At 41.6% G+C, this 72,089-nt stretch overlaps 2 protein-coding genes across 2 annotated transcripts in view; both read left to right on the forward strand.

The window, feature by feature from the left end:
* The first annotated feature begins 8,147 nt into the window (after positions 1–8,147).
* LOC144464404 (uncharacterized) lies at positions 8,148–10,524 on the forward strand. The gene is made up of 2 exons (XM_078171197.1): positions 8,148–8,304; positions 9,497–10,524. Exons 1-2 carry the CDS (start codon positions 8,148–8,150, stop codon positions 10,522–10,524), a joined length of 1,185 nt encoding a protein of 394 aa, XP_078027323.1.
* Positions 10,525–61,699: 51,175 nt separating this feature from the next.
* Positions 61,700–72,089, forward strand: part of tbx20 (T-box transcription factor 20) — a 17,484-nt gene continuing 7,094 nt past the window's right edge. The window contains exons 1-6 of the mRNA XM_033639812.2: positions 61,700–62,138; positions 63,223–63,460; positions 64,742–64,906; positions 66,022–66,130; positions 69,424–69,582; positions 70,776–70,852. Coding sequence (XP_033495703.1) covers positions 62,009–62,138; positions 63,223–63,460; positions 64,742–64,906; positions 66,022–66,130; positions 69,424–69,582; positions 70,776–70,852 — 878 coding nt within the window. The 5' untranslated portion in view covers positions 61,700–62,008. The remainder of the gene's footprint in view (positions 62,139–63,222; positions 63,461–64,741; positions 64,907–66,021; positions 66,131–69,423; positions 69,583–70,775; positions 70,853–72,089) is intronic.

A 72,089-nucleotide genomic window follows, 5' to 3' on the forward strand; every position in this document is an offset into this window, starting at 1 on the left:
CATGCACCCCCCCACATACACATGCACACTTATGAATATCATCATGCACACACACATTTTTCCCTCAAACGTGCACCTCACGCTCCTCACAAGTACTTAGCGCATTAGAGAAACAAAACAGATCTACCTCTCAGCACACACTTTAATCCTCAGGCATCCAGCTCTGGGATGGTGTGAGAGAGTCTGATGCTGAGCTCTGCATCCCAGCAGGTCTGCGCTGACAGACGGCGGTCTCTGCAGAAGGATAGGTCACCGGGTCATGTGACCTATCTTTGGTTGAGCCCAAAGCAGACACAAGGGCCATGCCACTAATCCACCCATCCTTCTTCAATACGCTGTCGTCAGGCGAAGCATACATCTGCAAAAACAAAATGTGGCAGCGGCAGGTTTCCAGGGCTGGAAGGTCTTAATCACAATATAAGTTTTATCATTCCTGCTCATACTGAAAACCTGGAAGTTTCGTGCAGCTTTCCAGTAATGAAGAAGTATGAATATGTGAAACTTGAACCCAAATATCCTGGAAAAATACCACCAGACTGCAATGAATCGTCGTACTGGTCATGAGCTGCCTTTTTTTCTTTTCTGAAATACAACCCTGGCCTCGGTTTTGGCAAAGATTAACCTCTCTCTCTCTCTCAAGAAAGTTTAAAACAACCTCTTTAGTCCTTGGTTGTTGAAAATGTCCTGGAAATATCTTCCAAATTGAGACAAATGCTTCTTCTTCTACCTTAAGAGACAGTAAAGGTCACAAAGGTTGAGCTGCTGATCCTCACGGTGAACAACACTGTTCAGGGTTTAACCCACAAAAACTGTGTGTGTCTGTGAGATGTGAGAGGCAGTGAGAGTCATGTCTTTTGACAGATACATGGGCACAGGTCCTGCTGGTGGCTCAGTGCAAACATGATGATTTAAGTTCAGTTTAGGACTAGATGTTACAACCCCTGATGCACATACTTGAAACAATAGCCATGTTTCCATCAACCTGTTTAGATGCACGTCTAGAAGTATCGTATCGGAAAATTATGATGGAAACGGCAAAATTCGAATTAAAATCCCCTGATACGCACAAACTAAAATACGCTCGCTTTAGCCGGGTTTTGGTTGATTCGAAAAAATGTTGATTCGCAAAACGGGGAATGGAAACAGTTATGTTCGAGTTAAGTCTCACATAGCGCACCTCTCTCCATGGTGATATCCACACTCCGGGTCGGGAAGGCGGTAATGCATTTACAAGCTGGTTGCCAACCGCCAGAAAACATTGAAGAAGAAGAATGCGAGACTTGTTTTGTTTCCAGTTCTGCGGAACACTCGCACGAGTTCGTAGTTTTCACCAAAGTCCGTACATTTAATGGAAACACACAGGATTCGTATTTCTTTTAATGCGCATTTCCCAATGATTCAAATCATTTTTGGATGGAAACATAGCTTATGAGTGGGAGTAATAGTGCTGTCTGGAGGTCCAGTGTGAGCCAAAGGGTATAAGCTTCATTGGGGTCATCAGGTGGGTGCCATCCTTCACTGATGTGTCATGATAGACCTATAACACCTCCAGAGGGCTTATCCGCATCACATGGCATCCCAGGTGCGCCCCCCTCTGCTTTTTGTTCCTCATACCCTGCTGTTGTTAGTGGTATTTCGGGGCCCAAGTGGTGTCTCTCCTCCTGATCCATAGCCACCCACTTGATGCTCAGCTGTGCCAGAGAGGGCTTTTTATTGCCTGACACTGGGCTTGGCTTTCAATTCCTTGCCTCTGCCTCTGCAGCCCACTTCAACTGGGCAAACCAGCGTTGGCTGCCAGCTTGGCATGCTTAAGGCTCGTAGGCCTCCTCCACAGCATCCTCCCAGGGCACAGTGAGCTCAATGATGTAGACGAGGAGCAGTGATGAAGACCAAAGCAAGGCCATCTCAGGTGGGAAGCGTGGACACTGATTCAGATCCGCCAGTAACCTCCAGTCTTGTGCCCCTCCCAGTCTGGCTGGTGTCTGATTTTACTGTACAGGCCTTGGATTGCTTCGCACCTTCACGGACAAACCCTCTTGTACTTGCTAAAAACTGTAAAAAAAAAATTTGCTTAAAAGTGAAGTTACTGCTGCTGTGTCACTTGTGTATAAACTCAAACTCTCTAATTGGAGACTAAAGGTTTCATTCTTGCTGCTGTATGAGACCAAATATACAAGTGATAGGAAAACATGAATAGTATATTTTGTATGCCTTCATACTTGTGTATTATTCAGTCTAGTTTGCCTAATTTTCCAAGCTTTAGAAACCGACGATACTTTGACACTGTTCAACATCTCATTTTCTTAAAACCAAGATAATTCAGGATTATAGTTTGGCATTCTTAAAAAGGTGCAGACATGTTATCATATGACAGATGCAGAGCTCAACGAAGTGTTCACTGCTTTGTCCTGCAAACCACGCCCTTCATATTGGGTGAAATACCAAGTTTTTTGGAGCCTTGATGCAGCATGGCATGCATTAATGTTAATGTGGTTCAGTTAAATGAAGGGGCAAAAAAGATAAAAACAGAAGTTGACCATCACGGCTAGCTCAGATGTGGCAAGACCGTATTTCAAATCAATCAATTATCAGATGAAACAAGTTCTGTGCTAGCTAAACACCAAAATGTGAAAGTACCATTTCTGATAAATGGCCGCCTTTACGTTCACATGTAACTGAACAAGGTCGCAGAGAAAACCCTGCACTCTGTTAACCACATAAAGATGTTTGCTGCATGAAGTGGATGTGGACAGTTTGAGAAATGGAGGCGTTTACAATCTGCTGAGGAAACAAATGGAGGGCTGAACGAGTGCTAGCAAAGTACGCGATCGATCACGGAGCGGGCGGGGAGGGACGGAGACGGAGGGAACGTGTGAGCGAGGAGGGGAGAGATGGAGGGGAGTTAAGGAGTCGGGGGGCTGGTGGCTGGGTGGGTGCAGATAAAGCCGAGCTCTGGAGGATTAACTTGTCTTGAGTGTGTTTCAGAGCCGGCGTGGTTGAGGGACAGGCACTCTGCTCCAGGGCTCTGGAAGTTCTCAGCAACATCCAGACGCCCTGTCTGCAGTCACACACACACACACACACACACACACACACTCACACAGAAACACACACACACACTCATGCATAAACACACAGTGCGTCAACAGACAAATATCTCCCTCTATATTTGACCCAGTTTTTAACTTGCAAACTCCTGTTTCTTCTTTTATTCCACTGTATTTAAAGCCTGTCAGACATCATGTGTTACATTTGTTCTGTCTTTATTCATAGATTCTTACTTTGTCGAGGTGTAAGGTAGCATTTATTGATTTTCTGTGAGGCTCAACAAACGTATAACCCCATCCTGATACTGATGTTTACATCTTAAACCAAGAAAAAATCTAAATGAATAAGTCAAGCGAACTGTGTCCTTGCTCGATAGATTGGCAAATGTGCCAGTTTAGGTTGCTTAACTTTATTTTTTAAATATGATTTTTTTCAAATACAAACTAAGATCTCTTCACACAGTCAAATTATGTGGCTTCACCTTCAACATTGGGACAAAACATTTATACAGGATTTATATTCAGGCTTAGGTTAGGGTTAACTTTTGGTTTGAGTCAAGTTTAAGGCTGTGGTTAGGCACCATGTCCACCAAAGCGAGAGATAGCAGGTCAACAGTATGCTATATAGAAGTAGTTTAAATCACCTGAAAGCTGGAAACTGAACACTCATTTGAGGTGCAGCTCAGCACTGCGTGTCAAGTTTTTCTCATCATAAATCTGTAATAAACATTGCATGCAAAAAAAGTGCATACCTTGTGCCCCAAACTGTGTGGGACAAATATAAAGTGGACATGTCTGTAAAGGGAGATCTCCTGGATGTTTCTTTAATCAACCAGCGACATGAGTTAGCGGGTCTGTTTCACACCACGAGGCTCTCGTCTCTGGCTGCGTCTCTGGTGTCGGCTGAGGAGCGTGACAGGACCCCAATGTGAAAGCGCTGATAGGAGCTCGACTTTTCAGAACGTTCCCACACGGAGCGTCTCCAGAGCCACCGACACTGACAGCATGATGGGTTACAAGCGTGCCTGCTGTCAGTCATCCAGGGCCCAAACATCACGGCAACTACAGTCCGATTTCTGGTGCTGATTTGTCAGTTAATTGATGAGGTAGTTGTCAGTTTCACTGTCTGATTTTTTTTGTCATGTATTAAGTAAAAAAAACATGTTGGTGTCTAGTGATTTGAAGAGATTAAGACAGATGTTATTTGCACCCAGGTAGCCAACGATTTGCACCTGCGGTGGAATAATGTGGCAATTGCGGCAAGGTGTCCACAGCCAACTTTGGGCCTCTGTCACCAACAATCCTCTAGAAGAAATTTCTTCTTAAACCCACTTCATGAAGATTCTGACTGTCACCAATGTTTTCTTCTTGAGTTGTTAATAAAATAAAGGAAGAGAAGTGAAGCAAATCTCCACAACTAACATTAAGGATTCACAGGTGCAGCACCCTGAAAGAGCAGTGGAGGACACCAATGGGAAAAATTACTCGAGTTGTCACCAAATATGCAACCTCCAACAGATGAGGTTGGATTGACCCAAACAACTGTTAAGTTGTGTGTGCAATACTCAGTGGAGTCTGGTGGCTTTGATATAGTAACGGCTTCAATTCCCCATCACAAGCAGTCTGACAGCAAGGTGAAGCAGTAAGATATTGTAAATATATCATACATTAACACTGGTTGTCTACCTGGAGGTTAGGGGTTGTAAACAAACACTGTGATTCTGATCACTCTGTGTGCTAAAGTTAGCTTAGCTTGCTAACTGAAATTAAGAATGACAGGATGGTAACCTAGCAACAGCATGCAGTTATTGTTTGTATGAGACCAAAGTGTTTTGACTCAGTTTTTACAGCTCAATCACTTGTGAGGACAATTTTTTTTGGAGAGCCACATTGTGTGATTGTGTTTAACACCATGTCGAAGCAAGACAAGCTGAGACTGTTGATGAAACGGCATCTGGACGCGGCGGCTGAGGACATATGTGATCTGTCGGAAGCTTATGAGCGGGAACGCTCTCTTTTAAAGGAAAATGAGAGACTGCGCAAACTACTGTATGCAGTTCACAACCCTCAAGTCCAGTTACGCAGATCAGGTTTGTACATTTTCAGTGTTATTCTCAGACTTTATTCATTTATTGGTTTTAGTCACATTTAGTCACAGTTTACAGGTTGATAGTTGACATTAGACAGTGTTTAGTGCTGGATGTAATTTTAGTCAGGCACTTTTTTGTCATTTCTTTTGGTGCATTGTGTCACATAGCATCTGATTAGCTTAATTTGGCCGTGGTGTTGATTGGGTTCAGCTAACTACTGTAGTGTAAGATTTTAAAAGTTAAGTTAATTTATACATTTGAGTTAATTTACCAAAAATATATTTACAATGTTTACGCTGTTAATTAGTTATATATTTGTGCTTCAGATTCAGATATTTACACCAGCACCTTTAAAACAGTTAAAACAGTCTCTTGAATCTGCTTCTGTGGTTTTACCTCATTACAGTTACATTTGCCCCGGTCTGGGTCATTCCTGGCCTCTGATTGGTTGGGTTAGTCACATGGGTGTTACAGACGACAAGGAATTGTTGTGATTCTGATGCTGTGAGCCTCAGTTAAGTTCTGCTTAAAAGTCATCTGCCTTAATCTTGCTGTTTCCTCTTATGAAGAGTGTCCAAATACCACCTATCGAACCCTCACGTTACAGTGGCTAAAACGGAACAAATACTCAATTTACTTCAGTGAAAGTAGCAACACCACAGCGTAAAAATACTGTGTTACAAATAAAAGTAATTAAAGTAAAATTACGTTAATGTTGCAGCTAGTAAAGGTGGAGCTCATGTTAATCACTTCATATAGGCCTACTGCTTGGTAGTTTAATCTATAATAATACATGTTTTGTAATATCAATATTTATTTATTTTTGCATTAATAATCAGGTTCTGCAAAGTGAAATAATCTTACTCCACACCGTGAACAATCATTAGCTTAGTTTAGCTTGCTAACTGAAAATGTACTGGCAGGGTTGTTACCTAGCAACAGCATGCAGTTATTGTTTGTGAGAGACCAAACTGTTTTTGTACTGACTCAGTTTTTACTGTTAAAGAAACTTGTAAGGACAAGATGCTTCTGTCATTGTGTTTACCTGCATGTTATGCTTTTGTTTAAAACATGAATAATAATAATCTAAAGATATAATATATAAAATTATAACAGTCACTGGGGGCATTTATGTACTTTTTACAGTTAAGCTACATTTTATTGATTACACTTACTTTTATTGAAGTAACATTTTATTTTTAATGCAGGACTTTTACTGTAACAGAATATTTTAACACTATGATATTAGTATTTTTACTGAAGTAAAGGATCTGAATACTTCCTCCACCACTGCTTTTATTTCCTAATGGTGAAACAAGTTGTAACAAATTATGATAGTATAAAAATGATAATCTTTATTTATAAAGAGCTTTTCAAAACAGTTACAAAGTGCTTTACATATCAGTAATTAAAACAGACAAGACATGAAAACAACAACTTTTAAAAGAACTGATAAAAACACTTTAGTGTATAAAAACTGAGAAAATAAAAGACAGTTTAAATGAACTTAAAACTCAAGTAAAATCAGGAAAGGCTCTCCAGTAAAAGTATGCTTTAAGAAGGGACTTAAAAGAGATCACTGACTCGGCCGACCTGATTTCCTCAGGCAGACTGTTCCAGAGCCTCGGGGTCCTGACAGCAAACACTCTGACCCCTTTAGCTTTCAGCCTCTGGAACAGACACAAGACCTCAAAGTATGTCCAAGTGTGTACGGCACTAAGAGGTCGGTCCATATGGTTTAGTCCCTAATAATTTTCTTACACACACCATGGGAACTCTGTCTTTCACATTTTCTTATTCTTCTGGGAAAACGGTTGTAAAGTAATTTGTTTTGTCATGTTTGTTGTTGATAAAATGAACGCTACTGAAGCAAAGGAATCATCAGAGAACTCATTAATGATACCAGTGATATCAGGGTCATACATCAAGTCACAGTTTTCTGTAATATTTGTGTGTATTTCAGTGTTCGCTGCAGAGGTTCCCCCAGAGGTGAGGCCAAGTCTGGACCAGGAGGACCCAGAGTACCCACGCATTAAAGAGCAAGGAGAGCAGCTTCGAGGACTAGAGGAGGCTGATATCCTCAAATGTAAAGGTGATGAAGAGGAACCTCAGTCCTCACAGCTTCATCAAAGCCAGACTGGTGAGAGCAGAGAGGTGGAGCCTCCAACCAGCAGCTCAGCTCAACAGATAGAAACAGAAGGTGATGGAGAGGACTGTGGAGGACCAGAGGACCCACATGGTCATCTTCAACCAGAGACAGACGGCAAGGCCTCACTGTCCTCTGTGATCAGAGCACCTGCATCAGGTTTGTTCATTTTCAGTGTTGTTTACACTCATTTTAAAGCTATGGTCTACGTTTAGAAAGACGATGAGAAAGATCTGAAAAAAGCACCCCCCCCCCCCCCCCCCCCCCCCCCACACACACACACACGCACACCCCTCCCTCTGTGCTCCATGATCCCTCCCCTCCGAGCTTGTGCGCCCCTCCCGCATAGCAACATACAGTTACATACAGTTATCTATGTCACAACATCCACAATAAAAACGAAATATTACCTGTTCAACAAAAACTCTGCTCTATCAGCATCACTTTTCAGGCCCAGATCCTGCTGGAGCTTTCTCCATCGGTCAAAGGAACTGAGGAGACAGAACATGGCGGCGCGAGAGTGCAGCGGCTCTTAGCTTTCTTGTATATGTAGCTTCGTCCACGTTTTTCTGCTCATGTCGAGCAGATTTTGTGTATAGTCGGCAGGACATTATCGACATTGGCTGGAAGTGCAAGGTTGACATCACGAGAGACTTTCAAAAGGCACACAACATCCCGGATGCCATCGGCAGACCTGCGGAGTCACTGTGGATCTGCTGCCCAAGTAAGCGACGCAGACGCCGGAGGGAACGAAGGCAGAAGTGTGGGCGCCGCTCGGGGATATTGGCTAGGCTAAAGAAGTACCCTCACACTCCGTCACTGCCGAGCATCTTCTTGACAAACGCCAGATCTGTTTAGAAGAAAATGGACGAACTGGAGCTATTTATTGCCTCTAAACGCTACGTACAGACCTGTGGGATTACGATCATAACGGAAAGCTGGCTTCACCCGCTCATACCCAATGCTGCGGTGCAGCTAGCGGGCCGCACTAGCCACCGGCAGGACAGAAACATTGAGTCCGGTAAGAGGAAAGGAGGGGGGCTCTGTGTTTATCTCCATAACAACTGGTGTAACAACAGCAGGATCATTGCTCACCATTGTTGTCCAGACCTTGAGGCTCTCTCAATATCCTGCAGACCATTCTACCTTCCCCGGGAACTGAGTGTTGTCACCGTCTCAGCTGTCTACATACCACCGGATGCTAACGTTAGCATTGCTCTTAGTAGCTTAGCAACCATTGTAAACAAACTGCAGCGCGCCCATCCCGAGGGCCTTACAAACCGCTTGTACTTTCAAATGAGGAAGGGGTTGGGACGAGGCGGGACGAGGAGCAGAGGAGTGTCAAAATGGAGCGAGGGGACTGGACAGAGGGTGTGAGAGAGAGAGAGAGAGAGAGAGAGAGAGAGTGCAAATTTGAGCAAGGAGTAACTCCCATGCGGACCGGATGGCTGTGATTGGTCAGTTTCTTTGCAGGTCTGCAGCCAGAAGGAATGGATTTTTTTGGTTCCTTTTGCTCTTCACATTGTGTAGCTAGCACTATTGGGCCATAACCACCGTCTAAACGATGTTAATAATAATGATCAATCTTTCTAAACGTCGACCATAGCTTTAAGTTTCAACAGTGTAGAGTAATTTTATCGAGCATTTTCTAAGATTTAATCTGCTTTCAGTCAGTCAAGCACCTGTTTGTTTCTATGTTGTTTAAATGTAAAATTCATCAGATCTTAACCTGCTGTTTCTACAATGCTACATGCTAGCATGCTAAAAAGTTTTACATGAAGATTCCAGCAAACATAGACTTTCACCTGGGGGAGTGAAATACTCTGCATTTAAAAATCAGAAAAGTTTGCTTTCATTTGTGAAGATGATCTTGCTGAACAAAATGTGTAAGTCTTATAAAAAATATATATATAGTGTATATAGGTATAATATAATAATATATAGTATAATATAATAGTGTAACAGTCACAGGTGACATTTTTATACTTTTAATACTTTAAGAACATTTTACTGATTACACTGACACACTTTTATTGAAGTTAAAGTTTTAATGAAGGACTTTTACTATAACAGAGTATTTTTACGGTGTGATATGATTACTTTTACTGAAGTAAAGGATCTGAATACTTCCTCCATCACTGCTTTTAGTTATTTATCACCAGAGATATCAGTGTCATATATAAAGTTTTCTGTAATATCTGTTTGTATTTCAGTGTTCCCTGCAGATTTCCCCCTTGAGTTGAGCCCCAGGCTGGACCAGGAGGACCCAGAGTACCCGCACATTAAAATGCAGCTTCAAAGACTGGAGGAGGCTGATATCTCCATGGGGGAAGATGATGAAGAGGAACCTCAGTCCTCACAGCTTCATCAAAGCCAAACTGGTGAGAGCAGAGAGGTGGAGCCTCCAGCCAGCAGCTCAGCTCAACAGATAGAAACAGAAGGTGATGGAGAGGACTGTGGAGGACCAGAGGACCCACATGGTCATCTATCATCCATCATAGGAAAGAAACCACTGGCATGCAATGTTTGTAAGAAAACATTTGGCACCATGTACAAGCTGAAATCACACATGAGAGTCCATACAGGAGAGAAACCATTTGGTTGCAGTGTTTGTGAGAAAAGATTCACCCAAAGTGGCCATCTGCAGGAGCACATGAGAGTCCATACAGGAGAGAAACCATTTGGTTGCAGTGTTTGTGAGAAAAGATTTAACCAAAAGAGCAATCTGCAGAAGCACATGGGAATCCATACAGGAGAGAAAGCATTTGGTTGCAGTGTTTGTGAGAAAAGATTTAACGTAAAGAGCTATCTGCAGAGGCACATGAGAGTCCATACAGGAGAGAAACCATTTGGTTGCAGTGTTTGTGAGAAAAGATTTAACGTAAAGAGCAATCTGCAGAGGCACATGAGAGTCCATACAGGAGAGAAACCATTTGGTTGTAGTGTTTGTGAGAAAAGATTCACCCGAAACAGCTATCTGCAGGAGCACATGAGAGTCCATACAGCAGAGAAGCCATTTGGTTGCAGTGTTTGTGAGAAAAGATTCACCCGAAACAGCAATCTGCAGGAGCACATTAGAGTCCATACAGGAGAGAAAGTATTTGGTTGCAGTGTTTGTGAGAAAAGATTCACCCAAAGTGGCAATCTGCAGAGGCACATGAGAGTCCATACAGGAGAGAAACTACTTAGTTGCAATGTGTGTAGGAAAAGATTCAGGGCCCACAGTGGACAGAAAGAGTAACGTTGCAGTGTTTGTAGCAAAGGATCTGCTTTTTAATAAAGCAGCATTAGCCATCTGAGGAAATGTGATTGAAATGTCCTAAAAAAAAACACTATACTACAGTTTAAATGTGCAATACAAAATAAAGACTTTGGCAATGTGATGTCTTGGCTGTCTGTTTAACAGCTGGCTGTGTTGCTCTTCAATTGGATTGTTTTCGTGTCAGTGGTCTTGTTTAGTCAGAGTGTAGTCCTGTATCAGGTGATGTGAGCAGAGATTTTACAAACAACAGCGATAAGTCAGAAGGTAACTGATAGCATAGACGGCGACAGAGTTTTGACTGTGTTCTAAACCTTAACATGTCCAATCCCCACCTACATGGACCAGGAGTCAGAGCCTTTCTGAACCTCCACCACAAAGATCCACCGCTCTCCCGGGTGAAAGTTGGTGTTTGTTGTCAAACTTTAACAGCGACCTGCCGCGTATCATGCCAACATTAAAGGATGTTTTTTTTTCAACAGTGTCTGATGCCGTAAGTCACTGCCCAAGCACCACATTTCGATGACTTCCAAGTGAGGCCGGGTTGCCAAAATGTACAAACTAATTGCTGCACTTCATCTCCGAGTTAAATATTGTATTTTTGGTAACTCTCCAAAATAAGTGTGTTTTCTTTGAATTTTATCACACGGCTCTATTAAATGCTGTATTCTGATTGGTCAGTCGCAGCATTCAGCGGTCTGATATTACTGTGTAATGACCGTTGCTAGTAGGGTCTTTACACAGTTGCTATGTAGCCCAGCGTTGCTAGGGACACTGCCCTGCAACACTGCAGCTGTCAAACAACTTCCGAGGGAAAAAACAAACAGAAATGGCTGATTTTAACATTTCTTTTAACTTATTTGGAGAGTAGCTACACGGATTTTGAGGAACGGGATGCCGCTGAAGAATAAGAATACGGACTTTCTCTGCCAAAAACAAAAGAACACAGATTTGAATACACACTCAACAGTCATGCTTAGTGACATTTTACACATGTTTTATGCCTCGGTTCAGTCCACTAAGCCTGGGTGAGTACAAAACTTTCACCAAAAGTTGTCGAATCTGGTCGGTTTTAATGCACTTTGCGGAGGCAGACAACATTATTTATTTAACTGATAATTAGCCGTGTAATAAGCTGGATAATGTATAATGAGCCGGTGAATACTGGGAAAATAACTCCCTTCAGGGGAATAGAAAGGCTTCTATTCCCCTGAAGGGAGTTATTTTCCCAGTATTCACCGGCTCATTATACATTATCCTTTACATAATCAACTGAAAAAAGAATTGTTTTCATGACCTCGGAACGAGCAATTTTTATCTGCATGGAAGCGGGTCCTTGTCCATGGAGTTTGACAGAATGGACAAACCAAACACTGGCTCTAAATATTGCTATTAGTGTTTTCAGAGTTTTGCAAATCTTGTTGGCCACCGGAGTAAGGGGCTCCTCCGTGACAAGTGTTGCAAAAACAAAGATAATTTAATGTGAAACTCAGCGTTTTAACAGGTTTAATTAACCAAACCATTTGTTTTGGAGAGCAAGAGACGTCTGTGGATAATGTGGCTCACATAAAATATAATCCGTGAGGGCAATCAGCAGTGTAACATGGTGATGTAGATATAAACGTCTCATTTTGAGGTAACAAAAATGGAACGATTCTTAGGGTGCCCTATTTGGTTCAGTTAAATCGAACTCAAGTTCATTTGTGGTACGATATTTGTGTTGGCGCAGCAGCCTGCTCCACCAGTAGAGATGGACCTCTGGTGGTGCGTCATGTGCACTACATGCATCCTCGATATAGCCTCTCTGTCTGAGTTTAATAAAAAGATGAGTGTCTTTTATTGAAAATCATACCGTTCGATGGGATTTCTAAATACCCTGCTGTATGGTAATACCACCCAAGTCCAGTTGGTGAGTGTGGACACCAAAGTCCACTGTTGGATAGGTTGAGAAGTGCACACACACACACACACACACACACACACACACACTGCAGGTCCTCTTACTGTAAACAGGCGCTCAGGTGACAGAGAGACATGATCCAGGCAGCAGGTGACTGTGTGTTGTTTTGCATCTGTTTTTTTCTACCCATGCACGTCTTGTAAATACAATGCGTGTGTGTGTGTGTTGTTCAGTCATCATCATTACTGTCATGTTGACAGCAGGACACACACGTAGTGCTGAGAGGAGTGTGTGTCTGAGCAGCCTCGGGGTGCATCTTTGTGTCAGCAGTGGTGAGTTAATCGAGCCATTACTGTGATTAGCTCCTCTGTGTCTCTGCTGTGAAACCAGGCTGATGGTTGGTGCTTGTTTGGAACAAAATAATACCAGTATTGTTTGGAGGAGGAGGAGTGTGTGTGTCGGTGAGTCTTCTTCATGGGTGACAGATAAAATAATTCTTCTTCTTCAGTATTGGTAATTTTTGTTTTTCATATGGATATATCTTTAAACTGTCACATCCAGGTATTTCCAGCAGCTCTGACAAATATCTTGGTATTTGTCTTGATGACTGCCTTTATTTTAAACCTCAGGTTGATAATCTTCTTAAAAAGCTGAGGCTGAAATCAAGGTTTTATTTTAGGCACTAGTCCTGTTTCTCCTTTGAGGCCAGAAAAGACTGGTTGCTGCTACATTTTTACTGGTTCTGGATTATGGTGATTTGTGAATGCATCTGCACATCGATTGCACATGTTAGATACTGCACATCATAGTGTACTGAGATTTATTACAGACTGTAAAGCCCTTACTCATCACCGGTGGGCCATTTTTGACCCTTCATAGCCTCAGTCACTTGTGTTTGTTCATTTATAAAGACATACTGACATGCCTTTGTACATTTGTACTTTGATTGAACAGAGATCTGACTGTAGCTACAGCATGAGATCTTTAAGTTTTGTTGTCTGTTCCTCGTACACCGACTGAGCTGGGCAAATTACACACCTGGAATATATTTGAACCATACAGAGGAATAGTTTCCAGGAGGGCCCCGTTCATTTTCACGTTTTCAGTTGAATTTATTCACTAAAATCTAAGTGTCTTCTTGGCTGTACAGCAACAATAATCCAGAGGAGATAACCTATGAGCTAATAAAAAAATGTCATTTCACTCTATTTGTCACCGTCTGTCTCAGGACATGAAACACAACCCATGAATGATGGTTGAGTGGACGTTATTTATCAAAGCTCAGGCTGTGCGTGTGTGTGTGTGTAGAGTGTTCCTGTCACAGGAATCTATTTCAATCAGGAGACACAGAAGAATAAAGTAAAGGTAATCTTTAATATGGAATATGATCAACAGATGATTTGTGCTGATTGAAATTTAACAGTCTTTTGCACTTTGAAAAGTCATTAGAAAAATGAGCGAGGGGTCCCTAAAAAACACCCATGTTTGGGATCCAAAAAGTAACTGGAAAAGGAGCAATGGGTCGCTAAAAAACATCCTGTTTGGGCTTTGAAAAGCTGCAGAAAAAAGGATACAGGTCGCTAAAAAACACCTATATTTGGGGGCAGAAAAGTCCCTGGAAAAAGACTGAGGGGTTGCTAAATATTTCCCTCATTAGGGGTCGGAAAATTTGCTGGAAAAACAGCAATGGATTGTCAAAAAACATCGACATTTGGGTTTTGAAAAGTTGTTGAAGAAAGGGACGTGTTGCTAAAAAACATCCATGTGTGGGTTTCGAAAAATTGCTGAAAAAAAGGATGAGTCCCTAAAAAATACCAGTGTTTGGGCTCCAAAATGTCAGGGAAAAAGAGCAAGAGCAATGGTCTCAAACAGTGGTCTTAGCAGGTGTCTTAGGTGACAGGCCATCCACCATCCCCTCCACCTCCCCATGAGAAAGTCAGCTCATACACTACGTCACTTTATAAACAGTGATATGATACATATGAAACGTACAAGAGTAACATATTCATGGTTTGCAGAAACATACAATGCCAACATTTTCTTCTTTCTCCACTTTCTCCTTTTCTATCACTTGAGTATTCTCTGCAGAGTTCCTTACTCTCCTGGATCTCTCGTCTTTCACTTCCCTTCATCTTCAGCAGCGTCTCCACTCAGCAGAGTCTCCACAGTGGCTGTTAGCTTCATTGTGTCTGTGATTTGTCATCTTCTCTTGTGCTTCAGGAGACTTGGCCGGGGGACAGCTGCCTTTGTGTCGTTCTGGTGTTGAGCCCTGGTGAAAAGGCAACAGAGACGAGGCAATGAGCTAAGTGATATTTAGCTCTTTGCCTGCTTCAACACACACACACACACACACACACACACACACACACATGCCTGCAAATACATCGACACACTAAGATAGGCGTATTTAGAAAAACCAGAACACACACAAAGCCATGTCAGTGAAGTCAGCAGCCGTCAAAGCTGGCTACAAACCTCTAAACAATCAGCACACACACACACACACACACACACACACACACACACACACACACACACATCCTCTGTCAGCCTCGAGTTGACGTTGACAGGCTGCTCTTTTGTCCATCATTCACCTGCAGACAAGAGCACAAACAAGAGAGAGAGAGAGGGAGAGATAAAAGCCCTCCCCCCTGCCCGCCGTAATCCAATTACAGGCCTGCAAATTTGATTGGCGCCCCAGGAGTGTGCCTTCAGCTGTCCGTCATTAGCGACTAGAGAACAGGGGGGCTCGCTGAGGGTGCTGTTAGGGTGGAGGGAGGTGTGTGTGTGTGTGTGTGTGTGTGTGTGTGTGTGTGTGTGAGAGAGACAGAGCAGGACTTGCACTTTATCTCTGTTGGCTCAAAGACGTCTCCTCTGTCTTCATGTGCCAGTGTCCAATGTATACTTCCCATTTAGCGGCCATTAGAACAAAATGAAGCACGCTGAAAAATGCCTTTATTAAACATTTGTCAGATTATCAAATGTGCTGCAGATTCCTGTGGAAGGCCTCATGTTCAGATGAGACACACAGTCGCAGCAGGAGGACATGAAGGCTAAAAACACAGTTAAAAAAAAACAGTTAATGTTAAATATCCTGTTGATCTGCTCAGCTTAATGTTTAAGAGCAAAATAAAAGCGGAAATGTAAGAGGTCTGGATACTGATTAGATACAGTGATGGACAGTCTGTTACACATCCAAGTCAGCATCTTGGTAAATATGGTGCATTCAGTAAGCACTTTTCATACACACTGACGTCAGTGAACGACCATCAGGGGATAATTTGGGGCTCAGTGTCTCACTTAAATCCAGATTAAAATATCTTGACAAATACTGGGTGAATTGGCAGGAAATTTGGAGCAGATACTTGGAGGGTGCTTACAATGAATTGTGGAGAATCTAACTGAGCTAACAATGTGTAGCATCTATATACTGACAAAAGTTTAAACATTTATGTTTGTATGTGTGATCTACGAACTGATGTTAGCTCGAGTGAGTAACCAACAACCTGTTTTATACATCCAAAGAACTCTGAAGAAGGTGTGTAATTAAGTCTTTTATTTGTCAAAATGTGCAGCTACACATTTTGTACTGGGACTTAATTGAAGTTTCACAGTATGCACTCTTTTTCAGATTTATAAAGCCGTGCGTACGCCGGTTTCTGTTTCAGAAATCTCAGTAATTGTGGTGCCAGGTGAACATGCATGAGCCTCATTTCTGCTCCCACAGTTCACCATAAATGGATGTAAAAACAGCCTTAAACATTTGCTTGCATATCGATACTTGTGTTTGCTCCATTGTTCTTTACACCTGTCAGTGAGAAATACGGTAAAGAAATTGCAAATTCACAAACTGTGTCGGATTGCTAAGGTTCTCCAGCAGCGCCAGAGCAGCTGTCATTACACACAGCTGTGGCAGTTCAAGGAGTTTGTACCACTAATTCATCTCATTTTTGCATCACAACTATTATCATCATTTTTATGAAAGATGAGCAGTGACTCATTCATAGCGATCAGGTTGAAGCTGACTTTACAAAGTCCTTCACGGGATAAATTTGCATGATCAACCTGGTCTCATTCCGAAGTCGCCGAAATCTGGCACTTGAGCAGTGACTTGCGGTGTCAAAGCCGTCCTTAAACATCAGCATTAATATGCAGCCAGGTGGCTGTTATAGTTTAACGGTGCCTGGCGGCGTCAGGGGGAAACGCGACGGGACAAGACCAAAAATTCAGGCAGCAAAAGTACGAGTAGGGTCCAACAAACACTGACTTTCACTAGCAAGAGCGGTGTTGGCGTCCCGTGAGATTATAAAGCCAAATCCTGTTCTTTTTTTCCTGTTTCTTGTTGAGGAAAAAACATAAAGTTAAATTCGAGGTGCTGTATCTATGTAGTGCTTTTATTTTGAAAGAGACTGTATGCAAACAGAAGTGTATTTTGAAAGAAGACAATGCACGTAACAGGCAGAACTTGACACAGCATCCCAGAACGTCAACAACCAGGGTACCTTGCATGTCGTATCTGTATGTGTAAAGTCCATGACCAAACGTCGATATGTGACGAGGTTGGAGTGAGAATGAGTTGACATGACAGCTAACACGAAGATGAAATTCATCTCTCCGTAATAAAGTTTTGGAGAGCACCTTTAAAATAAATGTTTTAAATGATTAAACAGTGGACTTGTTTGGACGCCTGATGTTATTTTCCCTAATGGATTCCATCGTAAAGCTGCCGTCATGACTGACAGGAATAAAAGTCACAACTCTGGTCGTGCAGACGAAAGATTTGGATTTAAACACAGCTTCAGAAGGAGTCCAGTGTTAGTTTGAATGGCGCTGTGTGAGCAGTATATGTGTTGTGTTTCTCTGTGGATGCCAGTGAGACGCCAGCCATATCAGCGCGGAGCCTTGTATCTGCCGAAGGAAGATCAGTGAGGAAGTCACAGACATGGCCCCAGGTCTTATCTTTTATTGGCTGGCTCCTCGGAGGCTTATCTTTTATTGGCTGGCTCCTCCGTCAAGCTTATCTTTATTGGCTGGCTCCTCCTGAGGACAGCCTGTAAGCCGTGCAGGGCTGAGCTGGAGCTGGAGGTGGAGGTAGAGGTGGAGGGGGAGGCCCTGCCAGGATGACTGGGACTGACACAGATAGCTCTATCACCAGTGTGGGAAAAACACACAACCCTGTTTCCACCTTCAGAGCAGAGACACAGACAAGAGTCTCCTCCTCTCCTTGTTCCCTTTCCTTCCTCCCTTCTACTTTCCTCATCATTGTTTTGACCGCATGACCCATTTTGCACCTCGTGTTACCTGTATGTGATGATGCTTGGAGTCGTGGGGAGTGAAAACTCCTGTGTATCCTTCTTGTTCACTCTGGACCAACCACAGACACTGACACTCTGATGGGCTGCTTTCAATCATCACATGTGACATCATTCTGTTCTGTTCTGTTTGTGTGTGTGTGTGTGTGTGTGTGTGTGAAATGACAGCAGAAGACGCTGCTGTTCTCAACACTTTCTTTCCTGGAGTCTGTCCTATCAGCGAGATAAACAGCAGATCTCCTTCAGCAGGTCTGTTACAGGAAGTGCTGCTCACAGGCGTTACACAGTTTTATCATCAGGAGGAAAGCCGATAACTGAACTCCGCAGACCGACTGAGTGCTAACGATAATTAGCATTTTAAGAGCTTTAAAATACAACAGAAAATGTCTGAAAAAAGGCACCTGCTCTTCTTAAATATCACGAAGTAGCTGCATACATTTTTTAAATTTTTTTAAAAATAAATAAAAAATAAAAACAAATAAAATATGGATATATTCATCTTTTATATATTTGCTATTTTTAATTTTTTAATTTGATTAATTTTTATTTTTCATTTATATTATACTTATTTTTTCATCTGTGTATAGTTGTGTTTTTTGTGCATTTGCACTTTTTTTTAAAATTATTATTTTTTTAAATTATTTTTTGCACTTTGAACGGATGTCCTAAATAAATTGACATTTTCTTTGTATTGACCTCAGCCTGTTTGTGTCTGTCCAGCCCAGTTGCATTGGTGTGTGGGTTTCTCCTCTGCCGTCCTTTCTCGTTTGTCCTTTGTACGGACGCACCCAAGATAAACCTTTTTGTTGCCCTAGGTAGGCGCAGCCCAAAGACTTTGCCATAACCTAACCATGTGCTTTTGTTGATGTCCTGCCGTTGGTTGTGGTATCCTGGAACACACAAGGACACCCTAGCACAAAACATGTAGACATAAAAGGCCACTGACAAAGCGGTGATATGTGACGACTTGGGATGAGAACGACGTGGACGATTGGAGAATTTTGACAATGAATCATTAGTACAAAAGATTTACAACTGCATCATAAAATATCAGATTTTTTGATAAAAAGTCAAAAAGCCTGTGAACATAAAAATATAAGACAAGAACTAAAACTTCCAAGGAGCATTTCAGTAACCAACATCCAGTCACAGAGCTAACAATTCTGTTTAGCGTGCTGCTAACAGAAGCTAAAGATGCTACTCAGAAAACTGACAACACAATGAAGTGTTTTGCTCACAACTACAACAACCAAGTTTTTTGAATTAACAGCTCTAAAGGTGACCCAGTGTGTCTTCATACAACGGTTTGTATGATATCCTACGAATGAGGTCACATACTTGACATAAAGTTATGTACTTAATGTTAAGTTACAAAGGTTCGGGTCAGGCAAGTGAAGTTACCACGGTTAGGTTTAGAAAAAGAAACATGGTGAAACCATACCTTAAAACGATTCAAAGTTCTCACGGTTCTGAGCACCAACCTCCTGGGGAAAGTCCTGTGTTTTGTGACCGATCCACCACCAAAACCTACCTCCTTACAGGGACCTCTTCCTTCTTTACTCCGTCAGTGCATTAGTCATGTGATTGCAGCCTTTGCTCTGTTATACACAAGTTACTGGCTCATGATTATGTGAGATATGTACGAATTTTGGTGCGTTACTTTTTGTTGGAAAACGTATGAACAATGCACGAGAACAGCCTGGGTGATAAAGGCTTGTAGGTGGGGTAGTATGTAGAGTCGTCCTCCATGCCAGACTGATGGAGAAAAAAAACATGACTTCTCGGAAGTTAAATTAATCAAAATGTATGGCCTTCTACTGTATCCTGTCTGTGTTTGAGTCTTTGTGTCCTGTCAGCTCTCAGTCAGGGGGCTGACATCCCCCACACATGTACCCTCTTATCAGCCCCCTGACTCTTGTCCCACCATGGCTCCAAAACCAAGCACCCCCCTCCCCCCCCGACCTCCTCCCAAACACTGATGTCCTCCATGTCTCTGAAATCCTGATAAGTGTGTACATGTGTGTGTTTGCTGTGTGTATTTGTGACACTGTGTCCTGCCGCGGCTCTCTGTCTGTCTCCATGCCTTGAATGACATCACTGGACCAAAAGGGGAAGTGTGTCTGGAGGTGGTGGGTTGTCTCAGGGTTGCTGTGACAACAGCATCATCCATCCCATGGGAGGGAGAACTGGAGGCTTATCACTCGGAAAAGCTTTTAAACAAGGAAAAAAAAGAGTTGAGGCTCTAGGAAGCAGAGCCTGATGGGTAAATAAGTTAACCAGGATCCATCTCCGCCCATTTAAGACCAGTTCCCGTATTCCCTGATTACTAACCCAATACTGTGTGAGGGAGTGTTTGTGTGCCTTTGTGAGGTCCAGGTTCGGTGGGTTTGCCAGTGTTTAAGTGTGATTAACTGTTTTTAAAGGCCCTGCACACACATATACAGGTGCAGCTAGGTTGGACCGCTGCTCAAGTTGAAGTCGACTGGAGCTTTGATGACATATATAAGGTCACTAGACTCCATGTACTGATACTAAGAAAAGTCCTACCAAAGTCGAAAGAGATCAAAAACGTGACTTCCGAAGGGAGATAAAAAAAACTGAGGTGCAGGAGCTGGTTGCACAAAACCCTTTTAAAGATATTCCTTTAAATCTGAGTTATGGTTAATTAGTTGCACAAGACATCCTTAAGTTTTCTCCTTAAGCTTTTCTTAAGTTTTTCTCCTTATTTTGATCTTTTACTTAAGGAAAGTTTGTTAAACCTTTAAACCAGGGAGGACCTTAGCAACCGAAGTAAGGAAAAGTTTATGGTGATAAATGAGGAAAATTTAGGCATCCTGAGAAGAGTGTTACCCAACCAAGAGAACCCAATAGACACCCCTAAAGATGAGCAATTGAATTTGCACTATGAATTTGACTGGAGGTCAGTTTATGATTTGTCTCGGCACCTGGTGTTGGATCACTGGACTTTCCGAAGCTGCGCTCTTCCAGACCCATTACAATTAATGATTGCTCTGTGGTTTCATGCAACAGGTCCAGTCAGAGTTGTTTAATGTACACAAGTTAACAATGTGCTAGGGTCGTTCATTAAGCCTGCTTCGCTTTAGCTATAATGGGGATATACCGTTACTGTTACAGTCTATTTTTATATCTATCGCTTCAATATTTTAATGTGTTAAAATCAACAATAAATATATAGGAAAGTCACATTAGAAGAGGATGTCGTCTTTATTATGAACGACTTCTGTACAGAGATTTCTTTAACCGTTAGCCATATAGCAGTTAGTCTAACCTAATGCTAACATGATTTCAGGTAAGTTAACTTTAAGTCGAATGTTATTCTTACCAGTTTTGTTAGGTTCCTTTCTATAATTAACGATCTTCTTTTTGGCCAGAACAGACAGTCATACTTTTTTGTACCTCTTGGATAGACCTCTTCACCAGACTTCTTGAATTAATTTTTGTTGCAGTTTGTTTCTTTTATTGAATTCCTCCAAAAGTATGATTTTTTTTCTTTCTCCAGCCAATTTGGTTTTCGTGTCTTCTTATCTTCTGCCATTGTTTTTACTATCAAGCCAACTTTGTGAGACGATACTAAGGTGTGACAACAGGTAGTATAGGCTATCACAAGGACACTAAAATAATCAATATTCCTACTATTTCTACTTGACTGGTCATCAGTCATCTGACTGCATAGTCATTGCGGCTTCTGACAACTGTCAACGAGCTGTCATCTGTCTGTGAAGACTGTGGGTCAAAAGAGCCAGAAAAGCCTGCTGGCTTGCTGCAAAATGTGACCTGATGCTGTAGGACATCCTGGTATTTATGACATTTGATATACTGTGCTTGGACATACTAACTCTTTTCTGACTAAACAGTATGGTAATATGGTATTATGGGTACTGGAATGTACAGCATGTACAGTACAACAGTAATAGGACAAAGTCAGACTGGATTTCCGCTGGAAAAATGAACTTGCGTGGTGTGATGAAAGCAGCATCCCTCCTTCTCTGCTGTTTATGTTAATGTACCATGAAATAATAAGAATGTTAACAATCCACATTTCTTGAATAAGAGGTCAGTCCCACCAAGTCTCTTAAACCAGCTGGACATCGGAGAGCCTCGCGATTTCACATGCCAGTGTCAATCAGATTGAACTCTGCACAAAGCAAAGGTGCAAGTCAGTTTGCAACTATGTCTCACCCGGTTGCAAATAAACGGGGTGAAATTTGGTTTAATCGTGCCGTACGCTGTCGCATCCAAACAGGTGCGTCAAGCAAAAAGGGAACTGGTCGTGTATGTTGGCAACAACCACCTGGAGTTCCAACAAGCCCCCAAGTACCTTGGCGTAGGCTTGGACCGGACATTGTCCTACAAGAAACACCTGGATGAAGTGAAGGCCAAGGTTACAGTTAGGGTCTCGCTCATCCGCCGCCTGGTGGTTTCGACTTGGGGAGCTTCCCCCCAGACCCTATGCATATCCACACAAGCCCTGGTCCTACCCGTAGCCGAATACTGTGTCCCTGCCTGGAGTAGAAGCCCACACTTGAATAAGGTAGACACTGCCATCAACAGCGCCCTCCGGATAGTGACTGGTGTGTCTGAAACCCACCCCTGTGTCTCACCTGCCAGGTCTCGCTGGAATTGCTCCGACGGGATGCGGCTACCATTGCTCTGTCAAGAAAAACCCAGAAATACGACTGGCACATCCTGCACAAAGCCTCAACAACACCGGCGCCACCATGCAGGCTCAAGTCTCGCCATCCCTACAACAAGGCAGCACAAGAGCTGCTACAGTCTATTCCTGAGGACTTGTCCAGAGACGCCTGGCTGGCAGCATCCTGGAAACAGACTTGGGAGACAGCTGGGCCCTCCCGCATCCACCGATACATCCAGGACCCAGGTGGCGGTGTAAAAGAAGAAGACCTACCACGCCATCTATGGACCTTGCTGAACCGTCTACGCACTGGGGTCGGCCGCTTCAAGTCATCTCTGAAGAAGTGGGGCCTATTGGACAGTGCGGCATGCAAGTGTGGCGAGTCTGAATAGACTGCCCAGCACATAATCACTGGATGCCCGCTATACAGCCCTCCCTCAGAATCCGGCCTCTTCGACTTAGGACCGGAGATGAGTGCATGGTTGCACGCCATGGAGTTGGCCATCTGATGATACATGAAAGAAGAAGAAGAAGAAGAAGAATGTGCAACAAAAGTAACAGAAGAGTGAAGGTGGTGTTAATCAATGGCAGTCTGTTTACTTCGACATAGCTCTTAGAAAAGGTCTAATCAGACGGATGAAGTGAAAACACCTGTGTGCGTGCACCATGGTTGTGTCAGCTCAAAGAAAAATAATTTTATATTAATCTATGTACAACTTTCTAATCACATTTTGCAACATGTTATCACTCCCAAGGTGTCAAATGTGGCAGCCTTGTGCATTGGTAACAGAAGTCGTGGGGCCACTGACCAGGCTGATGAATGTGACGCCCTGCTGGGAATATGACCAGGTTGCACTTTGAGGTTTTCCAACTTTACACAACATTTTGGCAGCTTTCACTTCTTTCTTATGTATCTAAACTAAAGTAACTTACTGCATTACAAAGTTATTTTTTACTGACTTGTTTGACTGACTCTGCCCAACTAGTACTTTTAAAGATATTTAAAGTTAAAGATGTGCAAGTTTTTAAACTCTGTGTCTGCATTATCCTTTCCTTTCTCTGCGTCGCCTCATGTCTCTTATCCAGCCTGCGAATAAAATCAGGACTGACAGTGTGCCATGACAATCTGCAGCTCTGTCGTCTCATTGGCTGATAAACAGGAAGTCACTTATTCATTTTTTATTAGAAAAAAACAGCATTCAAGTGCAGAGCTGTGACTTTGGGGTTAAGATTCAGTAGATAAATGAGGGGTAAAAACGAATATGGTAAATATACCCTGAGTGTGTGACCTCACACACACACACACACACACACACACACACACGCACGCACGCACGCACACACACACACACACACACACACACACACACACACACACACACACACACACACCATCCAGACGTCCCTCCTTATCTCTCAGCTCCTTGGCTACATCTTGACACACTAACCATGTACAAATATGGAGAGAGCAAAGCACTGTCAACACCATCCCAGTCATCCCAGTATGGACCAGACCAGACTGCACACACACACACACACACACACACACACACACACACACACACACACACTAGACATACACACCAGGACAGACAGGTGCAGACACACAAACAGAGACGCATAACCAGTGGTGAAAAGTAACCAAGTACATTTACTCAAAAAAAAATGTACTTTTTACTCCACTTCATTTATTTGACAGCTTTTCTTATATCATATTATTAATAAAAATATGAATCAAAAAATTAATTCTTGTGTATTTGTATTGATTAAGCTACACAGCAGTTTGTAAAGAACTAATCAAGCAACAGTGTTGGTTTAATTACTCTCAAAATGTTATTCATTACATTTTACTGCTTGCCTTCATTTGAAAGTAATACATTACTTTGCAAATTACACTGTGTTATAAGTTACTTATTACACTACTTATTAGTGTATTACTTAAACCAAAATTACCTCAGAAGACCTAATGTTGATTTCAAACAGATGAGGGTCATGTTGTTTCACAGCAGTTTATTACAGTTCATTTCAAATCCAGTGCTGCAGGTCTGACCCATTCATGTGTTCACATACAGTGGTTACTGCTTTGGATTAAAATCCCCTGCTCCTATTAATAATAGCATGATGATATAGAACAATTAAATAGCCTAGATCGTTTAAAATAAATGAACAGCCTTGGACACAGGGAGGGTCAGGCAGAGGATCAAAGTCTGATCATTATGAAATATGGATACATATTTGTGGACCTATCATACGAAACACAATAAACAAATATTAAGGTTAGCACAACAAATAAAATGGCATGTGAGTATATCACTATGACAGAAGCAAATTAATACAGCAGACCTGGAAGACCCACCTGCTGGTTCCTGCCATGCCAGTCAGCTACAGCAGCACCAGAGAGAGAGTTGTGCATTAGAGCAGGACTGTGTGCCGACATTGCTCTGCAGTTGAAGGGGATGTGAATGGAAACACATCCAACATATACTAACATCACCCAGATGTGCCGGTCACCAGGACACCAGAGGCCAACTCCTTATCCGTGCTACTTTCTACCAGCCTTAGGATGCAAAAGCATAAAGGGATACGTTGTAGATGTTGCAGGCGTGTTAATGAAAACACACTGAACATGAAAACACACACTCCCAGGTGTAGCGATTAGCTGCACCCTTCTAGGGATATTTTTTCTGTTGGCGCACTGGTGGAAGTGGAGCGGTGTGCATCAGTGTGGATGAATGGAAAATAAAAAACATTAACAACTTATTTCTGGTTGTAACAACTTATGTTACTTTGTTACTGCTAACATGTAATATATTATTGTAACATCTCCTGCATTATTCTGAAATATGTCATTCTGCATTATACTTTTGGTACTTATTAAGGGCACTGAGAATGTGGCCAAAACGGTTACTGCACTCAAATTCAAAATACTGCCGCGAGTCATGTCCACCCCCCCTCCCCTACAGATTCGAGGTTGCTGGACAGCGGCGCACTGGAGACTGATTTGTTTGCCCACAGGCGGCTGCCGTGGCAGGGCTACGTCACCGCGTCCTTGATCTTCGGTTTTCCAGCGGACCGTTTGAGCAAGTCCAGCTTCTCTGCTGTTAACGCTGTTGCCGGGATACAGCTGAGGAGTAGCCGACTGCTAATGCTATGTACCGGGACACTGCTAATGCTGCTTGCCGTGTTGCTAACGTTTGTTTCTCAAAAAATCAGTTGGGTCGATGACCCACCTGCACATGGTCTACAATGTGTGATCGAAAATAATTAACAGTTGAAAGTATTCGAAATGTCCATCCCCGTCTAGCTATGATGCTAGTTAGCCAACTTTGGCTAAAGCTTACCTGTCAAGGAGAAGAGCAGCCACTTCGACATCCGATTTCAAATTCTTCTCCGCTTTCAACCGTCTCCACCGTTCAAAAGCATCTCCTATAGACCCTTGCTTTGCAAAGTATTCTCATACAATGGTTCATATGATATATTTCAAATTAGTGCTCCTACTGGTTAGGTAAGGCTTAGGAAAATAATCATGGTTGGACATGTCACAGTACAGACTCAACCTAAGGTGACATGATGTGACATCACAGAGGTGACATAAAATGTTGACTTTTGGTTTCACAAAGGACAAAAACCCTAATTCCCTGGGTCACAGTCCTGTGTTTGTTTGGACATTGTCACTCTTGTGACTACATGACCTGACTTCCTGCTTCACTCCCATCATATGACAGACTGTGGTATTTCTTTTCTTACTTTATTTCATTTTAATAAGAGTTCTGAATCTTTCCTCCACTGCTGATACTAACACACACACACACACACACACACACACACACACACACAGAAAATATAGACACACACGTCCAAACACAGATTCACTGTGGTTATTGAGTCATACACACAACTGTCTTTCCTACTTAAATGTTCAGACACTTTCACTCTCACAGTCATAAACACACACACACACACACACACACACACAGTGGTCCAGACCCCCCCTCCCTGGGAAAGGGTGAGAGGACAGCAGGCCGTCACTGTTAGCGTTACATACCACTCAGAGCGCGCTCAGATAAGACAAGCAGAGGAGCCGGGTCCTTCAAAAGACCACGACCAGACCCCGACTGATCTGCTGACAACACAGTTAAAAATACTGAATGTTCTCCACCACATATTAGACAATCCTAACATTTAAGTCTGTTCCATAATGCTCGACACCGCCTCTATAAAACTGCCTCTAAGTCTTCCCTACTTGGCCTGTAGCTGTGCAACATGTGCTCATACAACAGTTTGTGTGATATCCTATGAAGTAGAACCCAGCAAATGATGTTACATAATGTAAAGTTATCTACCTTACATAAAGTTACTGTGGTTGATTTTAGGAAAAGAAACATGGTGACGATGAAACTTAAAATGACTTAAAGTTCACTCAGTGTCATTTGTGACTCATCCAACACCCCAGCTTGCTTCCTTACCGGACAGCACATTGGTTACATGATTGCAGCCTCATCAAATATGTGGGTTATACACAAAGCACTGCCTCATGACTGAGGAGTATGTATGAATTTTGTTGCATAGCTTTTTGAAGGAAAACTTACAAACATGAGATTAGCATGAGAACAACCTGAGCAGTAGCACCCCTGGGAGGTTGTGGGGCAGTAATTACCAGAGACGTACGCTGATAAAGGAGAGAGAGAAGTGTTGCATTCACTTGCTCACTAATTTAAGCCGTTCTCTAATTGTGGCTCACTAATGGGCTGCAGAGGAGATACTATTAGCATCTGTGAGATACTTTATCTCTGAGCTAAATACACTGACCTGCAGACACTTATGGTACTTTAAGTATTTTAAAGTGAATCTTTTGTACTTTTACAAGTAAGATTTTGAATGCAGCACTTTTACTTCTAACAGTGTAGTTTTACACTGTAGTATTTCTTTTTTTTTCATCCACCCATCCATTCATTTTTATCTACTTGCCTAGGGCTAGATCATGGGGGCAGCAGGCTGAGCAAGGTACTCCAGACATCTCTCTCTGCAACAATGTTTTCCAGCTCCTCCTGGAGGATCCTGAGGCGTTCCCAAGCAAGATGAAATATATTACCCCTCCAGCGTGTTCTTGGTCTGCCCGGTGGCCTCCTACCACTGGGATGTGCAACACCTCTAACAGGAAGCACCCAGGAGTAGGAATGGGTATCATTAAGATTTTAACAATACTACTACTCTTACTGATACTGCTTATTGATCTGATACTTTAACTGTGCGCTTATCGGTTATTTGTTGTTGTTTTTTAAGAGAAATAAATGAAGCAAATCAAAAGCAAAATTAAAATTGCTTTATTCAGTTTAATTCAATTCGATTTCAATTTCATTTATAAATCCCTATATCACAATTCACAATTTGCCTCAGAGGGCTTCACAGCACATAACATCCCTCTGTCCTTTGGACCCTTGCAGTGGATAAGGAAAAACTCCCCCAAAAAACAGTTAAACAGGGAAAACATGGTAGAAATTCAGAAACCTGAAGAAATTCTTATTATAGATTATAAACTTCCTGACGTTGATGGGGTAACGGGAGATGAACTACAAGCCAGGTGGTTGAAAACGGTGCATTTCTCTGCCTGTATGTGATGCTCGTGTTTCTTTTCTGACATGCAAAGGAGTTGACTTTTCAGTTTGCAGCTTTTCAATACTACGGTCTTTAAAATTTCGGCCCGTTTAACCTCTTTAACTCCGTTCGGACGCCGGCGTCTACGCTCCCTCCCTCTTCTGTTAAATGGGATCTCACAGGCGCACTACGTCATCAAACCATGTGATGCTTGGTATCACTGGATTCAAGGCTATTCAAGAAGGCTGAGACATGGGGTCAAACATGGGGGGATTGCACATGCGCAGTGTAACTTGAGCTGCGATTCTGGAGGGTGACAGTGAATAAGCGCAGACCAGATGTTACTGTGCATGTGCAATCCCCCCATGTTTGACCCCGTGTCTCAGCCTTCTTCTTGAACAGCCTTGACTGGATTCAGGAAGCTCTCGGCTTCTTGAATCCGGCATCGTTTTTCTTTTATTTATTATGTATTTTGCACCAGAGCAGCCTAAACACACATAGTCCAAAATCGCAATGAGTGGTGACAAGCCATGTCATGCTGTTTTTCGAGGGGAAAAGTTAAAGGATTACTCGTGATCTTATGTGGAGCTGTTAGTGGGCACGTAGCTGGTTTATAAAAAGTGTGAGTCTCACTCCTACCACTATTTTTGGCTGAGATGTACCGCCTAGAAAGTAGGATCATAACTTTCATGTTTCATATGGCTTTAGTTGGTGATATTTTATGGTGTTTCTGTCATAAACAACATCAGCTATCATAATCACACCTGATTTCAATAAGGTACAATGTTTTAAGCTGTCTGAGTGTTGTTTGATCACTGATAGTACTGTTTTGAAGTCGAGTGATCGACTTGTCATTTGGAGCTCCGCCTGGATCTTTTCATGGAAAAAACACTGTTGAATGGTCATACTTTGAGCAGTCTTCTTCAAATTTGACACAAATGTTCACTGATAGTGTGCCTACAGCCCCATAGTGTCATTTACCTGCTCAGATGAAGCCACAGACAGTTATTCATCCTGAAAATCATTTTTTATTTTATTTTAGGCAAAATCTTCAACTTTGTACTGAGTTCAGAGGCCCATTACTCTGTCTCTGTATTACCTAGAGTGTTTCTAACACTTTCACAAGTAACTTCAGAGAGTTTGCTTGCTGGCAAGACCTCATGCATACATGTAGTCAGAGCGGTTCAGAGGCTACAGTCATTTTAATTTGGGTATGTCATTTTAGGTGTTTTCGCTTCAAAATGGGGGTGGAGTGCATACCGGGTTTCGTTGCCCATCCCTACCCATGAGGCATCCTGATCAGATGCTTGAACCACCTCAACTGATCCATTTCGACGTGAAAGAGCAGCAACTCTACTCCAAGCTCTCTCCGGATGTCCAGGCCCCTCACCCTGTCTCTAAGGTTGAGCCCAGCCACCCTCCATAGGAAACTCATTTCAGCCGATGTATCCACAATCTCATTTTTTCGGTCACTACCCAGAGCTCATGACCGTATACAGTACAGGCCAAAAGTTTGGACACACCTTCTCATTCAATGCGTTTTCTTTATTTTCATGACTATTTACATTGTAGATTCTCACTGAAGGCATCAAAACTATGAATGAACACATGTGGAGTTATGTACTTAACAAAAAAAGGTGAAATAACTGAAAACATGTTTTATATTCTAGTTTCTTCAAAATAGCCACCCTTTGCTCTGATTACTGCTTTGCACACTCTTGGCATTCTCTCCATGAGCTTCAAGAGGTAGTCACCTGAAATGGTTTTCCAACAGTCTTGAAGGAGTTCCCAGAGGTGTTTAGCACTTGTTGGCCCCTTTGCCTTCACTCTGCGGTCCAGCTCACCCCAAACCATCTGGATTGGGTTCAGGTCCGGTGACTGTGGAGGCCAGGTCATCTGCCGCAGCACTCCATCACTCTCCTTCTTGGTCAAATAGCCCTTACACAGCCTGGAGGTGTGTTTGGGGTCATTGTCCTGTTGAAAAATAAATGATCGTCCAACTAAACGCAAACCGGATGGGATGGCATGTCGCTGCAGGATGCTGTGGTAGCCATGCTGGTTCAGTGTGCCTTCAATTTTGAATAAATCCCCAACAGTATCACCAGCAAAACACCCCCACACCATCACACCTCCTCCTCCATGCTTCACAGTGGGAACCAGGCATGTGGAATCCATCCGTTCACCTTTTCTGCGTCTCACAAAGACACGGTGGTTGGAACCAAAGATCTCAAATTTGGACTCATCAGACCAAAGCACAGATTTCCACTGGTCTAATGTCCATTCCTTGTGTTTCTTGGCCCAAACAAATCTCTTCTGCTTGTTGCCTCTCCTTAGCAGTGGTTTCCTAGCAGCTATTTGACCATGAAGGCCTGATTGGCGCAGTCTCCTCTTAACAGTTGTTCTAGAGATGGGTCTGCTGCTAGAACTCTGTGTGGCATTCATCTGGTCTCTGATCTGAGCTGCTGTTAACTTGCGATTTCTGAGGCTGGTGACTCGGATGAACTTATCCTCAGAAGCAGAGGTGACTCTTGGTCTTCCGTCTTTCGTTGTAGCGCTTGATGGTTTTTGCGACTCCACTTGGGGACACATTTAAAGTTTTTGCAATTTTCCGGACTGACTGACCTTCATTTCTTAAAGTAATGATGGCGACTCGTTTTTCTTTAGTTAGCTGATTGGTTCTTGCCATAATATGAATTTTAACAGTTGTCCAATAGGGCTGTCGGCTGTGTATTAACCTGACTTCTGCACAACACAACTGATGGTCCCAACCCCATTGATAAAGCAAGAAATTCCACTAATTAACCCTGATAAGGCACACCTGTGAAGTGGAAACCATTTCAGGTGACTACCTCTTGAAGCTCATCGAGAGAATGCCAAGAGTGTGTAAAGCAGTAATCAGAGCAAAGGGTGGCTATTTTGAAGAAACTAGAATATAAAACATGTTTTCAGTTATTTCACCTTTTTTGTTAAGTACATAACTCCACATGTGTTCATTCATAGTTTTGATGCCTTCAGTGAGAATCTACAATGTAAATAGTCATGAAAATAAAGAAAACGCATTGAATGAGAAGGTGTGTCCAAACTTTTGGCCTGTACTGTAGGTTTGGGACACAGATAGACGGGTAAATCGAGAGCTTTGCCTTCGCTCCCTCTTCATCATGATGGTCACAATGCTCACATCACTGCTAATACCGCAACAAACAGCTTATCCATCTCCCGCTACATTTGACCCTCACTTGTGAACAAGACCCTGAGATACTTGAACTCCTTCACTTGGGCAGTTACTCTCAACCCAGAAGGGGCAATTCACCATTTTCCAACAGAGAACCTTAGACTTGGAGGTGCTGACTCTCGTCCAAACTGCTTCACACTCAACTACAAACTGTCCTGTTACATGCCAAAGTTCACGGTTCGACAACGCTTATAGAACCACATCATCTGCAAAGAGCAGAGAAGAAATTCTGGAGTGCTTCCTCCACTGCCTGTCTTTTATTTTCTCATACCATGACACATTGTTTGTTATCACTATAGGTATTCTCATGGTCAAAGACAGCTGTAAACAAAAGCTGATGTCAGACAGAATAATGAGGTGAGAATTCAGTCTGAATATCAGACTGTTAAATGTGTGTCTGTGGTGATCCAGCAGTGTGGAGCTCTGAGAGTTTATCAGAGTCCAGGGGGGTCAGCAGGTCACAGTGGGAGGCCTGAGGGTTCAGGGACAGGCTGTCTGTCTTCGAGCTAATCCTCCAGCACACATACACACACTTAGACCTGACCCTCAACCTCATAGACTGGACCAGGAAGCCAAGTGTGTGTTTATCATCTGCGTCTCTGTGTTTGCATAAATCTGTCTGTCTGTTCATGTGTTTGTCAATCTGCACTCTAAGACACGTATGTTACTGTGTGTGTGTGTGTGTGTGTGTGTGTGTGACAATGTCCATCATCCATCGCTGTGCTGCTGCTGCTGAGCGGTTACAGACAGGGAATCAGGGCAAGGGGGGAGGTCAGAGGTCAAAGAGAAACAGAAGTCCCTGACCACATCTATCTATCATCACTCCATCGTCTACACCTTCTCTTTCAGAGCAGTGCGGGGGGATTGTTAACAAAGTAACGACAGAGCTATCAGCACTTATTTCTGGAAAAGAACGACTTCTGTTGATTTATTCACATGTTCATTTTATACAGTACAGGCCAAAAGTTTGGACACACCTTCTCATTCAATGCGTTTTCTTTATTTTCATGACTATTTACATTGTAGATTCTCACTGAAGGCATCAAAACTATGAATGAACACATGTGGAGTTATGTACTTAACAAAAAAAGGTGAAATAACTGAAAACATGTTTTATATTCTAGTTTCTTCAAAATAGCCACCCTTTGCTCTGATTACTGCTTTGCACACTCTTGGCATTCTCTCCATGAGCTTCAAGAGGTAGTCACCTGAAATGGTTTTCCAACAGTCTTGAAGGAGTTCCTAGAGGTGTTTAGCACTTGTTGGCCCCTTTGCCTTCACTCTGCGGTCCAGCTCACCCCAAACCATCTTGATTGGGTTCAGGTCCGGTGACTGTGGAGGCCAGGTCATCTGCCGCAGCACTCCATCACTCTCCTTCTTGGTCAAATAGCCCTTACACAGCCTGGAGGTGTGTTTGGGGTCATTGTCCTGTTGAAAAATAAATGATCGTCCAACTAAACGCAAACCGGATGGGATGGCATGTCGCTGCAGGATGCTGTGGTAGCCATGCTGGTTCAGTGTGCCTTCAATTTTGAATAAATCCCCAACAGTATCACCAGCAAAACACCCCCACACCATCACACCTCCTCCTCCATGCTTCACAGTGGGAACCAGGCATGTGGAATCCATCCGTTCACCTTTTCTGCGTCTCACAAAGACACGGTGGTTGGAACCAAAGATCTCAAATTTGGACTCATCAGACCAAAGCACAGATTTCCACTGGTCTAATGTCCATTCCTTGTGTTTCTTGGCCCAAACAAATCTCTTCTGCTTGTTGCCTCTCCTTAGCAGTGGTTTCCTAGCAGCTATTTGACCATGAAGGCCTGATTGGCGCAGTCTCCTCTTAACAGTTGTTCTAGAGATGGGTCTGCTGCTAGAACTCTGTGTGGCATTCATCTGGTCTCTGATCTGAGCTGCTGTTAACTTGCGATTTCTGAGGCTGGTGACTCGGATGAACTTATCCTCAGAAGCAGAGGTGACTCTTGGTCTTCCGTCTTTCGTTGTAGCGCTTGATGGTTTTTGCGACTCCACTTGGGGACACATTTAAAGTTTTTGCAATTTTCCAGACTGACTGACCTTCATTTCTTAAAGTAATGATGGCGACTCGTTTTTCTTTAGTTAGCTGATTGGTTCTTGCCATAATATGAATTTTAACAGTTGTCCAATAGGGCTGTCGGCTGTGTATTAACCTGACTTCTGCACAACACAACTGATGGTCCCAACCCCATTGATAAAGCAAGAAATTCCACTAATTAACCCTGATAAGGCACACCTGTGAAGTGGAAACCATTTCAGGTGACTACCTCTTGAAGCTCATGGAGAGAATGCCAAGAGTGTGCAAAGCAGTAATCAGAGCAAAGGGTGGCTATTTTGAAGAAACTAGAATATAAAACATGTTTTCAGTTATTTCACCTTTTTTTGTTAAGTACATAACTCCACATGTGTTCATTCATAGTTTTGATGCCTTCAGTGAGAATCTACAATGTAAATAGTCATGAAAATAAAGAAAACGCATTGAATGAGAAGGTGTGTCCAAACTTTTGGCCTGTACTGTACAAGCTGAATACACTTCACACAGCTAATTCCAGTTGTGCCGTTTACAAATGTCACAATTCCAAGAATTTTCTTAGAATTGTGTCACTAGGAGCAACTCTTAACAGTAGGAAGTTTGTGAATACGGCACCCGATTTCCTTGGGCAAATTGTTCCAGAGCCTCAGGGCCCTGACAGCTAATGTTTTCAGCCTGTTCTCTGGAAAAGACAAAAGACGTCTGCCTGAGGATCTCAAAGTAAATACCAGCACATACAGTACTAAGAGGCCAGAGATATAGCAGGGAGAGAGGACATAAAGAGCCTTAAAAGTAATCAGCAAAATCTTAAAATCTATTCTAAAACATACAGGAAGCTAGTATAAAGAGGCCAAAACTGGAGTGATGCGATCATGTCTCTTGGCTCTAGATAAAAGCCTGGCAGCTGAGTTCTGTACAGTCTTGAGTTACGGACAAAAATACTGAGGGTGTAAATGATGCTTTGACTTGATCTTTGTGGTGAATTTTAGCCACAGATGTCAGCACGTATGGGGGTAAATGTTCCTCACTGACCTGACTGGGCACAAGCACCCACTATATATCGTCAGGTCTTCTGCTGTAATAAATAACTAACTATAGAACTAAGGAAATTCATTAACTCATGTAAAACCAGACACGCACTGTACAAATCTGGCCCGATTTTAACCCTCAATTGTTCGGTCACGGCTTATTTTAGAATCCAGCTGAATTTCTGCCAGACCAGTTGATGCTTGATGTGCAGTTTGAGGCTAGAATGCCTCATTATTTGCCAAAATAATCATCTTCACGATCTGGCTCTCGGATGATCAGTAGGTTGCGAATGATAGATGAATGATTCAGATTGCCACCTTGGAACAACACCTGTGTTTAGAAAAAAATAAAACAAACAAACCTTACATCAAATTAAAAATGGTGCCATTTGCTATATGCGATATGCCCTAAAAAAATGCAAACCCATCTTCATCATGACTGGCTTTTCTTTTCTTGGGTAAAACAGTCAGTAGCTATTCATAACAAAATGCAATGTTTATTCTACATAAACCATAAAAACTCATAATAAACTATATATATTAAAAAAAACTACTCAATTAAATGAATTGTTTATTTTTTCTTCAGTATTTTTGTCATACACATGTCTGCATTGATGATTGGTGGGTAACATGTATGTTTTTTTATTTATTTATAGTTTTTAATTTTCTGGGGAAAAAAGATAATGACAACACCATACTCACATAACAAAAACATTACAATGTTGATTTCATGTATGTTGATGTTGCCTAATGTCAAGTCTCTACTTGATCATGTGACAAGACAACCTGGTCTCACTCCGAAGTCGTCAAAATCGGGCCTGTGGGCACCAACTTGTGACGTCACACACCAACGCAAAAACCATCCTCTGACGTCAGCCTGATAAGCAGCTGGTTGCTTTCGGTCCCTGGCGGTGTCAGAGGGAAACACGACAGGAGAAGAATGAACGTTAAGGCGATGAAAGTCTAAATGATGCGGGTGGATGGGTCCAACAAACACTGACTTTCAGCCGAGAGAGCGGTGTTTGCTTCTGGTAAGATTATAAAGATAAACCCTGTTCTTTTTCCTAAACTTGATGACGTTTTTGTTGTTGAAGAAAAAAAAATGTCCATTGTGGTGTGTGAGTTTATTTTGAAAAAGACTGTATGTAAATGGTAAATTTCCTGTGAAAACGGAACTAGTTTGTGTGTGTGTGTGTGTGTGTGTGTGTGTGTGTGTGTGTGCGTGCGTGTGTGTGTGTGTGTGTGCGTGTGCGTGTGCGTGTGCGTGTGTGTGTGTGTGCGTGCGCGCCTCATAACTAGTAACTAGCGTGCACTGGGGCTCATCCGAACTTTCTTTCGCCACTGGTCTTGACTCAGACTGCTGTGATATAAAACTGATAAAAACTTTGCTGCAGAACAGACAGACCATATTCTTTGTATCCTCCGGTTCCAGATTTTTCTTTCCTCTTACTTCCTGTTCATATTAATGCTGTCTTTCTTGTTTCAGTTAACTTTACTGGAATTGTCAATGAGCAAAACCAACCAGGGGGTTCTGTCCCTGTCAATCATTGTGGCCAGTCAGTTGATCCACACAGTGTGAGCTTAAAAGTTGCAGGTTCTGATCATGGAGAAAGACTCATTCAAACACAACTTTCAAGATTAAAAACAAATGCTCAGGCAGAAGTTATTTATTCTTAAAAGAAGTCATTTCAATGCATGGCTTGTTAATTTGATGGATGGATTTATGAAAAGTCTCCTCTTGCACTCAGCAGCCTCTGTATCTGGAGCTGAAGCTGAGAGAAATCAATCGTGCATGTTTTAAAACCTGATAAAACATGATTCTTTTGTACATGATTGATTTTTATTCCTCAGCTCGGAGAGATGCTGAATGTATCGGCTGACAAAATGGACACAATTTTTATTTGTGTCGGGAGTTGGGCTGCAGGGATGTGTGACAGTGTGTATGTGTCATGTGACAGACAGCCACGGTGTGTGTGAGTGTGTGTGTGCAGATGAGCGACCATTCAGAGGTGACACTGTGTATGTTCAGTCTTCCATAGATTTTAGCAGCAGTGAGTCCACTGAGCATCGCTCAGTCCTCAGCAGTTAGTGTGTTTCTCTGGAGGGTTGGAGACAGAGTGTGTGTACATGTATGTACGGTGTGTGCACATGCATGTCCCACTGGACTCTGAGGACTTTTATCCTTTTAGGAGCTTGTGGTTCGACCTGAGCACAGTCAGATCTGCTGCATTCATTCTTTACTGCTGACTGTACTCTGCTTCCATCTCCAGCAACCTACATGCTACACCACATCACTTTAAAGGACCTGCTCAGGTACTGACATGAAATTATACCTTGCTGTATCTAATCTGTCGAAAGAAGGTGAGTGCTGCAGAGGCCGCTGTTGCCTCCACAGATGTAAGTAATGGTAGAGTGCTCATTACTCTTTCATTTCACCATGTTTGCACTTGTACATGGACCAAACACATTTTATCAGGAGAGGGCAAAAATATTCTGACATGCTAGTCTTTGTGTCGAGGCGTCGTACATGAACTGTGTCCCACACTTGTCACAAACTGGGTCAGGGAATGTGACAAGGTAAGATTTACTTAAGACAAACAAAGTTGATCAAAAGTAAACTCAGATGAACAATGAGATGTGGAGATCAATAAGGCAAGCAATGTATAGAGGTGTTGAAGGTGTTAAACCAAAAGAAGGTGATGCTGGGTGGATGTCAGCTGCAGGAAGGTTGGTGAGCACATGGGCCATCTTTAAAAGCTGGTCAGGCCCAGGTGAACCAAATCAAGCTAACGACCCTCCCATGTCAGCCAGATTTAGCTCTGGACAGTGATCAGAAGTCTTTAGAAGTGTATCCTGGACCCTTTTTAATTCAAGTTCACATTGTGATTGCATTCATGTGTGTTCTTTGTGTGCTTTTACACACATACACACACACAGTGAGATCCAGGTCCTCTCTCCTGGGTCGTTGGCAGTTCTTAGCAGCTGCCTGGTGTTTATGTGACACCTTTTCAGGGGCGCTAATGCTGGAGAGCCGTTTAACAGCCGAACAGACCGTCGAGGCCTCTGCTGCTCCCCACCAGCCAGGAAACAGTAATGGATGGTTGGATAGTGACGGAAGGGGGGGATAGAGGAGGAGGGGAGGGAGGGAGTGAAGAAGGGTGAGGGAAGATGTTGTTATGAAGGGGTGTTTCTTATCCCGATCCCATGGTGGCTCCCCTGCTGCGCTGGATGAAAGCTCCCTGACCAGCCGTCGTCGCGGTAACTAATTTGCTGAGATTTTCTGCTCGACTGGAGGCACGAGGAAGAGGCCCCCCACCTCCTCCTCCTCCTCCTCCTCCTCCTCCTCACCTCTCCCTCAACACTCAAAATCTTCCCCCCCCTGACTCCGTCCTCCTCGGCCAGGAAGACCTTCAACTTCAGAAATCTTAATCATGATCATGAAAGTGCCTTTATAGCAAATATACCAAGGATTTTTATTAAGACTAATATCTGTTTAATCACAGTAAAACTTGTACAAACATTTCATAAAAATGTCCTCTCTCATATCAAAAATAACTTAACTGGAAAAATGACCTGCCGTTGGAGAATTTTCTCTTACCTTTTTTTTTTATACATTCCTTGAGTTACCTTTTCTTTTGTAACTGTTACTATCTACACTTTTTTCCCCCTTAAAACAGAAACAGATTTTGGAGGGAAGTAGTTACAGCAGTAAAGAAAAGGCAATTCTAAATTTCATATTCAGCTCTAATAAGTCCTTAAAAACTCTCCAGCTTATTCAGAATGCAGCAGCACGTGTACTAACAGGAACTAAGAAACAAGATCATATTTCTCCTGTTTTAGCTTCTCTGCACTGGCTCCCTGTAAAATCCAGAATTGAATTTAACATCCTACTGTTAACTTATAAAGCTCTAAATGGTCAAGCTCCGTCATATCTTAGAGAGCTCATAGTGCCATATTATCCCACCAGAACACTGCGCTCTGAGAACGCAGGGTTACTCGTGGTCCCTAAAGTCTCCAAAAGCAGATCAGGAGCCAGAGCCTTCAGCTATCAGGCTCCTCTCCTGTGGAATCATCTTCCTGTTACGGTCCGGGAGGCAGACACCGTCTCCACATTTAAGACTAGACTTAAGACTTTCCTCTTTGATAAAGCTTATAGTTAGGGCTGGCTCAGGCTTGCCTTGTACCAGCCCCTAGTTAGGCTGACTTAGGCCTAGTCTGCCGGAGGACCCCCCTATAATACACCAGGCTCCCTCTCTCTCTCTCTCTCTCTCTCTCTCTCTCTCTCTCTCTCTCTCATCCTATTACTGCATCTTGCTAACTCGGCCATTCTGGATGTCACTAACTCGGCTTCTTCTCCGGAGCCTTTGTGCTCCACTGTCTCTCAGATTAACTCATACCGCAGCGGTGCCTGGACAGCGTGACGTGTGTGGTTGTGCTGCTGCCGTGGTCCTGCCAGATGCCTCCTGCTGCTGCCATCATTAGTCATTAGTCATACTTCTACTGTTATTATACACATATGACTATTGTCACACATGTATACTGCCAGATATTAATATATACTTTCAACATATTGTACCACAGTAGCCAGAACTATAATTATAATAGTATTACTTTCAATAATGTTGTTGTAAGCTACTCTCATTACCGTCTGTCCTGCATCTCTCTCTCTCTCTCTCTCTCTCTCTCTGTCTCATTGTGTCATACGGATTACTGTTAATTTATCATGTCGATCTGTTCTGTACGACATCTATTGCACGTCTGTCCGTCCTGGAAGAGGGATCCCTCCTCAGTTGCTCTTCCTGAGGTTTCTACCGTTTTTTTTCCCCATTAAAGGGTTTTTTTCGGGAGTTTTTCCTTATCCGCTGCGAGGGTCCAAAGGACAGAGGGATGTTGTATGCTGTAAAGCCCTGTGAGGCAAATTGTGATTTGTGATATTGGGCTTTATAAATAAAATTGATTGATTGATTGATCTACTGCAGTTTTTTTTTTCATTTTCCAAAAACTTGCTCAAAAGCTAAATTTTGATTAAAAGGTAAAATTTCTTTAACAAAACCAAAAGCAGGGTAAGATCTGTTTAGTAGCTGTTCTGGAGCTCTCAGTCTCATCACATGATCTTCATCAACAGATGGAGTTTGCTGAGTTATCATGGGCTGAATCATAGATGATCAAATTTCCATTTTTTTCTGTCAATTTCAGGATTTCTTATCTGTGTTGGCAAAAAAGATTTAAAAAATCTGCTTAAAAAATCATGTGTCTTAATCAAAAAATCCCAAAAAGCTTCTAATCTGACCCTGAGGTGAAATTGTTTTCTCAACTGCTGTTTCTGAGATGAGAAATAAACTTAAAACATCAAAAGCAGCGCTGTCCAAAACAGAAAAGGAGTAGCATGAAAAAGCATCAAGTTGATAAATCCCATAAAATTATATTTGACGCTCCTTATATACTCATGGCTCAAGTTTGTTTTGTCACAAATGACGAAAGCAACCCCAGGAGTTAAAGAAAATTTAATTTCCAACCCTAATTTAAGAATAAAAGTCTTTTCACACCAAACATGAAAAATCTGCAGCAATAAAATGCAGAGATTAAAACTTTGTTTTCCACCTTGCAAGTTTTTTTTTTACCACAGCTGTATCAATATCTATGAATTTTGGATGCTGATAAAAAACAAGCCTGTCAAAAAAATAATGATTTTTTTTCTTTGATGTCAATGTCATTATACTCTTTATTTTGTTGATCACACTAAATAGTGTCCTTTTTGACAATTAGGATTATAAAGACAATGAGTATAAAGATAACATCTGGGGAAGTGCAGGAGTCACCAGTTAACCTGCATGTCTCTGGACTGTGGGAGGAAACTGGAGTACTTGGAGAGAACCCACACTGACACAGGGAGAACATGCAGACTTCACACAGAAGGGCTCCCCCACCCTGGGTTCAAATCAGAAACCCTCTTGCTGTGAGGGGAATGATGAAAACCAGTGCATTTAACTCTGCATTTACACAAGTCAAAATAACATGGTGCCAAATAGGATGTGCGACCACACTGTAAATTTTCTACACAGCACTGCACTCTTTGAATAATGATCGCCGCTCTAGTGTGTTGGTTTATCACAATAAAAACAACAAATACTCTGTATTTTCATTTTGTTTTTTCATTTGGTCTTCGGTGTGTAAAGGCCTTAAGAGTCTACAGCTATGCTCGTGGCTCTGTGAGGCTGTATTTATGAGCAGCTGTGCTTGAACTAAATGCTAACACTGGCATGGTAACGTTTGCCATGTTCAGCATCTTATTTAACATTTGCTTCTTAACAATGATGTACAGATGAGGCTGATGGGAGTGTCACTACTTTGGCAGGTACAGCACTGGACAATAGCTGTTGAGACCTTTCACTCAAAACTAAAAATGTCACCCTCATGGTGGCACTAGTGGAAAAGTCAAAAGACAATCAAAGCTGTCAGGACTCATTGTCTGCGAACCATTAAAGTCTGTACAGAATTTCATGTAAATCCATTTGATAGTTTTTGAGATATTTCAGTCTGAACCAAAGTGGTGGACCAACATTTTCATCTCTTCAGTCACCAGCTTGGCTAAAACTACATACAGTGACTCATACCTCTCTCTCTCCTCTCTCCCTGCTGTGTTGGAGCCACGTCACCTTGATAATATTCCCTAATCACCGCTGTGGCACCCTTTAGGGTTCAAACGGGTCACTGGCAGGAAGCCATAATCCTCTTCTTGAACTCTGGCCCACGACGGCCATTTTAATGGGGTCAAATACTGAAAGCAGATCACATCACATCCTGACCAGCGCCACCGCAAACTCTGACGTATCGGCTGCGGGGGGTGAGAGGACGCAGGCTCCTTGTGCCTTTCACACTTTCAGCAGTTATGTACCTGCAGCTGATAAACACGAGGATTAAAACACGGCAGGATCGATGATATCGATGGAGACACGTCAAGGGAGGTGATCACATGTTATCATGGTCATGGTCAAACCCCACATCTGCATGTGTGTATGGATTATAATAAAAAGCATGGGAACTGTGTTTGTGCAGGTGTGTGTGTGCATTATGGTGTAACTAAGCGTAGGTAATTCCAGGCAATAACAACACTTGGACAACAATAGACCTTTTCTTGGGGCTGTTTGGCTCCGTTCCAGCTTCCTCTGTGTTATTTTAGCAGCGATGCTAATCCCACCTCTAGCAGCGCTCACATCCAGACGAACAGAGGCCATGAGACCGCAAGATTACGGCTTATAGAACGTTTCTTCGATCCCACACGTAGTCCATATGAGTGTGTGAGAGTCTAACAGAAGATTTGGATGTTTACAAACTGTGTGTAGTAAAAAAGTTAATAAATAAAAACACTGATTGAGTCTGATTTCACTTTCCAGACATCTTTAACATTAAGCTTGCTTTGGTCACTTCAGGATTTTTATTCATTATTTTCCTGGGTATTTTAATTCAGTTATTTTATTGATCTTTGGTTTATTTTCCTCTCTCCATGCTCCACACTCATGGTGCACCCACACAGGTGTTTTCACTTACTGATTAGAAGTCTCCTCAGGACTGTGGAAACATGCACAGGCTTGATTGACATCTCTTTTACTCACCTGTGAAGGCAACACAATTTACACCTTAATTAAGACCTGCATGGACGCATTTTAAAAAGGAATATTTAGCTGCAAAATAAATTCATTTCAATGAAAACAGCACAAAGAAAATTAATCAGTGTAAGTCTTTTGCATCAACTTTAACTCTGGGAAACTTTGACAAATCATCTTCAAGGGAACGAGAGAGCAAGAGAGTCAGTTTCATTTTTAGTCTGTATTTTATTTTACGTAGCCCCATACCCAAAGTCCAAATCAGAGCTTATTAGCTGTGTTGCTTTTTATTTAACTAACCTCCAGAAAAAAAGAATGGCTTACAAGCAGGGGTCAATGGTTCAAATACTTGTTTTGAATAAACTTCTTAGAACTTACTGTCCTGTTAGCAACCAAGCTAAGTGTCTTGACACTTTGCAAGGTAGCTGGAGAACTTTAACAACTGACTAGAGCCTCTTTCCCACTGGACAACACCCACTTACACCCACCAACATCTGGCTTTAATCGCTAATGGGCATTCATTTCTAGGACAAATGCAGCTGTCACAGGTATTTATAAGATTCAGCTTCGATTGGCAGCGATGGAAACATGACACCGAGGTGGACACACAAGTTTTTGCCCTATTCCGGCCATAACTTTTGCAACTCTTTGGCATCTTAGCCACAAATTCTGTCTCTGTCCAAGCAGTGCACAAACATCGTTCCAAATCTGTCAGCACAGAGTTTGAAAGAGAGGCTGAATAAATATTGAATAAAAAAGTAACCACTGTAACATTTTCAATGGCCTCCATGCTATTCAACTGTTTACTTACCTGTTTTCCGACAATTTTGGTGTCACAAATGCGACACACCAGAAGAAACAAACAGTAAAGCACACTAATCTATTGGCATGGAAAAATAGTCCATTGCTGTATTTTTAGCAGGTTTCCCTGCTTTTAAAAACCTGCACTGATGCATTAATTTCAGTGGAAAAGAAAATGGGCTCTAGTTTCGCAGACCGGGTGCGGCGGAGGCGCAGCGCACCTGCGCTTCGCGGACTGTAAGTTTGGCACACCGTGCGCCGGGCACAGCTACTCCTCTTTCCCACCTCCGTCCCTCCTACCTGCGCAAGTCGGAAAGAGGGAGGAGAGAAGGCGTGGAGTGGGTTTTACACACATCACACCAATCAAATGAGCCCCTCTCCTCGCCCTTAAATGCGCCGCGCGAAGGCGTAATGAGAGTTTACTCAATTCGCCATGGCAGAAGAGAGCAGCAGCGCCAGACGGCCAAACTTCTCCCAGGAGGAAACTGATGTTTTGGTCCGGGAGGTCCAAGCTCGCAGTGTCCGAATATACGGAACTGCGAGCAGACCTCCACGGGCTGATGATGCAAAGGTAGCCTGGGAGGAGGTCACCACAATTGTAAATCAATGTTGCGTTTCTCTCGTGCGCGCACGCTCTCTCTTTCTCTCTCGCAGTCTCACTCTGTTTCTTTTCTTTTGACTTTTCTAAGATGACAGATGCTGAATATATAATTCCTATCTGATGCTGTGGCTGTTTGTGGTTGGCTGAGAGGGATGTGAATTCATTAGTTTTGTTAATCAAATCAGGTTGGGTTTCCATTATGCGTGCCAAACGGTGCCAATCCCCTTTGATCTGACATCAGATGTGACGGGACAGTCAATATAGAGATACATTTATGTGCTGATTGCAGATAGTTGCATTGAATAGTGGTTTTTGGGTATTTATTGCATCGTTAATGTGCCTGACATTCTGGAAACCTGCCTGTGAGGTTTTGGTGACGTGTGCACACTGTCCGCCGGTCAGCCAAACTTCGGCTTACACCGGCTGCGCTCCCCCTGCGCTGACAGTAGACGTGGTTTCAGTTGGCGAGCTTTTAGCGCACCTTCGGCGAAGCCTTTTGGCACAAAACTGTCACTGCGCCAAGCTGGATCTGTCGACACCTCCCCCTGCTGTGCGGCCACACCCATCTCAACGCACCTCGGTCTGCCAAACTACCAAACTGAGCGCGCCTCAGGTTGCGCTGCTCAGAACTAGCTCTGCGTGGGGTTCGCCACCCTGCGCTGCACCGGGAAACTAGAGCCCAATGTGTTAGCATGTGTTCTGGGTGGCTTGCAAAGTTGCTAGCCAGACCTGAGAGTCATTACCACGTCACCAAGTTTCTTACAGAATTTTTTGGAGAATGCATGAAACAGACTGACAGCACTGTGCGCGAGGCATGTGCTTTTGAATGAATGCATGAAAGAATATTGTTGTGTAACTTTCTGATGTGCAGGGTTTTACTTATTATTATATGGAGTTTTATTAATCTCATGTATTCTCCACCCAAACAGAGACCTGGAGGAGGTTGGTGCAGACCTAAACTACATGAACATCAAAATACTGTTTTCCACAGATGCCCACTTGGACTCAGGATTAACTTGTTGACACTAAGAAAGTCTTCTGAACGACCTCAGATCATGCAGAGGGGCCCAGACTGGGCAAGTGGGGGGGGTTAGTGGGTGAGGGAGGGTGCTTGGGGTTGTTGGGGTCTTTAAGAGAATAAAGGTTAAAGTCAGTTCCACTAACAGGGGCTCTTAGCACATGCAGCGCCTTTCCTCCCCTCAATGCGCCCGGCTGTTAACACCCTGCGTCCCTCAGCTCTGTAGATCCAGCCTGCAGCCCCCAGCTATCCCCACCAACACACACACACACGCACACACAAACACAAATGCTCATATATGCATGAGATTTCTTGACACACATCTAAAAACAAATTTAATTGTAGTACATACTGCTAAATCTGGGGTGAGCGGGTGCAAATAATAACATGAACAACTATACAACCACGGATACGTTACATTTGCATGTTATTTTTTAGCAAATATATTGAAACTTAACATTTCAAGAACACTGCGCTTCACTGCTACTTGGTTATGGTTGGGAAAGGCAGCGTTCTCTAAATAAACAACATCTTTAACCGATGCTAGAAAAACAGCAACAGGTCGCAACAAAACATCCATGTTTGGTGCCTTAAAAGCTGCTGAGAATGCAGCAATGATTTGCTAAATCACAGCCACTTTTGTTGTTCGTTGGGCTCGAACAGTAGTCTGCAGCTTGGCAGGGGTCTCGCCTAGGTGTCAAGCCATCCACCATCCCCTCGTACAATGCCAACATTTTCTCCTGGAAACTGAGCTGAAATACCCTCAAAAATATGGTCATGTGTTTATCTCGGGGGGCTTTCAGACCTAGAGTTGTCTTGCTTTGGTTCATATCAGGAACGAATTTTGTTCCAAAGTTGTATAATTGCCTAGAGTTGGTTCGTGTTCTCACGGCAGCATTTACAAGCGGACCAGATCAAATGCCTTGTGTGAGAAAGCTGCTCTTGATTGGTCAGAATTTCCATGTGGGAAAAATCCAGGAAGTAAAGCAAACGTTGAAGAAGAGTACACTTGCAAGATAAATGTGACACTTTCTAATGTCACAATGGAGGGACAACTATGCAGGTTGATTTTAGCGCTGCTCATCGTGGACTATATTGCTGTCATTGTTCATTTTAGTCAAACCATACAGTTTGAAAACGAGGCGCGGCTCCAACTAGAAAACAATGTTTTGATGCATTGGATGTGCTGAATGTGTATATTAAGGCAGTACAGGAGGAGGTGCACATTAATAATCCTCCAGGACTGTAACATGCTCACCACAAACAAACTGCACCAGAGTTCGTTTGTAACCGGACTGAGACCATGTCTTCAAGAAGGTCTCAGTCCAGTTGTTTTGGTGCGCACCTGAGTGTGATTGCTGTGTTCACACCTGCCCAAACGAACTGCACTTTTCAAATATTCAGGACAACCTAGCGCTTGACTTTGAAGGTGGAAAAACTAATGACAGTTCAAAGAAACACTTTCTACAACTTTCTAAGTGGCACAGTGACCTTGACTTTGACTTTGACTTTGCAGCGTTGGTGTGAAGCTCCCTGTGAGCCGACCTCCTTCTCTCTCCTTGCCAAAGTGAAAATCTGTGGAGCTGAAGTGTGGAGTTCTGAAGTTGAGGTCAAACTAATAGAAGGACACGGAGGTGAAGTCCACAGTCTAACATGCACAGATGACTCCCCCCCTCGCTCTGGCCATATTTAGAGATGTGACTCTTGGCACTTCACTGAAACAGCCTCCCCGGGGGTCAGCGGGGTCGATCCGGTCTGCAGAATCACAACACAATTACAGCACTCCTCCTTAAAGAGATGTAAAGGGTAGAGGGGTGTATTTCTAAAATCCCTCTGTTAGCTTTTAGCACCACCCCCTGCCGCTAAAATCTTCTGGTTGTCCGTGCTATGCTGCAAAAAGGGTTTGGGTGTTGCAGTAAGCATGTTGTTAACCTCTCGCCGTCGGTGTCTGTCACGCTCTCTCAGGACGCACGGCAGAGAGCCTGTAGGTGTGCATTAATCTGCCTTTTTTAACCACCCAGCTCCTCCATTATTCAGAAGCAGTGTGGAGTCAAACATTCCCATTTAAAGATCTAACACTTGTTTGACCAGCTGAATGTCCGATAGTTGTGTAGAGACAGACAGGGCAGATGGCTGGGTAAGGGGCGAGGAGGACATACAGGCTCTGAGACAGTCGGTGTGTTTCAAGACATTTTAGCAAAAGACTATGAACAATATTCAAATAGGAAAAAGTCTTTATTCCAGAAAAGCCATATAGACTTCAAAATGAGTGGTCTGTGGGATTTAGTGGCATCTAGCAGAGAGGATTGCAGGTTGAAACCAGCTGAAACTCCTCCCATGTGCCAAGCCTGAACTCCCAAATAGAATTCCTTCAGTGTTCATTGTTCAGGAAGTTTTTACCAGGTGTAGAGTTATCAGCAGAGGTCTCCTCCTGTACAAAACAAACGGACCAGGTAAAAACACTTGGTAAAGCAGTTTTATGTTACAAATCAGTGGGTCTACTACCAATTTCACTTGTTGCAGACCAGCAGCCAGCACCTGCTAATGTGCACTCACCTATTTTCTCTGATATTCAAAGATCCAGACATTAGTGGTTTTGGTGAAGACGACCTGCTGAAGTTCAAACTGAGCATCAGAATGATGAAGGAAGGTGATTTAAGTGACTTTGAACGTGGCATGGTTGTTGGTGCCAGACGGGCTGGTCTGAGTATTTACTGGGATTTTCACACACAGCCATCTCTAGGGTTTACAGAGGATGGTCCCAAAAAGAGAAAATGTCCAGTGAGCCAAAATGCCTTGTTGATGCCAGAGGTCCGAGGAGAATGGCCAGACTGGTTCAAGATGATAGAAAGGCAACAGAAAGTCAAATAAGCACTGGTTCCAACCAAGGTCTGCAGAAGACCATCTCTGAAGCAACAACACGTCCAACCTTGAAGCAGATGGGCTACAGCAGCAGAAGACCACACCAGGTGCCACTCCTGTCAGCTAACAACAGGAAACTGAGGCTACAATTCACACGGGTTTTCTCACCAAAACTGGACAATAGAAGATTGGAAAAACGTCTGGTCTGATGAGTCTGGATTTCTGCTGCCACATTCAGATGGTAGGGTCAGAATTTGGTGTAAACAACATGAAAGCCTACCTGAGTAAGGCAACACTGGGTCAAACCCAGTACTAGCAAGGTGTACCTAATAAAGTGGCTGGTGAGTGTAGAGCTTATCTGGCCTGGGAACACCTCGAGATCCTCCAGGACAAGCTGGAAAGCATCGCAAGGGAGAGGGATGCGTGCTGCACCCACGATTTAGCCCTGGATATGAAAGTAAATGGATGTTCAGGAGGTTTTGAACGGGAGCTAAATTATCCGAAGAGGTCTCCTCCTCTTCAAAACAAACAGATATTGTTTTTTAAACTCGTAAAAACACTGAATAAACCAGTTTCACATTAAAAATCCGCGTTTTTTTCAGCACTGTTTGGCTCATCATGGAGGCGCTGTTAGCTGCAGTGAAAATGCAAATTGCCTTATTTAAAGCGTTAAAGTGTTTGGTTTGTCTGATCTGGGCTACTGTAGAAACATGGTGGTGCAACATGGCGATCTCCGTAGACAAGGACCTGTTCCTGTGTTGATATAAACGTCTCATTCTAAGGTAAAAACAACAACAACAATTCTACTTTTTTTGTTTCATTTATGCTTATATATCTCCCTCAACCCTACACACTGGACCTTTAATGCTTTATTCTACTTTAGTCCACACCACATTTAAAAGAACCAAACCCTGGATTACGTCCAATGTTGATTCTCTGTTTGTATTTAGATCAATGGCTGCTCGGAAGGTCAGAAATTGATCTAAAATTGTACTTTTGGAAAACAGTTGGCAGCTTGATGCAGTCCTTCAAAAGTAAAGTGGTTGCAGTGAAATGACGTCTCGTCTCTTTACTCTCTCCCAAAGCTCCATCTCACAGTATCACAGTGTTTGCGGCTCATCAGTCCCCTGATCCATCACATCCTCGTCCCCCTCCTCCTCCGCCTCTTCCTCCTCCTCCTCCTCCGCTCCCCCTTTCTTTTCATTTGACCTATCCTTCACCAAGGCCCAGTGTAATCCCATTGAGTTTGGGCAAAACAGAGTTTAAGGGGGAAGGAGGGGTGAGGGCAGGGGGGAGGGAGGTTGAGGAAACCTGCTCTATAATCCAAAAGTCACAGACTCGATCCTGCAGCTACTGCTGTGTGTTTGACGAGCTTTAACAGCAAATGAGGAGCTCTGGATGAAACTACAAAGAATATATAAAAGAAAGCTTCGGCTTTAGCTTCTAACTATCTTTGTCTTTTTAACCTGTTGTTGCTGCTGAGTCAGTTTGACATCCTGGATATATCCTTCAAACACTTATGATATTTCTTCAGGGAGTGCAGTTAGTTACAGTGTGGGCTCCATGCTTACTCTGACAGCTTGTCGGACCATCACAAAGGGGCGGGGCTTAGTGAAATTTTACATCTCTGGAACGTTATCATGGCAGCATTTGTTTTATTCTTTGTCACCACGATCCTGAGGTAAACAGTAGAAACTAATCAATGCAGTGCCTTGATTGTGTGTTGGTTGTTGATGTTCTGGGACGCCGTGACATTTTTAACTTCTACAACAAATGCACGTGGTTACGTTTAGCCAGTACATGCATGTGGTTAGCTTTGCATTCATGCCGGCGGTGAACACCGGCCTTCCAGGTGAAAGTAGGTAGTTGTTGGACCCATCCACTAACCCTCCCGCCCACCTGGCTTGAACTTTGTGCCCTCTTAACTTACATTGTTGTCCCATCACATTTCCCCCTGATGCCGCTGGGTGCAGTTACACAATAACAGCAAGCAGCCGTGTATCATGCTGATGTGAAAGGATGGGTTCTTTCCTTGGTGTCTGATGCCAAAAGTCACTGCCCCAGACTTCCGACTTCGGAATGAGACTGGGTTGGGCTCAAAGAATAATAAAGTTTGCCATCTTGGTTCAGACTGTGGAGCCTCTGTTGTCAATATATGTCTGTGGGTTGATGTGTTTATTCATGGTGTTGATGCTCAGAAAAATTGGCCTTGGTCTGGAAAAAAAGAATGTCGCTTTTTAATTTTGTGTAAAAGCACTCACAACAAAACAAAAAAGTAAAAAGTATATATTGGCATGCAAATTGATTGCATAAAAAAGGGTCTTTAATCTTGCTTGCCCCACTGGAACGATGCCATGTCCTGAAAGTTCAGCAAACTTGGGGAGTGAAAATGCATAAATTTGTCATAACATCAGCATAACCAAACAAAATAAGGTCCAGTGCAACGAAAACAAGGACCTGTATGAAAAGACGTAAAGAAAACGTGAGGTCAGGACATGTTCAGAACAAACTAATTTGTTGAGCGAACATGTCAGAGGGCAAAAGTGTTTATAGCTGCTCTGAACTACTACAACTGAAGGTGGAGCGAAAAGCATAAGCGTGTAAGTGAATCAGGTGCACAGTTTTGGACGGTCCCTCCATGAATATATATTGTTGGACTTGTTTGTGCACTTGAAAAGTTACTAAAGTTGTTGCAGAGCTCAAGAGAGAAGTTCAAACTGTGGCTTCTGTCTTACAGCTGGACGCTGTGTGAATCAGACGTGATGTCAGATTGTTAGTTTCAGAAGGTTACAGAAATTGTTGGATGCAGCCGTCTCGAATTCAGACATCAGAGGTGTTGGAGGAAGAGGTTTAGACTGTTCGACCACCTGTCAAACACTTTTGTTGAAACATACCGACACTATCGTACTTAAACTTAGATTTATAATTGATTTGTGTCTTAAAAACGCTGTTAGCCGACACAAAATATCAACGTTGAATGCACCCTGCTCTGCTTTGAAACGTTATAAAAAGTTAAATTTGCTCACAAATGTCAAAAACATGCACTTGTGTTTTCTCTTATGTTCTTGTTTTGTTTCTTGTATTTCTGTCCATATTTTCTTTGTGAAGTAATTTGTGATAAACCTGTTTGTTGAAGCTCTTCATGGGGGAGATGAGTAGAGGTGGACGGGGGGTCTTTGTATGTGTGTGTGTGTGTGTGTGTGTGTGTGGGGGGGGGGGGGGGGGGGGGGGGGTGGTGAGACAGAGTGTGGGGGTGAGTGGAGACGTCGGTCCTGCATTTGAACTTAACCTGACTGTGGCCCAGGACTGACGCAGCAATTAGCACCAGGGATCAGCATCAAAAGGAATGGCGCAGTGTGAAGCTGGTCTAATTAGTCATATGAACGGAGGCAACAGACCGACCACTGCATGCCTGTAGCTCTGGAGGGGTTTGTGTGTGTGTGTGTGTGTGTGTGTGTGTGTGCGCTGATTCACTGTGGTCAACAGCAGGTGAATGAGAGTCCACGTTGGTGAAGACATGCCTCAGATCAAAGGTTTGTCATGTCAGCTGAAGTTTGATCTGATGCGATCTGTTTCTGTAATAAAAGGAAAACATCACCGCTGCTTCTCTGCATGAAGATTGTTTTACTGGAATACATCAGTGTTGTAGTAACAGGAAGTCATGTCAGAAACTTTGAGTTATGTAGCAACAAATAAAAACATGCAGGCCTAATACTAAATTCTAATAAACCATTGATACTTCACACTTCAGCTACTTTCCCGTATACTTAAGGAGCTTTTTGAATACCAGGGACACCGTGTCAACTTCTGCCTGTTACATGCATTGTCTTCTTTTAAAATACACTTCCAGTTTTACAGAAAAAAAAAAAAGCACTATGTCGGTATTGTGAATTGACGTTTTTTTCCTTCAACAACAAACGCACATGGTTAAGTTTAGGAAAAAAGAACAGGGGTTGGCTTTAGAATCTTACGGGACATGAACACTGCTCTCTTTGATGAAAGCTGATGTTTGTTGCACCCATCCACCACCTCTCTTGGCCACATCACTTTCGCCGCCTTAACTTTCGTTCTTGTCCTGCCATGTTTCCCCCTGACGCTGCCAGTTGCTGTTAAAGTTTTACAGCAACCGGCCACGTATCATGCCGACACTAAAAGACGTTTTTTTTCATTGGTTTTCATTTTTTTCATTGGATACCACAAGCCACTGCCCAAGCACCAGATTTAGACAACTTCAGAGTGAGAGCGGACTCTAAAAAATGACTTATGATGATGCCGACATGCTGATGTTTTGCAGGCTTAATGTTTACTATCTTAGGGGGTGATCACACAGAAATGAGACGCTAGAGACGCGGACGCTTCAAAGACGCCTGAAATGCTGGAAGCGTTTATTCAATGCGCACTAGCTACTGGCGTCTGACGCTCAAAAAGTTGAAAATATTTTAACTTTTCAGCGTCTACACGCGTCTAAAAAGAAGCGTCTACAAAAACGCGCGTCTAAAAAGGCGCTTGAATGGCGGTCAGACACGCCATATCATAACAATGGTTTTACTGGCATTGCGTTTCTAGCGTTTCATCTCAGTGTGATCGCTCCCTAAGTTTAGCGTGTTAGCACGCTAACATTTGGTGAGTACACTGCGCACAAAGTACATTTGAGGTTGATGGGAATGTCATTAGTTTTGCAGTTATTTAGACATAAACCAAAGTATTGGAGGAAATAAAATTTGACTTTTCACTCATAAGCACAAATTTCAACCTCACGGTGGTGTTAGACAAAAGGTCAATGGACCACCAGAGTCATTGGGATTCATCTTCTGTGGACTATGAATGTCTGTACAAAATGTTGTGTCTTAGTTTAGCTGATGTTGATGACTTTGACCTGCTGGTAGTCCTGGATGAAAAATCAAAGGATCATCAAGTCTTTTAACCCTTTGGAACCTGAGCAAATTGGCTTGATTTCTTTTAAAAACGTGGGAAGATGGCAATGACCGACGAAAGAAGAAGTGACACAAACAATTGCAAGAAATTAGTAAAAAGAGAAAATTAAAAACAAGAAAATCAGTAAAGAAAATAAAAAACTAAAAAAGAAAGAAAGAAAATTAAAAAACAAACAAACAAGGAAATTACATGGAAAATCCTAATAACTCTTTAACATAATTTCAAAATGTAATAATAATAATAATAAAAAAATAGAAAATAGTTTTTCTCTAGCATTTTGTCTGTTTTTTGTTTTTAAATAATTTTCTAAATCTATACCTTTTTTTTTTTTTTGCATTTTTTTTTGACATTTCTTACCAAGTTGCTCATTGCCTTTATTCCCATGTTTTTGAAAGAAATCACACCAATTAAATTCTTCCTCTGGGAACCACAAATATTTGCACAAATTATTTTGGCAATCCATCCAATAGTTGTTGAGACATTTCAGTCTGAAACAAAGTAGTGGACTGACCAACAACAGACGTACATCTCCACTGCAGACATTAGCTGCTAGTGTGGCTAAACACTAGATTTAAAGAGTGGATATTATGACTGTAGTCATAAATCAGTCCTCTCAGATCCCCCCCTCTGTGGCCCCATCAGCCCTGCAGGTGAACGCTTGACATGTAATATGCACGAGTACCTGTGATAATGGGGGATTTACATTGGCAAAACAAACCTATGCACATATATTAAATGTGTTCCTGTAGGCAAATAGTCGCCCCTGCCGCCTGCTCTGTAATCTGGTAAAAAATCGTCAGGGAGGTGAAAGGGTCGGGTCACAACAACAGCCATTTCATTACTGTGGCTCAAATGTCCCAGGATGCAATTCAATCACTGGGCGATTATTTTTCCTCAGATTCCACTCTGTGGGGAATTGGTTCGTCGTTTGTTGCTGACCTTTTCACGCCGCGGCCATTTATCTGGAGGAATAATTGTTCAGATGGTTTCGTGGTCATATCCCTGAGTGCTGCGGCTCGTAGGCTCTCAGTGTGGTGAGCCGTCACCTATCCTGTTATCTGCTACTGCTGACAAATACTGATGTGTGGCAGGAGGAGCAGCACTCACTGCAACATACATGTCTATTGTAACAAGTCATTTAATCCACTCTGAATGAAAATAGCTTCTTTTTTCTTCAAACACAGGGTTAAAAAAAAGGATTGTTTCATGTGTTTTCTCTATAAAGAAAAGATTTTAAGACATTTTCTTGAATCGAGTGTCAGGTTTGATCTGTAAACCATGAAACCACAGGGATGAGTTTTCAGGCAGATTACGACTGCATCGGCCTGGGTGAGCTCCACACTGCAAGATCTCTCTGACTGAATCAATATTTTATCACTTTTAATAACCTGCATTAAATAATTTCACCTACTTTGCAATGTGAGTAAATCTGTTTTCAGGAATTCCCTTGATGCCTTGTGTCTTTTTCCCACATAAGTGCATAATGTGCTTCATTATTTCTATTGAACTAGGAACCAGTTCTGATATAAAATATAAAAAAAAATCTTGTATATTAAGAGAAATAACACTTCAAGAATTAATACAGGACTACAAATGGACAATTTTAACATCAAAATGAAGAGATTAAATCTCATAAAACCATGAAGACGAAAATGGGAACAGCCTCTTCCTTAAAAAGATGTAATTAAATTTAAAGATGAAATAGATTAAATAAAAATCCACATTGAATTACAGGTATATTCCCATATCCAATAATAAACTTTGAACTGTTGGTGAAACAGTAGCATTTTTGTGTGTTTCCAAACTTACAGTCTTACAGGACACAAATACCGCTCTTGAGGGTGAAAGTCTCCCCCAGTCTCAAATGGATCCCTTACAGACTCGTTGATGGAGATTGGGACACCACTTCCCCTCATGTGAACGCACAAAACCAATGGGAAGGGTCAAGACAAGGGCTAAGGGGAAGAAATGGAATTGGTCCTAGGTCTGTAAAGGCATAGGGATTGAGTCAGCGAGTCTGTAAGGGATCCATTTGGGATTGGGGGTCTGTGTTTGTTGGACCCATTCACCACCCACCCTAACTGGACTTTCGCCGCCGTTCTTGTCCCGCCACGTTTCCCCCTGATGCTGCTGGCCACTGTTAAACTATGACAGCGACCGGCAGCGTATCACGCCGACGTTAAAGGACGCCTTTTTTCGTTGGTGTGTGATGCCAGAAGTCACTGCCCAAGTGATTTCGACGACTTGAGTGAGAATGGGTTGGTAGATGCATGCTTCCTTCTGAAGAAAGAAATTAGCTCCTACCTGGAACTGCTCACAACAAGGTCTCTGGATTATCTTGAGTAACCAGATCATGATTTCTGGAAAGAGACACTGCTATTGTGCTGTTTGAGCACCACAAGGCGAGTGACATCTAGTTCCATTATACTGGAGAGAAGGCAGACATCTCTATGGCTGATATCTCCAACACTCAGCAACTCACATTCAAAAACAATCTAGACTGCACTACAGGTAAGAGGAAAAAATTTGGGGGATGAACTGTCCCTTTGTATAAATCTTTCATCATTCTTGCAAAACTGAAATTCTCAAATCAGGATGTATTATTATTATTAAATATGTGCATAATGATATGAATCATTATTCAGTGATTTACAAACATACAAACACTTTTAATGAGAAAGGCTCTAATAAAGGATAAAAGTTTTCTGTCTTACATTTTTCTGTTACAAATAGTGTTGCAATATTTCTAACAACCTTCAGCTGTTCTTCAATAATATTTGGAGTGATTACCACTAAAGATTTGTTCTTTTTTCTTTATAATTGCTTGTGTGTTTTTCCTGGCAACTTTATACTTTGTTATAAATTGAGAATATGATGAGTCAGACTTATAGCTGATACTGGGGATAAGACATGTGGGAAAAAGTCAATTTAAAGGTGCTCAACAGAGACAGATAGAAATACATTCAAACATTAACCTGAATGCACCTGAACTCCAGAGGGTATTATAGAGACATAAAGACAAAGTGCACATGAGCCAACTTCTATTCTACAATCATCCACAGTCCCACCCATGTTTTGACTCAGCTGGCTATGAACCATCAATAATTAGTCAACCTCCAAAACAGGGAAACTATTAATCCTCACATTGCCCCAGTTTGACGTGTGACTCATCCTGTATTCAGCTGTGAAAGGCACCACTCTCTCCACCATCTGTTTCCCTCAGTTCACTGCAGGCCGGCTGTTTCTTTAAGGCTCCACTGGCCCCTCAAAGTGTGAATAATATTCAGTAAGGAGTAACGCTTAAGTGGGAAAGCTTTTAGCACATTATCCACTGGCAATTGCAAACGTAATCTAATTTGCCGGCGCAGGTCTCTTATTAAATATCTGCAGCAGCAGGATTTGCATTCAGGAGTCTCCTAATGGGTTTAGCTGCTCCGCCGGAGCTCTGCTGGCTCTGCTGTGTTTATGTGGGAGAGGAGAGACAGGGAGTGACATTGAGGATGATCCTGCTCTCTGTGCACACACACACACACACACACACACACACACACACACACTGACACCTTTAGAGAAAATCTGAAGTCAGCGTTTTGGACACATGATGCATTCAGGTGCTCCTTGTAAGTTTCCACTTCTGTCTCAGTGTCAGACATACATTTGGATTTTTACTGTAAAAACCACAGTGAACAGTTAAACCAGTCATGTAGTGTTACATGCAATTATTTATATATAGGCTTTGTTTTCAGGGGACGCACAGGGGACACTAAGTGTTAGACACTCAAACCTTTCAGCAGGGGTTCCCCCAAACCTCTCATTTCATATATGTCCCCCTCAATGTTGAAACAAAAGCTACACTCTTGTATTTATGAAATCATAAATTATATTTACAGTCTAAAATGCTGACCTTTATGCTGACCTCTATCTATCTATCTACCTACCTACCCATCCATCCATGCATCCATCATCCATCATCCATCCATCCATCCATCCATCCATCATCCATCCATCCATCCATGCATCATCCATCCATCCATCCATCCATCCATGCATCATCCATCCATCCATCCATCCATCCATCATCCATCCATCCATCCATCCATCCATGCATCCATCCATCATCCATGCATCCATGCATCCATGCATCCATCCATTTATGCGTCCATCCATCCATCCATCCATCCATTCATTCATGCATCCATGCATCCATCCATCCATCCATCATCCATGCATCCATCCATCCATCCATGCATCCATCCTTCCATCCATCCATCCATCCATGCATGCATCCATCCCTCCATGCATCCATCCATCCATCCATTCATGCATGCATCCATCCATCCATCCATCCATCCATCCATGCATCCATCCATCCATTCATTCATGCATGCATGCATGCATCCATCCATCCATCCATCTAAATAAAGCTAAAAAATGGAAAATGAATCTACGCTGTACCAAAATAAGACCTTCCACTGTAAAGATGAATGTTATATTCTATTCTATTGAAACAATATATCCAGATGTCACCTCCTTTGTAATTTCCATTTTGATTAGAGACTGTAATTTAATAACATCTTCTTAACATAACATATTTCTCCTCAGTAACTGATTACAGTCACCTTTTCCATTTTATAAGCATTATTTTGAGTAGGATCATGTAGGAAATAATAATGGTCATGTGCTGCTAGTGAGTTAAGTTGGTATACATTTATTTATTTATACTATTTTTCATTTACTTGTTTGTACATAATAATTATAAAATTATTTTCTATCTGTCTCTGCTCAGCTTTGTTTTTAACAGTATGTCTATTTCTGTCTTTCTGTAACTTATTCTGTGTGTAACACTGACAGCAACATAAAACCAGTGTCAAACTCCTTATGTGTGCTCACACACATTGCCCATAGAGCTGAATTATGTGATTTATCAAAGTTTTTTATTTTATTTTTTTCATTCATTTATCTATTTTACTTTTGCAATACTGAGTTTTCTCTTTTTCTCTACCAAAGCAAATTCCTCACACGTGGAAACCTCCTCTCCTTGGCAAGAGACCTGATTCTGATTCTTCATATATATTACTTTTATTAAGAACTCATTGAACCAGGGATATGCTCCATTGAGACTTAAAATAACCCTTACAGGACTGTCCTGGCAAAAACAGGAGCTCTTTCAAACCAAGCTACAGACATAAAACATGTAACAGTTACAGAGGCAACCGGCTCAGTTGAAGCATCTCCGTCCTGATGCACCTCCTTCCAGCTCCTTCAGATGGGCTCTGAGGTGAAAGTGGTCTCTGTCTGTCTGTCTGTCATGAATCAAGCCATGCCTATCAGCCCTGTGGAGGAAATAAAAACATTTTGTCTTGATAAAGAAAAAGAGGTGACGTCTAGACCGGATTCAGTCCTTATCAAGTTAAAAGCAAAGGAAATAATAATAATAATAATAAAAAAGATTTCTTTAATCCGTCTTGAAAGCTTTCTTCTTCTGTGACATAAAACTGAGTGAGTGACTGAAGACAGTAACAAGATGATAACAGCAGGAAACCTTCAGTGCAGACTGCAGACTGCAGTTATTACTGTTACTACAGGCCGCAGAGACATAATGTGCATTTCCTGTTGTCACGTGACAGCTCTGTGTGTGTGTGTGTGTGTGTGTGTGTGTGTGTGTGTGTGTGTGTGTGTGTGTGTGTGTGTTAAAGATTAGGAGCTCACTGGTGTGTGTCACAGAACGGATTAACCTGAGACTGCTGCTCCTGCACTCAGTAAGGTTCCTGTGTGAGTGTGTGTGTGTGTGTGTGTGTGTGTGTGTGTGTGTGTGTTGTAAAGGCATTTCTCACAATCGCTGAGGGTCTCACACACCTCACACACCACATAATGAGGGCAAAAAGCAGAATCAGTGGCAGCTCTCTGGTTTAACTTTTTACTTGAGACTTTCATTTTCATACTGAGGTCGGTAGAATAGATATGGAGACCAGACAAAAATGCCATCTGTAGGATTACTATGGGACAAACAAACAAACAAACAAACAAAAGGTACGAACTGACAATCACGTGAAGAAGAAAAGAGCCCTGCTACTGTTCATCACCTGTACTCACTTTATTAATCACATCTTGGTCTGTGCACTGTGTAGTGACTGTTAAAAAGCTGCTAAGAGGCTGAGTGGGCTCTTTACTGTGACTCTGTCAGTAAAGTCCATGCTGAAGTCCAAAGTTTTTATGATGATTTATTAAACAAATGGTCAACAGGGAAATATCAGAGCCAACACTCACCCTCTTTGTCTAAAAAAACACCACACCAGTGAATGAACAGGTAAAATAATGTGAAACTACACCCACACCTGTGGCAATTACTACACTGAAGTGAAAGTGACCAAAGGAACGTGTGCAGTCTAAACAATTAAACAATGAGGGTTGAATACGCATTCTGGCTCTGATTTAACATTAATAACAAAACACAACATTTAACCAATAAATAAATACTGCAAACATATATTACATCAGACATTATGAATAAGAGAATGCAATGCTGTCACTTTAATATCTCACTTTTGCATTCAGAGCTCAGTTTACACAGGAACACTGAGACCTTCTTAGGCCTTGTTCAGACTGCCAGCCAAAATCCAATTTTTAGCCAATCTAGATTGGAACCAGATGGCTCTTATGAAGTCTGAACAGTCATAAATGACATGAAATGCGATTTTTGCAAACCAGATCGAAACCACCTTTGGGAGGTAGTTTCAAATCGCATTTGGACAGATGTGTCTGAGTCTGAACAGCTCCAAACACTCAGATCAGTTTTGACTGTCCGTGACGTCTCTCTACGTCTCTACGCTACTCTGCGTCTCTACGTCACTCTTCGGGTGGCACCACACTTGTCGCTGAACGGTAACGCCTGCAGTGAATGCAGCACGAAGTGTTGCTGTATATAGGCCTACCATAAAGTTGAAACTGTCTGGCGTGTCTGAGTTGTTCTGCACCTCGACTGAACAGTGATAAGGCCAATAAACTGAGGTGACCTGTCTCCATCATCTTCCTGTTTGCTGTTGCTGTTGCAATTATATGACATCACACAATACACGGTAGATGATGCCTCCGCTCCGACGTCGTTGCCACAGCAACCTGTCAGATTGGTCAGTAATGTGGCCCAGTCTGAACAGAGCCAAATCCGATTTGGACACTTGCTAAAAGCAGTGTGGACAGTCAGCCCTAAAAATTTGAGAAGGAATCAGATTTGAATCAGATTTGCCTGCAGTCTGAATGCAGCCTTAAAACCCAAACACTCATTTAACAGTTTGAGGAAGAGAATAATTTTTATGTGAACTTATTAATATTATAATGTGGGTACATGCTCACATATGGAAGAGCTTAATAACATGTTAATCTTCATATTTAAAGAGCTCATTGACCTGATATGTATCAGACAGTGTTGATAGCATCCTCTGATTGTGGAGATGTTGTTAACAGAGTGAATACAAGTGAAGGAGAGTGCGCCAGATTCCTTGTTTACCCCTCAGTCAAGAGTTTTTGATCCCATAGCTGATGTTTTCTTAAACCTCATGTGCTTTTGCATGAAGCAAAAATATCACAAACATGCTGGCAGTGTTGCTGTAGCTCAGGTGTTAACATCAAGTTAGCTCAAGTGCTTTTGAACAAAATACTGAATCCTAAATTGCTCCTGATGCATGCAGGTCTCACTCTGAAGTGCAAAAAATGCAATGCTTGGGCAGTGACTTGCAGCGTGAGAAACCAAGGAAAAAAGGCGTCCTCTAACGTAGTCATGATTCGCGGCCAGGTGGCCATTATAGTTCAACAGTGGTGGGACAAGGATGAAAGTTAAGGTGGTGAAAGTCCGACTAGAGTGTTGGGACGGGTGGTGGATGGGTCCAACAAACACTGACTTTCACCCTAGAGAGTGTTTGTGTTCTTTTTTCCAAAACCTAACCGCGTGCTTTTGTTGTTGAAGGAAAAAAAACATCAGTACTGACATAGTGCTTTTATTTTGAAAGAGACTGTATGTAAATGTTAAATTTCCTGTGAAAACAGAAGTGTATTTTGAAAGAAGACAATGCATGTAACAGACAGAACTTGACACAGTGTCCCAGAACGTCAACAACCAACACACCCAGGGTACCTTGGACGTCGTATGTGACGAGGTCAGAGTGAGAATGTGCTGTTTTTTACACAATGTTAAAATAATAATATTTATCACAGAAAATATTGGATTACATTATAATATACAGGTTCAAGCACAGGTGGATCTTCTATTCTATATTTTGGGACACAAGTGTGCAGGAACAGAGAGTGAGTTTCATCGCAAGTCAACAGACGAGTTGACTTTTCAATTTATTTTAAACAATTCTAAAGAATTTCTAAATTTCTTCCACATGATTTGGTGACACTTACAGAGGGGAAATTGGGTTTTTAGGATATTGAATTTTAGTATATTTATAATTATTTATTAGGTTCCAGTCACAGTTTCACATACCTCACTTACTATATATACACAGAACCACTTTTTTCATCATCTGAGCCACCTTGAACAACCTTACTATCATAATCCAGAAAAATAATAAATAAAATGAAATTAAATTAAAAATCACCACCAAAAAAAACAATCACATACAAATGACTATGATCTGCCACAGCCTGCTGGGTATTAATAATGAAGTATAACCATGTCCAGTTCAGAGGGATCCACTGTGTCCAAGATGTGTTGCCATATTCTGATAAATCCCTCAATATTGTAATAAAGAGTGTAGGTCAGTTTTTCCAGAGGGACACTTCTCCATACCTCCTTATACCAGTCATCTAGTGCAGGGACGTCCTTAGAGATCCAAAATGTGCACATAGCAAGACAGACTATCTTCAAGAGTATCCCAATCAGTTTAGTGTCATGGCAGTTCCTTGCACTGAATACAGTGAAGAGATGACAGAGCATTTTTCACCTCTCCCCAGAATTTCTGTATCTTTACACATTTCCTAAACATATGTGCATATGTGCCAACTTCTGAGCTGCATTTAATACATTTAGAAAAAATCCCAATTTAAAAAAATTGTGTGTGTGAGAGTGTGTGAGGCTGTCATCGTCACCTAACTGCTGCCATTAATTATCAAATAGCACCATCTTGGGCAAACATCTCTGCTGTTGACATTCTGGGGTTCCCAACATGTGGTCTGGGGCCCTCCAGGTGTCCTTTAGACGGCTACAAACATAAAGTACATTTCACTCTTCATTTCCCTCCATAATATTGTGCAATGAAAGCAGAGAATTATATTTTCCTCATCATGTGTTTGTCATTTCCCCCTGTCATCACCCCAGTATAGGCTGTATGAAATCATGTTATTATTACTCCTCTTCAGCCACACACTCTCTCCATGAATAATAAAAAAAAGACCCTGACAGCTCCAGGATTTTTAATTGGCTGCTCGGTATCAGGGCTGCTGTGGGACAGTGGGAGTGTGACGTGGACGCAGAGGCAGTGATTGGAGGGCAGACTGGAATTATAAGGGGAGGGTGAATCGGACTGGAGCTTCCCAAAGAGCAGCCGGCCTCAGATCTGGCACCGCAGGACGCGCACAAGTCAGTGGAGTCAGTCCGCCTCCTGCTTCCTTCAACCATGCAGCCAACAGGACTCACAGCCCGGCAGTGACAAGCGTCTCCAAAGTGGCGAGAATTGATCCGTCTGACCCTGAGCGAGCAGAGTGTGCGCAAAGAGATCGAGGACAAACTGTGCGTAATTTTTCTTTTCGCTTTATTCTTGGAGCTAAAAACAGGCGGAGCTGAGCGTTTCTGGAGGATTTTTTTATCCTTATTTTTTATCTAAAGGGGAATATTTTGTGCTCAAGACTTCTCACCGACATGGAGTACACGTCATCCCCGAAACCGCAGCTCTCGTCCCGGGCAAATGCTTTCTCCATAGCCGCCCTGATGTCCAGTGGGAAGCCCAGTAAGGACAAAGAGACGGAGGAGAACACCATCAAGCCTCTCGGTAAGGGTGGCAGAGGGCCCGGAGAATAAAACAGAAAACTTAATTTGAGTTAAAGTCAGAGGAATGGTGCGGAAGGCTGCAGCGTGTTAAAGTTGTTTAACGCAAAAATCCTGAGAGTTGACAATGGATTTAAGTAAAAAAATAGAGCCACTGCAACTGCAGAGAATAACATAGACAGGACTGAAATAATCAGTGTGATCTAAAAGTGTTACAGCAAAATACTGAGAAGGAAAAATAAAGGCAAAAGAAAAGAATTATTAATTGTCTGATGACAGTGAGGTTTTATAACATAGCCTATACAGGCAAATAAATAAGTAGGTGACAGAAAACATCAGCAACATCCCCATAATTATCGAATGAATGTAAAAGTAGCTCGTTATATTTACGCCAGACTTTGTGAGTAATTTAGATTTGAGACTTATGATAAATGAAACTATTGCTTTATTTTAAGCTTTTAATAATTATGATTAAAACAGGAAGTGGAAATATTTGGTAATTCTAAAAAATAGAGGAGGTGACTGAAGTGTTTGACACACTGATGAGGATACATTTTTCCAAAAATAAATGCTAACACTTGATTTAACTTCGCTGGATGTCGGAGCAGAGATTCATTTTAACAGTGAATATCATTCTGAATGATAATTTATTTCATTTAAGCAACTTATGTGTCATTCGAAGCTTTTTATTTTGCAGTTTTAGCAAGCATGAATCCACTGATCTGGTGCTGCTGTGGTAATTTAATTTATTTGTAGGCTATGTTAAGAAAAAGAATAAAACACTGGCAGAGCAGTCAGTTTATTTATTATTTGTTTTGTTTTTTATATTTAATTTTAGCCAAATTGTACAACATGTTTCTTTCCCCTTGGTGATGATAACAATAAAATAAAAAATAAAATATATTAGACTATAGGCTGTTTTTTAAAATCAGATTGTAAACTACACCTCACTGACTTTACCAACATGTATTTTATCGTTATAATTCGTGATGACACAGAGCTGCTGCTGTCATTAAACATACTAATTAAAATAACTAAATAAAGTCCTCCTCACACTCCTGTTTATTCTCTCTGTTTCCATAATTAAGAGCAATTTGTGGAGAAGTCCTCCTGTAACCAGCAGTCTCTGGCTGACCTGTCTTCCCTGGACGGGCACGGGGACTTCAGCGGGAGCGCGCCGGCGGTGTGCACGGAGCCGCTCATCCCCACCAATCCCGGCATCCCTAGCGAGGAGATGGCGAAGATCTCGTGCAGCCTGGAGACCAAAGAGCTGTGGGACAAATTTCACGAGCTCGGCACCGAGATGATCATCACCAAGTCCGGAAGGTAAAAGCTCCACTGTCTTTAATTTAATCATAATTAGGCTATTATGTTATTATTATTTTAATCATATAAAGTTCCACACACGATGACTTTAAAACAGCAACGACAATATTCTAAATAACAATAAATGAAAATAACATTGAAAAAAGATGAACATATTTATTGGATGATAATGTAAAGATGCCACAGGTGATTTTTTTGTTTTAAGTAATTTACTGTTACTGTAACAGACACACGCGTCTTTTATGTTTAAGTGTTTATGCTGTTATCACAAATAAAAGAGAAAAGGAGAAAATATTTAGCAAATGACACATTTAAACTTTGCATGTCTTTAAACAGGCTTTACAAAACTAAGAATACAAAGTGAATCTGCAGCTCTCTGACAGAGCAGCGATCCAAACACTGACTGCAGACACACCTGACCTGAGGAGTTCACACAGACGTGCTGCAGTCTGAGAGCTTCACCATAATCTGACGTTTGACTGACCTCGCAGCCCGGTGGAAGAAAAACTATGTTACGGCCGTATAAGGCCACATACACCCTCCACAGCCAGATGTTCACGAGCAGGCAAAATAAAATTGAAATAAAATAGAATAGAATAAAAAGATGCTTGATCATATCCTGACATAAAAGTCCGATAAATATCCAATATTTGTATTTGTTATATGGGCCTAACATACATCTGCACAACGTGGCCTGCACCGTTATATGAGGATACGTTTATGAAAGACAAAAGCCGGACTGCAGCTATACTGAGGACAATGAGGTCATACAGCTTTCGCATTGCGACCTGCATTTTGTCTGCAATCTATAGTTAAAAAAATACACATTATAAGTATTAAGGCTACTAGGCCTATTAATAAAAATACTGACTATTTTATACGTTTTTCGACTAATTCTATGTCAACAAATCTAAAAACCAGAAAAGACTGTATAGCTAAAGGACTATTTTGTTGTAATAATTTTATTCCTGCGATGTTTTGAAATTGCATTTAAGAAATAAAATGTAAAAATAATTGACGAAGAAAAATATAAAAATCAAAGAAACTAAAAAATACAGACTTTTTTTATCGGTGTCTGGTCAGAATTTACTTTTTTTCTGAGGGGGTATAGGACGCGTTGAGGGCGACATTATCAGCAGGTGGTTTCTAATAAAAAATAAGAAAAATAAAATAGAACACACACTTGTCCAAATACGCTCTATAATAATAATAATAATAATAATAATAATAATAATAATAATAATAATAACAATTGCATGCCACCTGTCTCTTCTCCATCAGGAGGATGTTCCCCACCATCCGGGTCTCTTTCTCCGGGGTGGACCAGGACTCCAAGTACATCGTGCTGATGGACATCGTCCCGGTGGATAATAAGCGGTACCGGTACGCCTACCACCGCTCCTCCTGGCTGGTGGCCGGCAAGGCCGACCCTCCTCTGCCCGCCAGGTACAGACACCCGCCCTCCACACCTGAACAGATAGGCTACACTCCTTAAACCCTCACTGACAGAATATATGATGTGATTTATTTTGTTTATGTCACCTGGCTGAGTACTCATTATTAAATGTAGATTTTTTTTTTTTTTAAATTGAGCATCATTATCAACCAAAGAGGACCAAAGAGCCGCGCGAGGCCACCACCGTAATGGAGACCGATGAAATAATTTAATCTCTACCAGGAAGCATCTGGAGACTTTCATGCCCCGCTGATTGATGTCATGAAGATGTCAGTTCAAGCAAACAGACCAGCTGAAGACGTATTTTTTAGCATTTAAGTCACTCTGCCCTGCATCCAGGCAATGACAGCGAGGTCATGTCCCCAGCTTGTGTTGTTTGGCTTTGTTTTTCTGAGAAGAGCTGACTGGTTTACAATCTAAAATTAAAACGGTATACACGATTGGTGATTGCAGAGTTTATAGACTCGATGCACTGAATTGTGACAATTTGTAGTCCGGCAAAAATAAGTAATTAAACAAAGGGTCACTATTTCTCCACTCTACCACTCCACCAAAATGTTACTCCTGAGACTCCCGTTATTATGTCTTGTAATATTAAGAGAATTTTTTAAATCCTGCTAAGGCATGCATGTTATACTGCAATTCTCAGCACAAACAAAGCTCCAAATATGCAATTAAATCAAACACATTTATTGTGACAATAAAACAATAACTGAAGTAATATTGTTTGGGCAATTATAACTTTTTTTGTTTTATGATCAGTGTAAATCAGCACAGACGGACCGACAAAGACAAATTATTTATTAATTAAACTCATTAGAAAATGATTAGCTTTTTAAATAAAGTTATTTCGATTTGAATCCTATTTTTGTTTTACTCCCTGATGTTAAAACAGCTTCAAAACCCATTAAAAAGGCCTTAAAACTGTAAACAGAAAGAATTCTCCGCCATACTCACCCTCTAATATACAGGAAGATGGAGCGCGGTTGCTAAGCGACTTCTAATTTCCCAGTTGTTGATTGGCTATCGACCGTAGGCCTCCGAGCGCCTCTCGGCCAATCACAGGCCGAGGATGTGATCCGCTATTCTTCTTCGTCTCCTGCAGGTTGTACGTCCACCCGGACTCACCGTTCACCGGAGAGCAGCTCATGAAGCAAATGGTCTCCTTCGAGAAAGTCAAACTGACAAACAACGAACTGGACCAACACGGACACGTAAGGACCTGTTACTTTGTTTACCTGTTGTGTCGAGTAAATAAAAACAAAACACATCACGTAATAAACCACATTATACTGCTTAAGTACTAGCTTAAATGCTATGCTAGCTACACCTCAGGTAAATATACAATCAGCTTTAGCCTGCTAACTTTTTAACAGCCGTACTTATAAAACGATATGTAGGCTATGAATCTTAAAACTTTGTCTTCTGGCCAAACGTTCTGCTTGTTAAATTAATCAAGTTATAATTCCGGCCATTGACCAAATTGCATATAAAACATTTAATAAATCGATGCTATAGAAACATGTTTAAGTTATAAAGTCATTTAGGATTTGCATGAGACGCTTTGTCTCTGTGTGTGAGGTTTAAAAGCCGCTGTGACATTATAATTACGGTCCTGACGAGAGCAAATTGCTCCTTTAATCCTCCTCTCACTGGAGGCTCCATGCCAAACACCAGCAGGGGCAGAAACACATTTAAGAAGTGAAGAAAAAACATTTATCCATGAATTAGCCAACTGTAAGACACAGCCTGGGAAACAGGGTAATTATTATCTTGAAGGGTGTGTGTGGGTGTTACAGTGTTTTTTTACCATCTAAAAATAGAGTCTTGACTCTACTGACATGAGAATAACTAAAAGAAATGTGCAGTGTAAGCATATAAAAACAAAAAGCTTTATATCCATTTTATGTATTTGTATTTTGTCAGATAGGCTGCATATTGTTTTACTGTAATTAAAAAAAAATTATCTACAGTAATTCCTAACGTGAATTATTCATAAGAGAGACATGTCACAGGCTTTGGATATTTTTATTCATTTATTTAAACCACATTTAAGCAGATAAGTCCCCTTAAAATTCAACGATCTCTTTTCTGTTTTAAAGTTACGGCCAAACAACCACATAATATAAAACATAAAAGACAAACAGTAACATGTAGAAATATAAGAGCACCTACACACAATGACAAGAACCAACCGACTCATTCATCCTTGTACTTATGAGAAATTTAAAATCACGCAGAGACCAGTTCATGTAGTTTCAAGTTTTTTGATGGGTATTCTAAAAAGGATATATTTTTAAAAAATATTTAATGAAATAGAGTTTATACAAAAGCTGCTTGTTTGAAATAGAAACAATTTTTATACCAAAATATAAATTTACTGATTTATTTTAATCATTATAAAATGAATTCAAATACATATATAATACTCCCCATTATTTGATGATCTGGCATATGTTTTATTTATTTTTTGTTTTCCATTTGTGTAGTTATTAGTGCTGCTGAGGCCTTGGAATTCTGAAACATAATTTAATCTTGTGGCACAACAACAGACAAATGATGTGTACAGCTTCTTTTTGTCAATTATTTAAACAAGTCATGAAATTTATGGGTTCACCAAGAAATGTGCCATAGAAATGAATGAATTAACAATTTAGATTAAATCCATTTGTACTCTGTAGCTGCACAATTTAAAACAGATGTAACCTGCAAGCATTAAACAAAGCATTATTGTATTTAACATAAATAAGAATTTCTTCAAATGTATAACACCATTCAGAAAAACAAGCAGCTGCATGGAAAACATATTTTTTAAAATAGTAATACTAAAAACAATAGTAGTTTTTTTTAAAAATTACAAATACTTATTTTTACATAATCATCTGAAATAATCAGCCTCATTGACAAAAATAAAGTAATATGTTGTATTCATTTGTAGCCAACATGTTGCTGAATTTAATTTAGCTATACTTTGGCTCTGCACCTTGAACGCCTTCATCATTTAGCACCTATCATATCATGTTAAAACATGAAACTCTGCACACACATCTGTATTTTACTTAATATGTGGCGCCGTGAGTCAGTGGTTGAGAAAGATAAATATAGGCTCCACTGTTTCCTGGGCTGCAGCCAGACAGGAACACTGGAGGAAAACTCTCACCTGCAGCTGCTGCAGTGTTAACAACTTTATCTGTTCACACTCTTCTCTCCGTCCTCCCTCAGTGTTTTTATTCTTCTGTCGTTTTATTCTTCGTCTCTCTGCACTACATCCCGGTCTCTCTCTGTCAGTTTACAAGCTCAGTTCTGTTTTTCTTCCTCTCTTTATTTCTCCGTCTTTGTTTTCCTTCTCTTCCCTTTCAATCAGACCATGTGATGGTTGGATATGAAGGTTTTACATTTCAAAATATATGCAAAGCTGCACACACTCAGGAGCAATGAGCAACTAAGAGGCAATGTGCCACGCTCAGTGTAAAAGGTCTCTGACTGAATATTCCCATGTTACTATTGTAGATTTATTTCAATATTTATTTATAGGCTTATTTATTTTCATTTTATCACTATATATTTTTGTCTGTTGACAATGTTTTAATGCCTTTATGAAATACAAAATAACAGGAACAGAATGATAAACATTTTAACTTTTTAAACGTTTCTGAGAAAATTGAGAAAAACATCTCAATGCAAGTTCCATTTAGTAGCTGTCCTAGAGCTTTTTATTATATTACATGATCTTCATCAGCTGATAGAGTTTGCCCTGTTGCATGGAATTGTTGTAGACGTTCAAATTAATATTTTTAGTCTTTTTTATGTTATTGTACTTTTTTTTATTTTAATTTACAAGTAGATTACATGGAACACACTTTGGGGTAAAACTTCCAGCCTTTGTGCAAACAGAATGAAACTAGTAATAATAATAGTAATATTAAATCCTTTAGTCTATAAAACACCAGACCATACAGTGACAGATATCCTCTATTATCTCCCAGAGCCCGAGGTGATGTCTTCAAATTACTCAAAATATTTAACTCACCTTTTTCTACCTACTTCTGTTCTGTCAACACTAGTTAGACAATGCACATAACTGCACACATTTCTCATGTTTACTCTTATTCTATTTCTTTTATTCTATTAATGTATATATTGTAGTCAAAATTTTCCCACCTACAGCCTCAGCACAGTGAAGATATATATTTTATCTTTTATATTTTTAATATCTTACATACTAGCGTTAAATACTGCAGCATAATGCACATTATTTTTATTTTTAATGCACATTTTCATTTCTATTTTATTTTATTGCTTTATCCTTACATACTTCTATTTCTCTAATTCTTACTTCCTATAATTCTCTATTCTTTACATCAGAGTGACTATAACAAATCACAATTTCCCCTCGGGGATCAATAAAGTATTTCTGTTTCTAGCCTGTGCATCATTTCTGTGACAGTTGAACCTTCACACTCCTCATTGATCATCATTGATTCAGTCTCTTCTTATCCTTCTGCAGATCATCCTCAACTCCATGCACAAGTACCAGCCACGGGTCCACATCATCAAGAAGAAGGATCACACCGCCTCGCTGCTCAACCTCAAGTCTGAGGAGTTCCGCACCTTCGTCTTTGTCGAGACCGTCTTCACCGCCGTCACGGCCTATCAGAACCAGCTGGTGAGTGATTGACAGCTGACGGGGACCAGTGGGCATCACAGGCCTCCGCTCCCTCTTTGGATCACACTCTGCTGTTGCCTCCTCTGAAATGTTAAAACAATAAATCTGGAATTTAGGAGCTGTTCTGGGGCTTTTAATTGTATCGCATGATCTTACTTGACAGATAGAGTTTGGCCAGTTGACATTTCTAGTTTTTTCTCCGACCACTTTAGAAACGTCTCATCCACGTCGGCGTAAAAACTGAGATAAAATTTTTATCTTCAACTTGAGGAGGATCATGTGTCACAGTGTGAAAGCTCAGCTACAGCTACTAAACATGAAACTGCATTTAATACTGAACAGTATTAACTAACAGTGTTACAGTAAAATGACCAACAAGCACAATATTATTCATGAATATCTGACATGGGTTACAGCTGTTATTTGAATCTGTCAGATACATAATTAACATTTAGGTTAATGTAAATGGTGGAAGCAATATTAAGATTTTTTACTTAACTAAAACCAGTAATACTAGTGTGAAAATATGCCATTTTAAGTACAAGTTCTGCATTCAAAATCTTACCAGAAGTACAAAAGCATTATGAAAATATATGTATTATGTACTCAAAATGGTTAATTTCAGGAAAATATATATCACTGAATTATAATTATTGGTACGTTAGTGTGTTAATCAATTTTATGTTGCAGCTGGTGAAGGTAGAGATAACTTTAATTACTTCATTCATATACTGCTGGTCAGCTTAATCTATAATAATATATCATAATTTATTTGTTATATTTTATGTTAATAATCTGAATCTGCAAATGAGCTCATAACAAAAGTCAAAATATATTTTTTAAAGTACATTATTGGCTTGAAAGATGTTGTGGAGTAAAATGTAAATACCCAAGTAAAGTACAATTACCTCAAAATTATACTTGTACAGTACTTGAGTAATTGTTTTTAGCTACACTGCCACTGCACCATTGGCGTCCAATGGTAAAGAACTCAGATCAGGATTAGGATGAAAAATAAAATCAGGATGTCTCCATTAATAAATCTGAGAAGCTTTAAAGCCTGAGCTTTATTGTGTTTGTGGAGACGAGAGCTGAGCTGCAGGACGGAGCATGTTGAGGCGGGAGACAAAAGCAGACTGTAAACACACACAGCTTGGTAAATTAAAACTGTTTCTCTCCTGCCGTGTTTCCAGATCACCAAACTGAAGATTGACAGCAACCCGTTTGCCAAAGGATTTCGGGACTCGTCGCGGCTGACGGACATGGAGAGGTACAGGGGATTCTGGGCCCTGCACTGTTTGTTTACCGACGATAGGAAAGATACTCAGGGAGGAGTGTGTGAGCATGTCTGTGTGTGTGTGTGTGTGTGTGTGTGTGTGTTAGATATCCTGCTGCTCATTAGTAAATACAAAAGCTACTGTTTATTTCTCTGTTTGTGTAAGAATGAAACCACCAATTCTACATAACAAGCTTTATCACCTCTTCTTTCTTTCTTTCTTTCTGTCTTTCACACTGGACAAAAAACCCACTGACACCCACTAATATTATGCCTATGTATTTAATGGGAAAAGTTAAATCAGCATTCACTTCCAGGTCAAACTACTCCGCAGTAGTCACAGGTCTTTATCAGCTCCACCTCCGATCAGCTCAGATGTGACACTCTGGTGGATGCTAATTTTAGCCCCTTTGCTGGAGCGATGCAGTGACAGGCCGCCACAAAATACCGTCTGCAGCGCTGACGTTTAATCTGCATCTTTTTCTGAGTCTTTTTCTAGTTCTATTCATCTGTCTTTACTTTTCTTTCCTCATTTTTTCTTTTTTTATTCCTGTCTTTCCTTTGTTTACCCTTTCCTTCTTTCATTGTCCTTGTCTTCTTTCAGTCTTTCCTGTCTTGCTTTTCCTTTCATCTGTCTTTCCTTTCTAGTCTTCCTATCTTCCTGCCTTTTCTTCTTCTATTGTTGTCCTTCCTCTTTTCTGTCATCTATTCCTTTGTCTCTCCTTCTCTCCTTGTATTTCTTGTCTTTTTTCTTTCACTCAGTCGTCCTTGTCTTTCGCTGTTTTCTACTTGTCGCTCCCTGTTGTTATCTCTTCCTTTTTCTCTCATTCTCTCCTTTGTCCTTTCTTTTCCCCAAAAACTGTAGTTTTATTATCTGTTATGTTCTCTGTATTTTACGTATTGCACTTTATTGAGCATGACGCACACACACACACACACACACACACACACACACACACACACACACACACTTACAGTCACAAATCCCCATCCAAAGGATTTTTATGACGCTGCCAAAACACACACTTCTCGTAATTCCTGATTCCGGCACTAAAGCCAAAATCAGCTGACAAAATCAAACCATCTGCCCATTTCCCTCAATCAAACATCCCAAACCAGAGACGTCCCAATCTGAGCCAGACACCCTCCTCCTCCTCCTCCTCCCCCTCCCCCTCCTCCTCCTCCTCCTCTGTCCTTCTCTTTTTGAGGGCTGTGAATTAGACCTGATCAA

The sequence above is a fragment of the Epinephelus lanceolatus genome, chromosome 10 (genome assembly GCF_041903045.1).
Source record: "Epinephelus lanceolatus isolate andai-2023 chromosome 10, ASM4190304v1, whole genome shotgun sequence".
NCBI classification, from domain to species: Eukaryota; Metazoa; Chordata; class Actinopteri; order Perciformes; family Serranidae; genus Epinephelus; species Epinephelus lanceolatus.

Bases quoted from the DNA above. Each gene is read 5' to 3' on its own strand.
- LOC144464404 (XM_078171197.1), top strand. From the start codon at position 8,148: ATGGACGAACTGGAGCTATTTATTGCCTCTAAACGCTACGTACAGACC. The intron at 8,305-9,496 runs GTAAGAGGAAAG...TTTGTATTTCAG, and splicing joins GGACAGAAACATTGAGTCCG to TGTTCCCTGCAGATTTCCCC.